This window comes from Girardinichthys multiradiatus, chromosome 10 (assembly GCF_021462225.1).
Source record: "Girardinichthys multiradiatus isolate DD_20200921_A chromosome 10, DD_fGirMul_XY1, whole genome shotgun sequence".
Taxonomy (NCBI): domain Eukaryota; kingdom Metazoa; phylum Chordata; class Actinopteri; order Cyprinodontiformes; family Goodeidae; genus Girardinichthys; species Girardinichthys multiradiatus.
In genome coordinates, this window is record NC_061803.1 from 33,473,690 (window position 1) to 33,545,778 (window position 72,089).

Here is a 72,089-nt window from a genome sequence, read left to right on the forward strand (position 1 = left end):
CTCCGGCTTCCTGTGTGCATGGTTGATTGTCCTGTGTGTGTCTGTGTTGCCCTCTGATGAACTGTCGACCTGTCCAGGGTGCCCTGCCTCCCACCCATAGACTGCTGGAGATAGGCACCACCTTCCCCACGACCCACTATGGAAGAAGAGGTAGAAAATGACTGACTGACTGATGTCGAAATTTTATTAATAAAGGCTTTTCAAAGCTGTTTTAACTGACATTGTGTGCATTTGAAAATGATTTAGAATTGTTCTGTAAAATGTCTTGACATTACTTTAATTAAATGCTAAATTATTTAATTTCTTTACTACACACTTTTTATGTTGAAATGTTAATCGTTGAAAGAGGAAGTTGTGTTTCCGACTCTGAGCTTTACTTGTCATTGATTTGTCAATTCAGAGGAATGTAACTAGCTTCATTAACTTGATTAGCAAAGTGAATGGACTGAGCAGTCCATTCACTGCTCAGTGAGGGACGATACAATTGGGACGGTTACAGATTTTCACAACACAGATGTAGATTAACACACTCCCCCAATCTCACATTCCCCAGTTACCCCAACTTTGGTATTTACAACATAGAGTTTACAACACACTGTCTTTATGCTGTTACAGAACACATAAGCTGTTGCTTTGTAACTAGAGTGTTAAGCAGTTCTAGGAACTACACCTTGTTGAGGGAGGATATTTTGTGACCATGTCTTATTCCTTTTTTTTTTTTTATTATTAGAAAACTCCTGCGTTTTACACACTCTGGTGTCTTTTTCTTTCTCCTCTCTGCAGGAAAACATTCTAGCTCTGCTATGTACAGACATTAAACAGGCTGTTAGGTATTATTTAGTCAACTCAGAGGTAAGAACGATACAGTCATAGTTACTTGTGACAAGGGTAGCCCACTTTGCAGTGAAACTACAAAGTTTTGACACCCTATCTCTTTATTTATATACACAGTTCAACAGACAGTTCAGACAGGGTGTGTGTGTGTGAGACGGAAAGGAGGCTGGTTCACACAGAGATAACAATGATCTCACACACACAGGGAGGAAGGCATAGTGCAGGTGCCTTGCAACCCAAGGTTTTTACATGAGTGATAACAAGTCCTCACACCCATCCAACAGTCCCTCCTTTTATCACAAGTAAAAACATTTAATATAAAAACGAGTAAGAAAAATACTTTGTATGAGCGAAAACCCACGGACGGTAAACAGATTATATTTTGTGGGAAATACTCATACGGCCCCGCCGCCCTCGGCGACCATTAAAAGTTAAATGTTGATTAATACTTGAAATCATAAAAATAAAAGAATGATACTTGAAATCATAAAAATAAAATAATGATACTTGAAATCATAAAAATAAAAGAATGATACTTGAAATCATAAAAATAAAAGAATAATACTTGAAATCATAAAAATAAAAGAATAATACTTGAAATCATAAAAATAAAAGAATAATACTTGAAATCATAAAAATAAAATGATACTTGAAATCATAAAAATAAAATAATAATACTTGAAATCATAAAAATAAAAGAATAATACTTAATGAAAACAGTGAAACATAATAAAGGAATTAAAAAATCTGCCCTGTTTATGTCATCATTGTACTTTTTCTCATTTCACTTAATCAACAACTTCTTTCGATTTTCTGCTGTAAGGTCATTTTATGAAATACAATGTATGAGTACATTCAGGCTTTTGATGTGATTTATTTACAACATGTCATCATAATCGTCCCCTTCATTTTCGTGCATTTCTACCTAGTTCAGTGTTGCATATGCCACCATGAACAATACCAGAAATTCTGTAGGAATGGATGTGCGTCATGTTCTTCCGTCAGTGTTCTGAGATGGGTCCCGTCTGATGTCCATCTCTTCTGGTTCGGTATCACCTCCTGTGGATCCTGCTTTAGATAGAGAAAGAGTCCTGCTACCAGAATTAAGCTCAGGCTTATCAGTTCTGTCCACATGTTACAGAGAGCCATTTTATAATTGGGCGCAGATCAGCTGTTTTCTTCACCGGTTTGAGACGCTGGGCCATCTTTGAACCCGGACTTCCTCTGCTACCCCGTCGGTTGGTTTGGCTCCTGTAACGGCAAAACTGGCTTACAGTGGCTTTTATGGATCCAGGAAGGCCTCTCTGCTATTTTCAGAGCTGTGGGCGTTGTCAGGAGTATTTGAAACGGCCCTTTCCACCAAGGAGTGCTCCAATCCTTCCGGTGGAGTGTCTTAATCAGGACCAGGTCTCCAGGCCTCATTCTGTGGGATAGGAGCAGAGATTATCGGCAGACCACTGGACATTTGTTCTTCTTTTGTCTGCAACATTTTATTCATCCACTCAGCTAATGAAGGTTCCTGTTGTGCTTTCTCTATTTCATTCATGTCAGAGGGCAGAGAAAACGGTCTGCCATGTACTATTTCTTTGAGAATACAAATTCACATCAGCAACTTGGTGTCACGTGATCTCAGGCTCAGAACACAGTGGGTGGAGCCATACAATGATGTACAGTAGGTGGCAAATGGAGTAAGACCGGTTTGATTTGGAGTTATTCTCATCCATAATTAACCAGGGATAGGCATTCGGGCCATGGCCTCCCTGTTTCTTCCATTGTTTTCCTTAATCTTTAACTGAAACCCTAATGCATTAGAACTTAGTTCTATTAATTTATTTACAAAATGAGTTCCATTATCTGACCTTATAATCTGTGGGATACCATATGTGGGGAAGAAATGTGTCACTAGGTTCATCTATTACAACTAGGCAATATTTCTTCCCCCGTGTTTGCAACAAATTATGCATGATCTGCAAAAATGATTTGCATAGTCAGAAATATTTATAGTGTAGCATTAATGCTTTACCAGATGTGACATATTCCCCCCTTGACACGTGGGTCTTCCCAATGTGTCATTGTAGCCGCTGTGTTGTATAAATGTTTTTGGGAGGATTGGTTTATCTTCTATCTGATAGATGTCATCTTTTTTCTGTGCTCCTCTCTTTAGCCAGGCCTTTATTTCTGTCTTGGGTGCTGACTGTTGGGCGTCTTTCAGCACGTCTGTGTCTATAAATAGCAGATCTGATATTTTCTCTTTAATAGGTTGAAATGAGTTAGTTCTGTCCCTGATGATGTTTTAAAACCTCTATTTTGCCAAATCTTAGCATGGTGATGTACTGATCAGAAAACGTATTGGCTGTCTGTGTATATAGTAAGTATTTGTCCCTCATGTAATTCACATGCTCTTACTACAGCATATAATTCTGCTGTTTGGGCTGAGCATGTATTGGGTAGAGATTTAGCTTATATTATTCTGTCGATGGTTGTTACTGCATAACCAACTCTATTCTTTCCATATTCATCTTTAGATGCTGAGCCATCTACAAACACAACACATGAATCTGGTATAAGGATTTGAGAAATGTCTTGTCTGGGTTTGGTGTCTTCTTCAACTTTTGCTTTATCAGAATGTGGTTTTCCATCTTCTGCAGTAGGTATTAGAGTACTTGGATTTAAAGGGCACATCTTTTTAGAGTTATGTTTGGCTGTGATAATAATAGTGATGTCAGTGTGATATGCCTTGCATGTAGCGTCAGGTGCTTCTCTTAATATTCCTGACTTCAACATATCTTGTATTATTGGCTTAGTATCTTCTTCAGCTTCTGGCTTGAAGGGGTATTGACGGACTAATGGCCTTTTTTCAGATATTAGTTTAACCTTGTATGGTGGGAACCCCTTTATAAGCCCTACATCAGTTGATGATTGGGACCACAGTTCAGGTGGGACAGCAGATAGGGCAGGATGCATGTTGCTCTCAGCTAAGCCCTGTATTTGTCCCTCTGCCTCATCTAAATGTGTCCTTGGATGGACTTTGACTATCCACGCCAGAATGAGCTTCCAGATTCCTGTATTAGGATCCACTTTTGACAGTGTCAGTGCTGTTCCTGCAGAGGTTTAAAGCCTCTGTTTTTCCAAATTCTTATTATTCTTTTTTATCATATTTTATAAAGTAAGTCCTTATTACATTTAAAAATGAGATCAATATTTTTGGTAGTTGCTATTATTATAAATAATGCTTGGTTTAGTTCTTATTAAAAATAAAAATAAAAACTCACTCACTGATGAACACAAAAAATGAAGGGCATATTATATCTTATAATCTTAGTTTATCTTACCCAGTTTTATAGATACAACATACAGTTTCAGTCAGCTTTGTATTTAGTTCAAGTAACTAAAGTTTGTTTCAATTAACTCAAGTTTTATCTATTTCAGTCCAGTCCAGTAATTCTGTTAAGGTTCATTTCATCTTATGTTAAGTTTGAGTCTAATTCAATCATTTTGAACCTGACTGGAAAAAGTCTAAACATCTGTTAAAATCTTTTTGTTTTACCATAGAGAACTGACCTAATATTATTATGGTAATGTTGAGGACTCTAATTTTTACATAACATGAAACAGACATTTATTTCACAAAAACAGAAAGTCAAACACAGACATTTGGCCACATGAAAGTTTAAATAACCTGTTTGTAAAAGAATTAGGAAAAATTGAAGACAGATCTATGAACTTTCCTATGGTTATCAGTATTTTTAATACAGGTAGAACCTTTGCTATCTTTATATGATTTTTCGGAAAAGATTCTGGAAACCTTATTAAGATATAAATTTGGCAAAGATCATCAGAACATCAGACCTTTATTAGCGCTTTTAAGGTCCCTCAAAGATGCATTACAATGAAATCAGTCATTCCCATTCACACACATTCACACACTACTTACTTATTTTTCTGTCAGAGTAATTTTTATTTGCAAAAATTTGAACATAATTTGACTTCTATTATTCTTAAAATGCACATTGTTTCCTCATAACCCCTTTTGTTTCCACAAGGTCTGTTTTGAACGCTTCAATTCTTTTTTTTTTTTATTCACCAAGAATCAATAAGGTGGTCTTAGTGGGTCCACCTTAAAGGTGTTATCTGTTGGGTGTCATGTTATCATTGTCAGGTCAGTGAGGTTCATAAGTCAGTCAGAACCTTGGTCATTTGTTCTGTGCACATAATGTTTCATAGATCCAGCCTATGATTAGTCAGCAAAACTTCCACCTATAGGAGAAAAATTGATTGTTAATGAATGAGCTGCATTTCCTAGGAACACTGTCTTCCTCCTGGATGAGCATCACCTGTTGAAAAACTTTCATCATTGTTTGTTTCACATATTCTCTCAGATCTTTATATTATATCAGTAGGTGAAGTTGTTAGTATCTCATGTAGACTGACATATACTGTTGCATTTGGAGAAGATCTCAGATTAAATAAACTTAGTTAGAGCGTCAATCCAGGTTCATTTTGTGTCTGCAGACTTTAGCCAATTTTTCTTTTCTTTCTTTTTTTTTTATACATAAAGAGCAAGATTCAAAACATTTTCAAAAGGCAGATTGTGGCAGAATGTAGACAAAACTGCTTATTGATTGACAAAATAACATTCAAGCACACAATCACCATATTAAAAGGCTCTACTTCTAGAGAATCACTAAACTTCTGAGGTCCGGTTTTGGCCCGCGGACCTTGAGTTTGACACATGCAGGGTAGAGTTACAATTTTTTTCAGACCTTTCAGCAGAGACAGGCTTCTGCTGTTTGCAGAAGTTTTATCTTTGTTTTCAGGCAGCTGCATCTCTTTGTCAAGGTCGTTTCACAGAGCTGAAATTTAACTTCTCTCAAAGAGGAAAAATCAAGAATGCACAAAATCTGAGCCAAATATGGAATTATTTCCCTGTAAAATGAATCTTTTGCATTTTATCATGATATTGTTGGTAGTATAACACCATAGAATTATTTTTAAAGCACCTGTTTCTCACTAATACTTGCCTACAAAATCTTTTACTCTCAGATTACTTCTTTAACAACATTCTGTTCTCCCTTCTCTAGTCATTGTTCACTGGGTTGTCCAGTTGGACAGTTTCCATGTTGTCCACATTGTCACCTCCTCTTTTAACTTCTTTTACCACGTCCTCTAAAACCATCTCTTAGTCTTTATAATCTAACCTGGGATGGGTGGCGGTCCGCCCCCCCCCCCTTTATTTGTTTTCAGTTAAGCTGAAAGTTTTTTCCTGTGCTTTTCTTAAGGCCTCAGTATTATGGCTATGTCAGTTAAAAGCTGCTCTTATTGTTGTTTTTTTAATTCATCTTTTTGTTTTAATCTGTTTATCAACTGTGAGCACTCAGGGACTGAAAAGTCCCCTTTGAAATTATAACCTGGCAAGGTTTTTTATTGTCTCTTGAATCTTTTGAATGCATAATCTCCAGTTTAAGATCCCCATGTAGTTTTAGGATTTCAGTGATAATTAAGTTACCTGAAAATCCGTATTTTTATGCCATCGTGCACATATTTCTGTTAAATCAGAGCTTTTTCTCTGTTCTTCCCCCATTGTTCTTTGTTATTTTTCTCTTTTTAGTTTTCATTATTGCTAATTTTAGATCCCCTTGTAATTTTAAGACATCCTTTGTATCTAATTTGCCCAAAAACCCATGTTTTTTATTTTTTATTCCATCTATGACAGATCATACCTGCTCCTTTTACATAGTTCTCCATAAACTTTACCTCCCCTTCTAAGTCAATTAGTTTACTTTGTTTCTTCCCCATTATGTTTTATGTTAGTTTAATTATAGTATAAATGTCCCAGATAAAAGGTCACTGGCATGAGACTTTAAGGAGAGGACATTAACACGGCCTTCTACTGCGACTAATTCGCAGCGGTGTTAATTTTCTGGAATGAAATCCGACCTGAATCTCCAAAGTCACCAGTACGTAGTTTTAATCTGGGCAAAAGAAAACACAGGACTAGCAGAATCCTGCTATGATTCTATTAAAATGCTTAGTCCTCCATACACACACAACACAGTCACACAGTTAGTTTCAGGTACCTTGTAATTTTTCTAAGTTAACTTGGTGTTATTTTATGAGCTCAATTTACTCCGTTTTTTTTACTTTTATAGCGCTTATTCTATTCCCTCGCAGGGGAATAACCCTTAGTCGTTTTATTTGGCCCCCTTCTTGGCGGGGCCCTACCTTAATTTGTCACTATTCCTTTCACGGTGGAATAAAACCATCCCAATGCAGCGTCCTTACCGGCGACGCACTACCAACGACTTTTAAGTACTTTTCTTCTTTTATTTATATAGCGCTTACTCTATTCCCTCGCAGGAGAATAATCCTCAGTCGTTTTCTTTAATCCCCTTCACGGCGGAATTGTACCAAATTTGTCACTATCCCTTTCACGGTGGAATAAAACCATTCGAATGCAGCGTCCTTACCGGCGACGCACTACCAACGACTGTTAAGTACTTTTCCTATGAACTGTATTTTAAAACTGTCTCACCTCGGAGTTGACTTCTTGGTGACTCTTTGGACCCTGTGAGAGTCACCCCGCGCAGAGGAAGGCAATAACCCACTGGCCAGGTGTGAATTCACACACACCGGGACTTTCAGCCACTCCGGCTAATGGAGGCTGTGCAGCGGTGCTTCACTCGACCTCAGGCTTCCCCCACGGATCCCAGAGTCACTGTTAAAGCAAAGAGAAATAAGGTTATTGAATTAATCCGGCTTCGAAGGACCAATAAATGTTAGGTATTATTTAGTCAACTCAGAGGTAAGAACGATACAGTCATAGTTACTTGTGACAAGGGTAGCCCACTTTGCAGTGAAACTACAAAGTTTTGACACCCTATCTCTTTATTTATATACACAGTTCAACAGACAGTTCAGACAGGGTGTGTGTGTGTGAGACGGAAAGGAGGCTGGTTCACACAGAGATAACAATGATCTCACACACACAGGGAGGAAGGCATAGTGCAGGTGCCTTGCAACCCAAGGTTTTTACATGAGTGATAACAAGTCCTCACACCCATCCAACACAGGCAGCCGATCAGGGATTGGTAATCTGGTCAGGCACTAGCGATTTTTTTTATTAATATCTCACTATCACTATCTGAAATGTTATCTTGAACAAAAAAGGGAGGTGATTGCAGATTCCAGGAAAAACAGGAATATGTCAAACACTGTTTCCATCATGGGAGAAGTGGAGGAGTATAAATACCTTGGTGTCCACCTGGACAACTGACTGGAGATGCAGCAGTGAAAGCTGTATACAATAAGAAATTGGGCCAACTGTACTTAAAGGAAGTTGTTTGTGGTTTAATGCTTCTTGTCTGGTTAACACCAAATGGGTCGGCCTCTTTAGGTTTTCGTTTATGTTTTTCACTTATTCGTTTTTCAGTTAAAGCTACTATGGTGTTGCAAGTTAAATCATTAAAGTCATATGATTAATGTTTTTATGTTAAAACTTATTTTGGTGATTTCCCCTCATTTTCAGATGATGATGATGAAGAAAACCTAAGTGATTTAACGTTATAGCAACCCCCTGACTCCAGAAGGTGGCAGCAGTGAGACACTAAAGTGCCTATGCTGATGCCTGATCAGAATGCATCAGAGCTCCGTAAATAACTGATTTCCAGTCAGAGGCTGGGGCTCCTGTGGTCCGAACAACCTCTTTTCAAGTTATTTGAAGTAAAATTAGATCGTATATGTTGTACCATTTTTTCTTTAAGCTTGCTTTAAATAAAGTTTTTCTCTGGATCAGTTCTGTGCAGGGACAGAAAGCGACAGGAAATGTATTATTGGGCTGGTTTGTAATGCCCTGTTATGATTGTATTTATTTCTGTTTAGATTGAGCCATATATCGGAGCACGTTTGCTTTAGATAACTATTTTTATTTATGTGAATTTTCGCTCTAATTGCTCATCTTTGACTAGTTGTCTTTCAGTTAATCTGATTAACGTAATTTCCCAATTTAAAACTGAATATCTACTTCTAACTTAAATGCAGAATAGGATTTTTGAACAATTGTGTATTCAGACATAATTTCATGGTGGTCCATCTTTACATCCCAACCCAGCAGGAATAAGCCTTTCTAGTTGTTCCAGTGTTTCCATTGTCTAATTTAAATCTTTCTTTCTCTAATTTATATTTAATCTCCACAACAGTCTGAACAACCTGCAGACTTTAAGTTATATTCCAGGAAATGTTGAGGCTTTTAAACACAGGATTCAGTCATTCAATGTTGCTTCAATCAGTGAAAGAGGCATGCACTTAAAAAATATGAATGAATGCTGCAGTAAAATCATTTGTGATGATAAATTCCCAGTTGAGCATGATGTCCACATGTCTCTTGCAGATGAGCAACAGATGGTCTACCGGTCATTAAATGGTTTTGTATCTCATGTAACATTTAGCATGTCTGGTCAAGACCTTCATGTCCTCAACAATGTTCACACACTGAACTACATATGGTAGCTTTCCCAAATTAACCCCTTAGATAAGATGTTTGGATGCTTTGGATACTTTCAAACTCCTTAATCAACCCTTCACTTATTGCATGTGGCAATGGCTCATTCTTTGTTGTAATAATTTTAATATTATTAGAAATATCATAAAATAGTTTTTTAAAAGCTTTCATCCACACCTCAAATTAGCAAAATAGCCAAAAGTAAGTGTGTTTGAAGTACATTGTATTTTTATTTTGATTGAAAAATGCTATTCAATATGTCTCAATGATCAACCTTATTCGTGCAAAAATTATCACAAATTATTGTGTATGACATCTATTTGTCAACATTTACTTGACATTGAGTTTAGTGCTCCTTTTATTTGGAAAACCAATTTTTCAAACTGAGCTGTATTGGTAACCAAGCAGAGAAACATGCCACTCACAATATGGAGGGCGAGCTATCGTGTCGTTTTTACGCTAACCCAGGTCGTCTACTGTTCATGGAAAAACAAGCTCTTTAGTTACTATGGTGACAGAGAATGAAGGTGGCTGTGCAGATGCCTGTTCAAACAAAGGGGACAGAAAACGCCAACACAAAGAAAGAGTCTGAGGCCCCGTCGGAGAATGTTTCCAGCTCCTGTAACAGCTCCGTGGATCCAGGCTGGCAGAAATGTTAGTGTTCGGCCTGGTTCGTGTGAAACGAGCCTCCGGTTTGTTTTGCAAAGAGCGGACACCATGAAGGAAGTGAATTATGTCCACCAGAACACTGCAAGTCTGCCTTTGGAGGACGAAGTGCAGATGAAACAGTTCGGTGTCCGTCAGCCGCAGGATGTTGGCAGACCCCAAACAGCTGGTAAGAAGAAGCTCTGATTTAATCAGGAGGTTCTGCTGTTAGCTTGCTGTAGCTCTGAGGCTGTGGAGCCCCGAAAAGATTCATTAAAACCTCTCGGTTCTGCCTGTGTTGACTGAAATGAACAAATGGAGCAATAAACATTCACAGCGGCTTACTAAGGGATTTTAACCTAAACTCCTATTTTTCCTGGGCCGGATTACTAAGGTTTTTACATTTTTAATCAGGACGTTCTAAATGTTTGACAAGGTGTAAATTATAATACATTTAAAATTGACAGCACATAACATCTAACATAGCATCATTTAATTTGAAACTCAAACTAAGATGCAGAAATGAAAATCTACCCTGACTGAATGCTAATCAGGTGCTGCTAATCAAACATTGATTATCTGATCATCACTAAGTGTTAGGAGGGTTGTTAGGAACATTTTCAGAAGGTCAAAGCAAATGATTTTACTTGAATCATCTGAAATCAAATGTGGGGGTTATAAATTAAATCCGCTACAGGGTTTTACAAGCTGAAATTCTGGGGTGATTTACGTCTCTGCTTACATTAAAACCTGTTGGAAACCAGAATCATAAAACACTTAATTGGCACAATTCAGAGTGAAATAAATAGGCTTTATTGTTCAAGAAGCAATATTGCACCGTAATTTCCATTTCTGTTCTAGGTATAGTTTGTCCTGAAGTCAAGACATCAATTATTTCAAATTTTTGATGGAAACCAAACCTTGCATTTAAAAATTACACACACTCACAAATCAAAGCTTTGTTTTGTTGGTGTATAAATACTTGAAAGCTTTAAGTAAAAGACTATTTGGTTCTTTTAAAAAAAAATCTACAGAATTTTAGGTAACGAAAATACAGATTGTGGGACTGAAAATTCAACGTTACGCCCCGGCTATGTTTTCAACAGGAGTAAGGAAAATGGTTATGGTCATCGTTGGAAATTCTCAAAACTGAAACCTACAAAATGGAAATAAAAATTTTTCGTGCAGAAAGCAGCTGCATGACTCCCTTATTAATAATATGCAAGTATTGGCAAAACCATAAAAGCATTATTGGGTTTGTTTTATCTTGGTAGAAAAGCTGTTGTTACTGCCCTGCAATCTGGGAAGGTTTATAGGTTTCTATCATTAGTTCCTAATTGTTTGCTGAAGCTTGGCCCTAAATTGTGTTGTCCAAGAGGACAGTGATACCGAACACAGCTGAAAATCTGCAGCACAGTGGTTGAGAAGTCAAGATGTGAATCCATCTGTTCCACAGCTGAAGCTCACCTGAAACTGGGTCAAGGAAAAACTCCAACAGAATGGCTGAAAATGAAAAGTTTGAGTGTGGCGCAATAGCCCACTCAAAGTCCAGACCTCAGACTGATTGAAATGCTGTGGTGGGACCAAAGTGAGCTGTGCAGAAACCAATGTCTGCAAACCTTAATATACAAGCAGTGGTAAAAAGGAGAGTTAGCCCAAATTCCTCCTCAACAATGTGAGAGACTGAGAAAGTCAGAAAACCAGAGCTATTACTGGTATGAAAGCCTGTGGGGTTCGATCTAAACTGTCTTTTACATCCCAGTAAGTTAAACAGCAGAATTTAAAGGAGGCCTATTTGCACTGGCACACATGCATTTAATGTTTTGTGTTTTATGTTTTATTGCAGTTTTTGTCTGTTTTTTTTTCCACTTTATGATCTTCAAAATATACTTTAGGAATTCACAAGAGGTTTTATGGTTGGAAGTTAAATATGTGATATGGAATAAATAATCCTGGCCATTAGAAATTATTCACATATTACAGGGATAAAAAGGACTCTTAATATTACAAAAGATCAAAGATGAGGCAAATAAAAACCTGGTTTATGTAAAACAGAATGTGCTGCAAGTATTTAGCAAGTATAAGCCCAAATCTCTACTAAAAAAATCAAGGTTCGGCTTAATAGCATATCTGACCATAAACAGAAAAATCATTAAAACCGTAAAACCCTCAGCAGCAGGTTCTCAATGTTTTGGCTCATTCTTCTTCCCAACAAAGCCTCCAGTCAAGGTTTGTAGACATTCGTTTGGGCACAGCCCCTTTTAGCCCCCTGTGTAATATTAACTTACAATAAGTAAATACAGGGGTTGGACAATGAAACTGAAACACCTGGTTTTAGACCACAATAATTTATTAGTATGGTGTAGGGCCTCCTTTTGTGGCCAATACAGCATCAATTCGTCTTGGGAATGACATATACAAGTCCTGCACAGTGGTCAGAGGGATTTTAAGCCATTCTTCTTGCAGGATAGTGACCAGGTCACTACGTGATACTGGTGGAGGAAAACGTTTCCTGACTCGCTCCTTCAAAACACCCCAAAGTGGCTCAATAATATTTAGATCTGGTGACTGTGCAGGCCATGGGAGATGTTCAACTTCACTTTCATGTTCATCAAACCAATCTTTCACCAGTGTTGCTGTGTGTATTGGTGCATTGTCATCCTGATACACGGCACTGCCTTCAGGATACAATGTTTGAACCATTGGATGCACATGGTCCTGAAGAATGGTTCGGTAGTCCTTGGCAGTGACGCGCCCATCTAGCACAAGTATTGGGCCAAGGGAATGCCATGATATGGCAGCCCAGACCATCACTGATCCACCCCCATGCTTCACTCTGGGCATGTAACAGTCTGGGTGGTACGCTTCTTTGGGGCTTCTCCACACCGTAACTCTCCTGGATGTGGGGAAAACAGTAAAGGTGGACTCATCAGAGAACAATACATGTTTCACATTGTCCACAGCCCAAGATTTGCGCTCCTTGCACCATTGAAACCAACGTTTGGCATTGGCATGAGTGACCAAAGGTTTGGCTATAGCAGCCCGGCCGTGTATATTGACCCTGTGGAGCTCCCGACGGACAGTTCTGGTGGAAACGGGAGAGTTGAGTTGCACATTTAATTCTGCCGTGATTTGGCCAGCCGTGGTTTTATGTTTCTTGGATACAATCCGGGTTAGCACCCATCAATGAAGACTGGCTACCAGGCTGGTCCAATTTAGCCATGAAACCTCCCACACTAAAATGACAGGTGTTTCAGTTTCATTGTCCAACCCCTGTACATTTGTGTTTGGTTGATTTATATGAATATCTCATACCTTTGGGAAACCTGTTTATTCCTGATTAAATGGTGCCACCTTTGGAAGGAAAACGCATTTGTGGGTGGAGCACCAGAGGTGAACATGTGGGTTGCACCTGTGAAAAACTTGCCATATCAGTTCTGCCAATGCTAAACAGCATTTGGTGGATGCAGTGTGATGGTGTGGGTGCAATCCCCCTTACTGGAAAAACAAGCCTCACCATCTAGCAGATTCAATGCAGGAACACATCAAGATGTGATTCTGCAACTAGTTGCAGTCCCATGCTTCCACAGTCTGGGACCAAACTCTGTCCACACACAATAGGCTGTTTGGCATTGGCACAGAGGATTTGGCAAGATTTTCATGCGACCAAACCCTAAATTCTGATTCACAACCCACAGATTCCTTTTCCTGACAAATGTGTCACTATTTAAAGGGATCAACAATGTGTGATTTACTGCCAAGAAGTATTTTATTGACAAAGGGAAAAATAACCAAGCACAAATTTCCTTTCCTCACGTTTAACTAGAATTAAATAGTTTAAGCTTTTTAAACTTAACAGTGAGGCAGCTTGTATCATTATTTTCCTCACTATGCAAAGACAGCTTATAGGAAAAATAAAAAGCAGGAACTGTACTAGTGTTTGTATGAACTCTAAAGTGTAGGAGGCATGCTGTTCAGTTAGTGGAAGTTAATCTGTTGTTGAGCTGTGCAAAGAAACAGAGCCAGGCAAACCTAATAACAAGCCAACAGCTTTGCTCTAATCATCGTCATCTGCCGTACTTGGAAGAAGCAGCTGTTAATCTCGTGAAGTATGTGTTGGCTTCTAGATGGAAGATGTTGGAAAAAATCACCTCAATCTACTAGCTATGTTGAAAAGTGATTACTGTGAAAGTCAGCACCCAAACAAACCAGTTTACCGTCTCTGAACCGACCACCGGACTAACCAACTACAGTCTTGCTGTTTCTGGACACAAAGGTCAGATTATAGCGTTAGGCCTAAAAGTAGGGTTAACATGATGATTTCTATAAGCATTATTGTTGCCTTCCCAGCCATGAGCCCACACACTTATCGTATCTCAATATGATTTTTGACAATAAGCTTTTGTGTCTTTTAAAAATGTCTCTACTTCTGCTTTGTCTATATTACAAATACTCTGAGAAATGGAATCCTAAAAGAAAAAAAACTAAGAATAATCCAACAGTTGAATAAATCACTTGTGGTTTAGTATGATTTGGTCAAGAGAATTATGAACCATGAAGTAGTTTGTTAAACAAATTCCATATTAAACACTAACCCAGTATCAAGAAATACAGATGCTTGTATGGCACAGAATTCCCTGAAATAGAAGTGCTATCTGAACCGAGACATCCGAGAATAGTCATTTGTGTGAAGACTTCATCTAGTAAAAAATTCAATTATTCAGGTCACCTTTTATGAAAATGAGCCATCAATGCACATAAATGTCAATGAAAAATGCTTGGGTAGTACCAGTGTACGTTTAGATAAAGCACATCGGGAATTGTTTTTTATTACTTACAGCAGCAAAATACCAACTATTTATGATAGATAGACAGTGAGCAAATAACTCATATATATACATTTTATGTCCCTTTTAATAAAAAGTTTGGGAGGAGGCACGTTGCTGTGTTGTGCTGCACATTGGCTGTGTTGAAACATGGATGGTGCCTTGGCAAAGCAGGGAAGCTTAGAGGGTCCAGAGAGTTGGAAGAGTAGTGAGTGAGAAATCTGAGCAGAGCACAGGGTTAGTATTGATGCTATCTTATTGTCTTCATGCAGGAGACAACAGCGTTACTATCAGAATATCATTGTTTGTTCAAAGTAAGCTCACCAACAATGGGATGAGTTATATAAAAGATGCTTAAAGTCACAAAACACTCACCATGATCCATCATAGAATCCAGTTCTGCAGTGGCCGAGTTGAATCAATGCCCCCTTCCATTGCTCGCCTGTTGGTGCCCGTAGATGGCGCCTATTTAGTCGACCACTTCCAATTTTTTTGCTTCAAACCACTCTGGCCGTTGTGGTCCTTGATGGTCCGATAATTGCTTTCCAGCATTCTAAGCTTCTCACGACATTGCTTTAGTTTTCGCTGGTACCCATAAGCAGCCGTCAAGAGAGTCACTTTAGGGACACAACCAGTGACACCACCCCTAGCCAATCAGGGACCAACAGTCTTCTGACATAGCATTTTAAGCTTTAAATATTTGGCTCACAGTGTAGCTATATTTGGCCTGAAAGATGATTCAAAATGTCTTCTACAGCATGGATGGCAGACCTACATACCAAAGAATGCTCTGCATGAGTCAATGTTTAAGCAGAACTTTGTTTCCATGTGAAGAGGTTTATCGTTTATACCTTGAGGGAAGATAAAACGTCCTCAGTTATTGACATTTTTCCAGTTAATATGAAGGCTGGCCTGACTTTGACCAAGTTTTTCATTTTGGCCCGCTGTGTATTTGAGTTATAAAAGCTTTAAATATCTCCTTTTAAAATTTGCAGTTATGGTCTTGTGACCACTAGCTTCCCTGGGGTAAAACCTTCTATCATCTAGTATTTTCTGAACAATGTAGCCACACTGTTGCAGTTTTGATTCAAGTTACTGCAAGTTTATTTGAAGTTAAAGTTGTCCATTTGTGTTTCTGTGTTTACAGCAGATGTTCAGCCATTGGGGGCGATGAAAGAAAAGGTTCCCTGGAGCCCCAGTCTGGATCAGCAGAACCCAGATCCCCTCCAAATAAAAGAGGAAGAGGAGGAACTCTGGATCAGTCAGGGGGGAGAGTATCTTTACGGGCTGGATGAAAATGAATACAGCCAGCTTCCATTAACTGTTATAGTGAAGACTGAAGATGAGGAAGAGGAACCTCAGACTTCAGAGCTTCGTCAGAGCCAAACTGACCCCAAAGAGGTCGAGCGTCCAACGAGCAGCTCATTTAAATGGATCAAAACAGAAACTGACGGAGAGGACTGGGGACGACTGGAACTGGTCAAGAAACCAGGTGCTTCAAGGCCAAAGACTGGTGCAGAGGTTTTAGACTCCTCTGAGACTGAATTCAGTGAAGATGACGATTGGCAGGAACCTTTGTCAGAGGCAGACTCTGGCTGTAAGGGACGAAGAGCAGCAGAGTCAGGAATGGGCAGTGATAATGGATGCAGCACTGTCAAAAAGCCCTTCAGCTGCTCCGAGTGTGGTAAACAGTTTCTATACAGGCAGTCTCTGAAGAGACACATGAGACGCAACACAGAAAAAAGCTCCTCCAGCTGTTCAGTTAATCAGAAATGTTCTGAAGTGAAACAAAATGCAGATTCAAAGACCAAAGTCCACACAGGCAAGAAAAACTTCAGCTGCGATATGTGTGGCAAAACATTCAGAGATCATTTCAGCCTAAAATCTCACATGAGAGTCCACTCTGAGGAAAAGCCCTTTGGCTGTGCAATTTGTGCCAAGTGCTTTAAGCACGAGCACAATCTGAAGATACACATGAGAATCCACACCGGAGAGATGCCGTTTAGCTGTGATGTTTGCGGTAAAAGATTTAAGCATCAGCACAATCTGAAGACGCACATGAGAATCCACACAGGGGAGAAGCCTTTTGTGTGCGATATCTGTGGCAAAAGAGCAAGACACCAGAATAACCTGAAGACCCACATGATTGTCCACAGAGGGGAACGGCCCTTCGGTTGTGATCTATGTGGCAAAAAGTTCAACCGTAAGACGAGTCTTAGGGCGCACATGACGGTTCACACAGGCGAAAAACCTTTTGCCTGCGAGATCTGTGGTAAAAGTTACAAACGCAAAACACACCTTAGGACTCACATGACCGTCCACAATGAAGAAAAGCCTTTTGGCTGTGATGTCTGCGGTAAAAGGTTTAACCGTAAAACGCATCTCGGGACGCACATGGCGGTCCACACCGGTGAGAAGCCTTACAGCTGTGACTTCTGCGGTAAAAGATTCACCCGGAAAACGCATCTAGATTCCCACATTACAGTTCACACAGGAGAAAAACCGTTCGGCTGCGCCGTCTGTGGGCAGGAATTCTCCCAGCAGGGAAGTTTAAACAGACACATGACATTGCACTTAGGATAAAAGCACATTTAGTCAGAGGATTTAATGTGAAGGAAATACTTGGAGGTAAAATTTAAGGCTACCTGCACCTCCATAACTGAGGTGGCTCGTCTTATTGTATGTCTTTGTTTGGATTTTGACTTTATTTACTACAAGTATGAGTGTTATAACTCGTAACAGTGCAGGAGGGTGCAGCAACTATGAGCAATGAGTTTTTTTCTCTACTTTTTTCCCTTGGTTGGTACTGTTCAGAAACACTAAGTAACATATTCCTATTGTTAATATTGCTCCTGTAGCAGGTGAATATGTGGGTTTTCACAAAAGGCCGGATATTCCTGCAGTGTTTTCTTATGCCATAGCTCATCTTCAGAAGCATGACATGCATAATGAGTCAGTGTAAAAATCATCAGTTATCGATATGAAGGGAACACTTTGAGGTATTTGGGTCTGATAGCTCCTAAATCTTGCCAATGAAGCAATACTTTGTAAAATGACCACCAGCAACCTACTTGACAAATCAAATCTGAAATTAAAACCAAAATAATAATAACCAATAATCATGGTTAAAGAAGCATGAATTTAGCATTTAAAGACCAAGACTGAGAGTGAGCTGGAGTGTGAAGACATTGTTTTTTGTTTCTTGGTGGACTTCAGTTCCTGACTAATAAGTTTAAACACTAGTTTAGTTCACCAGATAAGGACCAAGGATTATACTGTTGTAAAAATGACTGAGCCTAACAGTCGCTTGTATGTATTTGTGTCCGCAAGTTAATATTTTCACTTACCTTTAATTACAAAGCAGAGAAGCAGACTATGACCAAGGGTGTTTATGAAAAAATGTCCGAATATGGATGTCAACACATATAAATAAGTTGTATTTGATTTAAATAAACTTTGCTTTTCTTTAAAAGTTTATTGTTGGTGTAATTTTGCTTCTAACCATTGTACATTCAAAAGTTTTAGCAGTGAAAAAATGTAGATTTCAGAGGTTGCAGCCTCAGATTTTGAGCTAACCGGTCACATTGTTTTCACATTATTGTGCAGAGTAGGGCTGCACTATATTAGAAAATCTTTACGATGGCAATAACATTGATAAATATTGCGATGACTAGATCAGTTGCGATATGTGATAGTTTTCTTCTTTCCTCTCATATCTCTGCATTTTGGAAATGTAATTTGTGTGCTGTGAGCATCTTCTGCCATGAGTTTCTGTCCATCTGGCTAAGCATAACCTTGGCCTGTAGCATGCAAGTTCATAACACTTGGAATATATTAGTCAACAATTATTGTACGCCAAACAGTCCTTTGCGATATTAATATTGAGCACACTGATATTGCGATATCGACATGCAGTGCACAGCCCTAGATGCAGATTAATTATACTTTATTTGTAAAAAAACATGTTTTTTACACAGTGATCAGTCAACATCATTTCAGTAAAGTTTTATCAGAATTGGTGAAGATGTGAGGTAGCCTAAATGACACAATCAACCTAGAAATCAGATTGATGGCACTCTGAGATCATAGTCTTGTGTTAGCGAGGGTTACCTCCAAATTATAAATATGTTTTGCATCAAAACGGCCTCTGTTGTAGCTGATAGAACAATCTACTGGATCATCAAGATGTTCAAGCTGAGAGGTGCAATTCAAAAATACTTTATTAATCCCAAAGGGAAATTAAATGTTGTAGGACAGTCTCATGAAGAGGATGATCAGGGTTCTCCATAATGTTCTTCATTTTATGAAAAATCCCTCTTTCCACAATGATCTCCAGAGGTTCCAGAGGAGTCCCCAGAACAGAGCCAGCCTTCTTTATCAGCTTGTTGAGTTTTTTTAAGTCCCTGGTTCTGATGCTGCTTCCCCAGCAGATGATGGTAGAAGAGATCACACTTTCCACAACAGACTTATAGAAGATATGCAGCATCTTGCTGCAAACACCAAAGGACCTAAGCTTCCTCAAGAAGTACAGTCTGCTCTGTCCCTTCTTGTAGATGGCTTCACAGTTGCATCTCCACTCTAGTCTGTTGTCCAGGTGAACACCGAGGTATTTATACTCCTCCACCACCTCCACTTCTCCCAGGATATAAATAGTTTTTGAATTATTCCTGTTTCTCTTAAAATCTACAATCATCTCCTTTGTTTTAGTCTCGTTCAAAATGAGATGATTGTTTCCACACCATGCCACAAAGTGGTCCACTACCTTCCTGTACTCAGCTTCAGGTTCTGCTGGAGAGAAGGATTCAGTACATCTAAGAAGGTCCAGTAAGTCCCAGGAGTGTCTTCCCCTCCGGAGGGGGCCATACAGTCTTGATGCCACCAGTGCAGAGCTTGCTGAACATTGGCGATAGGTGGGTGTTATTTATTTTCCCTTTGGGATTAATCAAGTAGTTAGGAAGACTTTGAAAAGAGAGGCAACAAAGATTCACTTCTGTCCAAGAGAACCATAAAGCAAAGACCGAAATTCTGCAGGGACTACAAGGATGGCTGGAAAATGGCTGCTGCTAAGTTATTTCTTCAAACAAATCCATCTGATTGAGACATCTGGGAGAGATATTATGATTTCTGTATGGTGCCAAAAGCAAAGAGTCCAGATCCAAACTGTGTGGAGCTGCTTCTCCAGTGGAGCGGACGTCGCTCCAATTGTGCATAAGAACACCTGCCATGGATAAAGAGTGGTCTTCCAAGACCAACTATTTCCAACAATCCTGGAACAGGTTGGTGATGATCTGTGAATTTTCCAGCAAGATGGAACACCACATCTCAACTCTAAAGTGATAAAGTTGTAAAATATAAAAGAGATGACAATACAGGTCCTTCTCAAAATATTAGCATATTGTGATAAAGTTCATTATTTTCCATAATGTCATGATGAAAATGTAACATTCATATATTTTAGATTCATTGCACACTAACTGAAATATTTCAGGTCTTTTATTGTCTTAATACGGATGATTGTGGCATACAGCTCATGAAAACCCAAAATTCATATCTCACAAAATTAGCATATTTCATCCGACCAATAAAAGAAAAGTGTTTTTAATACAAAAAACGTCAACCTTCAAATAATCATGTACAGTTATGCACTCAATACTTGGTCGGGAATCCTTTTGCAGAAATGACTGCTTCAATGCGGCGTGGCATGGAGGCAATCAGCCTGTGGCACTGCTGAGGTCTTATGGAGGCCCAGGATGCTTCGATAGCGGCCTTTAGCTCATCCAGAGTGTTGGGTCTTGAGTCTCTCAACGTTCTCTTCACAATATCCCACAGATTCTCTATGGGGTTCAGGTCAGGAGAGTTGGCAGGCCAATTAAGCACAGTGATACCATGGTCAGTAAACCATTTACCAGTGGTTTTGGCACTGTGAGCAGGTGCCAGGTCGTGCTGAAAAATGAAATCTTCATCTCCATAAAGCTTTTCAGCAGATGGAAGCATGAAGTGCTCCAAAATCTCCTGATAGCTAGCTGCATTGACCCTGCCCTTGATAAAACACAGTGGACCAACACCAGCAGCTGACACGGCACCCCAGACCATCACTGACTGTGGGTACTTGACACTGGACTTCTGGCATTTTGGCATTTCCTTCTCCCCAGTCTTCCTCCAGACTCTGGTACCTTGATTTCCGAATGACATGCAGAATTTGCTTTCATCTGAAAAAAGTACTGTGGACCACTGAGCAACAGTCCAGTGCTGCTTCTCTGTAGCCCAGGTCAGGCGCTTCTGCCGCTGTTTCTGGTTCAAAAGTGGCTTGACCTGGGGAATGCGGCACCTGTAGCCCATTTCCTGCACACGCCTGTGCACGGTGGCTCTGGATGTTTCTACTCCAGACTCAGTCCACTGCTTCCGCAGGTCCCCCAAGGTCTGGAATCGGCCCTTCTCCACAATCTTCCTCAGGGTCCGGTCACCTCTTCTCGTTGTGCAGCGTTTTCTGCCACACCTTTTCCTTCCCACAGACTTCCCACTGAGGTGCCTTGATACAGCACTCTGGGAACAGCCTATTCGTTCAGAAATTTCTTTCTGTGTCTTACCCTCTTGCATGAGGGTGTCAATAGTGGCCTTCTGGACAGCAGTCAGGTCGGCAGTCTTACCCATGATTGGGGTTTTGAGTGATGAACCAGGCTGGGAGTTTTAAAGGCCTCAGGAATCTTTTGCAGGTGTTTAGAGTTAACTCGTTGATTCAGATGATTAGGTTCATAGCTCGTTTAGAGACCCTTTTAATGATATGCTAATTTTGTGAGATAGGAATTTTGGGTTTTCATGAGCTGTATGCCAAAATCATCCGTATTAAGACAATAAAAGACCTGAAATATTTCAGTTAGTGTGCAATGAATCTAAAATATATGAATGTTAAATTTTCATCATGATATTATGGAAAATAATGAACTTTATCACAATATGCTAATATTTTGAGAAGGACCTGTAAGTCATTGTAGACAGGCAACTACACAATGTTCTCAGAAAAAAAAGTTTATCAGGGAGATAAGTCAATTAGACCAGTTTAAAAAATTTTTTACTTTGTGTGCAAATTCTGAAAATATCAAATATATATATACACAGAGAACATATAACCCATTTTCTACATAGTCTGATATTAAATCAGACTAAACTTTGCCTGCTTTAGGTCAGTTAGTACTAAAAAAATCTATTTGAATTAAAGACTAGGGTCAAAATAACTGTGATTATTATTTCATTAGCTTCTCACAACAGTGTTCCTGAATGTTGCTCCACTTTTCCTGGCAGAACTGATGTAACTAGGTCAGGTTGGTAGGCTCCTATGTTCACAGACCTTTTTAAATCTTGGATTTTTTATGGGGCTAAGATCAGGACTTTGTGGTGGCCACTCCAAAGCACTGACTTCGTTGTCCTTGAGCCACTTTGTGACTAATATTGTGTTATTAGGGTCACTGTCTATTTGGAAGAGCCATTTGTGCCCGAGCTGTAATTTTCTGGCTCTTGAGATGTTGCTTTAATATTACCACATAATGTACTTGCTTCCTGAAAGCTTCAGTGTTTCCACATAATGTTCTTTCCTCATGATGCAGTTGTTTTTGTGAAGTGCACCAGTATCTCCTGCAACAAAATACCCACACAACATGATGTTGCCTCCCCCGTACTTCGTAGTTGGAATGGTGCTCTCTAAAAAGCTTCTCTTTTTTTTCTTAATGTAATGATGGTCATTATGACCAAATACTTCCATTATGGTTCCATCAGACCACATGGCATGCGTCTAAAAAGGAAGTATTTTTTCCCTGAATTTGCTGAGTGGACTGTAATCTGGTTTTTGATGTTGCTTTTAGAGTAATGGCTTCTTGCTTTCTGGATGCCCTTTCAGCCCATGTCAGTAAAGGACTAATTTAATTGTGAAAAATGACAGCATCTTACCAGTTTCAGTCAGCATCTTCACAATGTCTTTTGCTTTTGTCCTGGGCTTGATTCTCATATTTCACACAGAAATATTTTAAAATCCAGGACAGTATGATGGCTGGACATTCCCATGGTGTTTACACTTGCCTAAATTATCAGAACAGATTAACATGGCACCTTCAGAAATCTGGAAACTGTGCACAAGTACCAGACTTGTGAAGGTCTACAATTCTCTTCCTGATGTTTTGGCGGATTTGACATTTCCATAATATCTGTCAAGTCTTTTTAAACCAATGCTGATCCGATTTGAGGGAATCGAGAATACATATACAAATGCACTGCTCTCTCACAATTTAGTTAGTCAAAGATAATCCATGTGTTGTTTTTTTTATTATTATTTTCCTTTGCACTTCACAGTTATGTACTACTTTGTGTCGGTCTTTAACATAAAATCCCAATCAAGTACATTAAAGGGTTTGGCTGTAATGTTACCAAATGTGAGTTCCAGGGGAACCTCATAGGACTATACCAATAATCAACTAATTTCATGTGTCAGCATGTTTTTGGGCCCTGTGATGTTAGTTTCTGTAATTTCTTGTGTAAAAAAATGGGAATTTTTAAAATAAATACACGAGCTTAGCAGTGTTATAAAGTTTATTTTAAACTCTTTAGATGATACTTTTGGTTTTGACATAAAACACTTAAAAATACTAAAATGTATAATGCCAACACTAAAGACCTGAATATGTCTGTATTTTTTGTTTAATATTCAGTTACAAAAAATTTTTCTCACTTCGAAAGCAGTTTATTCAAAAAAAAATATGAATGCGAACATCTTTTATTCCTGTTAAAACTCCGCTCTGTGATGCATTTGACTTGTGTACAGGGTGCTGTTTCCCCTCCCAATATGGCGGACACGTTGACGTGTCACTGCAGTGGGATGACAAAGTTGAGCCTCGGGCTTTTTGTGTCAAAACCCATTGACTCTCAGCATATAATTTACACGTAAATATATAAATGTAAAATATAAAAAATGAAAATCGCACTCTGAGGAAACCGTGAAGAATATGGTTATTATAGTGACGGACAATAAAGGCGTCTGTGCAGGTGCCTGTTTAAAACAAATGAACAGTTAAAAAATATGTCTTTAAAAATTATTTAAAGGGTCTAGGGGCACGTTGGCCTGCGTATTAGGCCCATACATTTAAACTAAGTACCTCAACTGCCTGAAATGTAAGCAGCTTTTGTAGGTATCGATTCGGTTCTATGTTCAGTGGAGGCCCAGTTCGACGAGCTCAGCGTCAGTTAGAACAAAAAACACAATGAAGGAAATGGAATATGTTCATCAGAACAGATCAGAAAATGTGCCTTTAGAAGACAAAGTGCAGAAGAAACAGCTCGGTGTCCATCAGCCGCAGGATGTGGATAAACCCCAAACAGCTGGTAAGAAGAAGCTCTGATTTAACGCTGTTAGCTAGCTGTAGCTCTCTTCTCCTAGGTTTGAGCAGGTAAAGCACAATCAATGTTTATGCGTCTACAACCGAGTTCTTTTTTTTTATATCCCAAATCTTATCACACCCCAATCTGTTTACAAGTATTCATCCTATCTGTGAGGATCTCAGATATTTTGTCACGATTCAGAGTTGTGAATTATAGCTGAAACTAATAGGAGAAATGGATTAACGTTATTAAATTAAATTCCTTTATTTAAGGCGTCAATTACACGTAGAAGGTTGAAAAGGTCCCAGGCATGATCTGTGTTGTTAGTGTTCTAGAGTCACCAGCTTGCTTATATTGACAAAAGCACATGTAAGGTGAGAATGCAAAACTACACGAGCGTTCACAAAAATATGCACCAAATATTCAAGTACTCCCGAAGAAGACATAACATAAAATAAAAACACTTTATAACCTTCACCCTTGTCTATCTGATTAGATCTGAAATGTGTTTTTAAAGACCAAACTTTCCATATGTCAGGTTTTTAGAGTGCCTTTCTCACACACACACACACCTTTTCAGCTCTGTTCACAAATTTTCAGATCACATGTGGTTTAACAGTCCTTTATTATTTTTATTTATTTATTTCTTGGTTTTAGTTACCTTCTGTACATGTAAATATTTTTATGTTGTTAGTGTTTCTTTCTATTCATCTTTGTTCGTTCATCTTGTTCCAGAAGTATTTTAGAACAACTTAAACAGGTGATAATAGATAATGGTTCCTTCTCTTTATCAAAACATATTGTAAATAAATCACTGCAGCTCAGTAAGACAAGACACTTCCTCCACTGTTATTGGCGCACTTTTCTGACTTTATAAAAACATTTGAAATATTTAAACATGCTGGGACCAAAATCCTATTCTGAGCGGATGTGCATTTGTGCTGTCCGGATAACCAGGTGTGCAAATTTGTGCCTCTTTGGCACAGACAGTTGCTGCTTGTACAACCCCTGGTGGATTGAGATCTGGACTATTTGCAGGCCATGACATTGACCTTATATGTCTTTCTTCAACAAATGTTTTCACAGTCCGTTTTTGCTCTATGGAAGATGCATTATCATCTTTCATCATCCCCAAACATCCTTTCAATTAAAGGGATAAGAAAAGTGTTCAAAATGTCAACGTAAATTTGTGCTTTCATTGAAGATGTAATGACAGCCATCTCCCCAGTGCCTTTACCTAACATGCAGCCCCAAATCATCAATGACTGTGGAAATTTGCATGTATTCTTCAGACAGTCGTCTGCATAAATCTTATTGGAACAGCACCAAACAAAAGTTCCAGCATCATTACATTGCCCAATGCAGATTCGCGATTCATCACTGAATATGACTTTCATCCATTTATCCACAGTAACCTTGTTTTCTTCTGTTTAGGTGTTAATGATGGCTTACATTTAGCATTTCTGTATGTAAATCCCTTCATTCCCTTTAATCTGTCTTTAGGGGGTTTCTAACAGTTCAGTCACAAACGTTGACTCCAGTTTCCTCCCATTTGTTCTTTGTTTGTTTTGTTGTGCATTTTCTGTTTTCAAGACATATTTCTTTAAGTTTTCTGTCTTGATGTTTTGATGTCTACCAGTATGCTTACCTTTAACAACCTTCCCATGTTGTTTGTACTTGGTCCAGATTTTTGACATAGCCCACTGGGAACAACCAACATCTTTTGCAACATCTTGTGATGATTTACCTTGTTTTAGAAGTTTGATAATCCTCTCCTTTGTTGGAGATTGACATCTCTCATGTTGGTCCCATGATTCATGTCAGTCCACTTGCTGCAACAGCTCTCCAAGGTGTGATCACATCTTTTTAACTGCAGACATCTAATCTGATGCTGGTGGGAATGAAAATATCCAGAGTGATTCCATAATTATTTCCGTCAGTTTGAGCTAAACAGTGACTGTTACTGACTTCCGCATGTTTTTTCTTGATTTCTTTTAGTGTTTCTTAAAGACAGAAAGCTGCCACTGAGAATGACTACTTTTGTGTCATGTCTGTGATCTGGTTTCTTTCAACAAAATTTATCAACTGAATGAACATCCTCCGAGACCGGTGATTTCATCATTTTTGCTAGGGGTTGTATGAAATGCATAGAAACCAGCATTCAGCCAGCTTGTCTTTTTCAATATTAAAAATATCAACTAATTAATAGTGATAGTTTTTCAGAAACTCAACGCTTGGTTTTGGTAGTAATAACTTAAATGAGTTTTAAGAGATCCCAGTTTCACTCCTGTCCAAAACCTTTAGAACTGCTGTTCTGGATGCCCAGGTTTAATGATGCAGAATCTATGAACATTGCCACTAATAAAACACTTTAAGAGTCAGAAACATATGACTTCAAAAAGATGATTGCCAAAACCAAAATACGGCATACAGTATATGATCAACACGTGTTTGTGCGATCTAGAAATTTTTTCTGGTTTCCTTTAAGGCACCGAAGAACAGTCGAGCTGTATCCAGGCAGAATCCCTTCAAGATGTCATTTCTAAAAACTGTGGATGGTTTTATGCTCTCACCCACAGATTGTGGCTGATTGTTAAAATCAGCAGAATGATTAATACCTTTTAAGTTGACCTGGTTTCAGATAAAAAATTTTTTTATCAAAGTTGAATTGAAGCAGATTGTAAAATTATTACAGTTTGATTCTCTAAATGTATGAAAAAACAGCAACAGGATTTTAAACAAGGTTTTGACAACAGGTATATTGAAGCTGTATCATAAGCAAAATAAAAACCAGATGAATTATTTTTTTAACCAGTAAAGCAATTCCAACGAATCTATAAAACTCGTCGTTGTCGTCTTCCGCTTATCCGGGACCGGGTCACGGGGGCAGCAGACTCAGCAGAGACACCCAGACGTCCCTCTCCCCAGACACCTCCTCCGGGGGGAGCCCAAAGCATTCCCAGGCCAGCCGAGAGACATAGTCCCTCCAGCGTGTCCTGGGCCATCCACTGGGCCTCCTCCTGGTGGGACGTGCCTGGAACAACTCCCAAGGAAGGCGTCCAGGAGGCATCCGGTATAGATGCCCGAGCCACCTCAACTGGTTCTTCTCGATGTGGAGGGGCAGCGGCTCTACTCCGAGCCCCACCCGGATGGTCAAACTCCTCACCCTATCTCTAAGGGAGTGCCCGGCCACCCTACGGAGGAAGCTCATTTCAGCCGCTTGTATCCGGGATCTCGATCTTTAAAACTCGTCTTCTTTATTTAAAAAAAACCCAAAACAAATAAGGTAAAAATAACAGTGTCCATCAGATCGTCCAAATCACTGAAATCAGACTTCAGTGTTGTACTGTGGGACTGTCAACATGAACCCATATGCTGGACCCTGTACAGCAGATTCAACATACAGTGCCTTGCAAAAATATTCACCTGCCTTGGCTTTTTACCTATTTTGTTAAATTCCAACATATAATTTAAACTTTTGTAATCTTATTTTTGTGATAGACCTGCACAAAATAGTCTAAGCTGGTGAAGTATGTATGAAAAAGAAAAAAACAGAAAATTGGCATTTGCAAATGTATCCAACCCCTAGAAAGATCTGCTGCAACCAATTACTTTCAAAATTCTAATAATTAGTGAAATTAAGTCCATCTATGTGCAATCTGTCAGTACAAACACAAATTTTCTGAAAAGCCCCAGAGGCTGCAACACCTCTAAGCAGGAGTCATCACACCATGAAGACCATCGAGCTTTTCAAACAAGTCAGGAAAAATGTTTTTATGTTCCCCTGGAGCACCATCAAATCCATAATCTTCAAATGGACAGCACATGGTACCACAACAAACATGCCAAGAGAGGGTGGCCCACCAAAACTCACAGACCGGGCAAAGAGGGCATTAATCAGAGATGCAGCACATAGACCAGAGGTAACCATGTAAGAGATGTAGATTTCCACACCAGAGACTGGAGCATATGTCCATTGGACCACAATGAGCCATAGACTCCATAGAGCTGGCCTTTATGGAAGAGTTACCAGAAAAAACCCATTACTTAGTCTTAAAAATAAGAAAACCAAAAAGCGTGTGGTGCTGTGGTCATATCAGACTGAAATTGAACTTGGTCACCAAGGGCAACTCTATGTCTGGCGCAAACCCAACATAGGTGAGGGAAAAAAATGGATGGTGCTAAATACAGGGATATTGTTGAACAAAACTTGTCAGTCTGCCTGTGATTTGAGACTGGGACGGAGGTTCACCTTCCAGCAGGACAATGACCTGAAGCGTACTGCTTAAGCAACACTCGAGTGGCTCAAGGGGAAACATTTCAATATTTTGGAATGGCCCAGTCAAAGTCCAGACCTCAGTCCAATTAAGAATCTGTTTGTTGTTTGCCTCACAATAAAAAATTATACATCTTCAAAGTTGAAGGCATGTTCTGTAAAAGAAATGGTCCAAGCACTCAATCCATTCACATAACAAAATGCCAAGTGGGGTGAATACTTTTGTAAGTCACTATAGGCAGCTTTCTATAAACACTGAACTCTGATGCTATGATAGCTGGTTATGACCTTGGTTAATAGAGCCAGGTTTATTTGACTGGATATATATCTGTTCATGTAGAACAGGTGGCGCTGGAGGACCTATCACAATGATAAGGAAAAAATGGCAACATCTAAAGAGATAGAAGAATTGGTGGAAGCTAACACTAACTGCTAACGACTGTCACTGTCACGTTCCACAACTTGAAGAATAACTGAACACACCGTAACTGCAATTCAATATTGCTTTCAGCTAGCTGCTGCTGTGTCGCACAATGACGCCATGTGAACATGTTGTAAGCCAATGTCGTGGCTGATGGACTCTTTAAAATATGTCTACAACAGAAAGGAACAAACTTGTGAATTTTCTAAGCCGACTTAATGTTGGCAAAACCTAGCATAGCGGAAGATAAACAGTCTCCTAACGGTTCCCAAAGTTAGCAAAAATGCTAATTCACTAAACGAAAAATGAGTTCCCACCATTGTTTCAGACTATATTGTGGAACAAAATGTGCTCTGGTAAGTGTGTGGTTATTTAAACAGCCTTAAAAAATGAAGTGAGGTGGGATACACACTGTTCACACTCTGACCTTCCATTCATTTTCTCACGGCATTGGTTGGTTTAGAGGCAGTGCTTTCGTGCTCTTTATCGCTAATCTGGAAACCTAGACCAAGTTTTTATAGTGAGAAGAGTGTGGCAATGTTACAACATTCATGCTGATTCAGCATAAATGTTCTCATGATAAAAATGTCACATCACGATATTGACTTAATGATGTATTATAGGACACCGAGTGCACTAGGTTGCAAAATTATTTAAAACTAACCCACACCAGTTTCTCTTGTAATATATTTGGATGGAGTAAGACTAAAAAGAAATCTAAAAAAAATAAGTGCAGACCAAAACCATTAAATTTAAAGGGTAGGTTCCGTATTAAGGATTCTTGATATGCAGTTCAAGTACCTGGGCTTTGGTCACATCTCGAGTTTTGGACTATTGCCCCTTTTCCACTGACTCTAGTTAGGCAGCACGGCCCTTCTTTTTCTACTCAGTACAGTACTTGTTGTGTTTCCATGGGCCCACTAACGGCTGGAGCTAGGATGGCTGAAGCCCCGACTCCAGCCGTCAGTGTAGTCTGCTGTGGCGCTATGAACACTGTTTGACATTGTAACATTAAAGTAATCTGCATGAAACGATAAAACATAAAATGATAAATAAATAAAAATTAACACTCACCGGCCAGTTTATTAGGTACACCTGTCCAATTGCTTGGTGATGCAAATTTCTAATCAGCCAATGACATGGCAGCCACTCAATGCATTTAGGCATGTAGACATGGTCAAGATGATCTGCTGCAGTTCAAACTGAGCATCAGAACGGGGAAGAAAGGTGATTTAAGTGACTTTGAACGTGGTATGGTTGTTGTTGCCAGACGGGCTGGTCTGAGTATTTCAGAAAATTCTGATCTACTGGGATTTTCACACACTACCATCTCTAGGGTTTACAGAGAATGGTCCGAAAAAGAGAAAATATCCAGTGAGCGGCAGTTCTGTGGGCGCAAATGCCTTGTTGATGCCAGAGGTCAGAAGAGGATGGCCAGACTGGTTCAAGCTGATAGAAAGGCAACAGTAACTCAAATAGCCACTCGTTACAACCAAGGCATGCAGAAGAGCATCTCTGAATGCACAACATGTCGAACCTTGAGGCTGATGGGCTACAGCGGCAGAAGACCACACCGGGTGCCACTTCTGTGAACTAACAACAGGAAACTGAGGCTACAATTCACACAGGCTCACCAAAATTGGATATTAAAAGATTGGAAAAACGTTGCCTGGTCTGATGAGTCTCGATTTCTGCTGTGACATTCGGATGGTAGGGTCAGAATTTGGTGTCAACAACATGAGAGCATGGATCCATCCTGCCTTGTATCAACGGTTCAGGCTGGTGGTGGTGGTGTAATGGTGTGGGGGATATTTTCTTGACACACTTCGGGCCCTTTAGTACCAACTGAGCATCGTGCCAATGCCACAGCCTACCTGAGTATTGTTGCTGACCATGTCCATCCCTTTATGACCACAGTGTACCCATCTTCTGATGGATACTTCCAGCAGGATAACGCGCCATGTCATAAAGCACAAATCATCTCAGACTGGTTTCTTGAACATGACAATGAGTTCACTGGACTCAAATAGCCTCCAGAGTCACCAGATCTCAATCCAATAGAGCACCTTTAGGATGTGGTGGAACGGGACATTCGCATCATGGATGTGCAGCTGACAAATCTGCAGCATCTGTGTGATGCTATCATGTCAATATGGACCAAACTCTCTGAGGAATGTTTCCAGTACCTTGTTGAATCTATGCCACAAAGGATTAAGGCAGTTCTGAAGGCAAAAGGGAGTCCAACCTGGTACTAGCAAGGTGAACCTAATAAAGTGGCCGGTGAGTGTAAATAAACAAAACAGAAATAATGTTGGTATTATTGTATTTGCAAGAATGTCTTATATATGTTTTTTCATGTATAAAACATGAATCCACTGGGATAATTATGTGGACCACAGCCCAGCCAAAACGTATAAAATAAGGCTCAGGGGTTCTGATGTGAGGAAGGGAGTGGCAGGAGAAGCAGAGAAGAGAGACGCTGCTATCTGGACTGGTGAAGTTTCAAAGTTTGCCTGAAGAAGTTGCAATTGTGGGCTTTATAAGGAAGTTTTTTTCTCAGCCATGGCAATAACAAGGACATGGACCGTGGACCTATTTCCCCCAAACAGTGTATTTGGGAGAAATATTTGCGAGTCTGAACAGCTGATTTTATGTGTGATCGGGTGATTTAGGATGTTATTAAATACAGCGCCCCCTACCTGCATGTATTTCAGACAGCTGATGTGTTCTTTTTCTTTTCTTTCAGCCTTCAGGCATGATTTAAAATTTTAAATAGTAAAATTATATTTTGGTTTAACCCGCTCCGGCCACTATGGTCCTTAAAATTATTGTACTTTTATTAACTATACCCTGCACTACTTCCGTGAAAACCTACTTATTTCTCCTGGTCCAATGGCCGATCAGTGAACAGCAGTTCACATCACATCTAGTCCCTATTCCGCCCTGGTCGTACCTGCTCAGGAACAGGGACTAAAAAAGTAGGTACCAGTATGGAAATAACAATAATGGAAACGCTCGCAAAGCGGGCTGAGTGGAGCGGAGCTGCCAAACATGGGTGTTATAAATGGCAGACATTTCTGGGGAATTCATCAATCCTTTTAATGAGTGGAGGTAGAGAGAAGAGGGTCACATATGAAGCCCTCTTCCCCAGGAACTGTAGCATACTGAAATAGTTTTAGAGCTTGCTGGAGATCCCCCTGTTCAGCTTTGAGGTCAAGGAATGCTTTGAACTGCGTAACCTCTAGGTCAGACACACACCATGACAGGCCACATCTGCTCTAGCAGTCATCTGATTGGTTAATATGAATGTTTCCACCTTGCGCCAACATCTTAAGCTAGTTTGTGTTAAAGTTGCTCCATTTGTTTGGCTTTTTTGTCTTCTTTTTTTAGCTGGTAATCTCCCCCTTCTTGAGATGTTCCACTGAGCTTCCACCAGTTCCCATTGCTTTGGTTGTTTGGGGATTCACCCCCTGACAGATACCTTTTTGTTTTTGCTTTTTAGTTACACTTGAATGTTTCAGATCTTCAAGCAGTTTTTAATACCAGACAGAGATAAGTAAATACAGAAGGCTCTTTTTAAATGATTTAAATGACCATCTGCTCTTCCTGAGACATCACCCTAAAGGATGGGTTTTAACCATTAAATGTCTGATAATGGCTTTACAGCTTCCAACACAGATGTTCTGAGGTGAGAGGTAATCTAAAGGTCATACACTTTGGAACACTTAACAATAAGAATTTCCATCATAAGCCCAAAATTATTCATCCCCTGGCAGATTTAGATTTAAAACTATTAATTTGACCAAGAAGTTTCTTTCTGATAGATGAGATGGACATTTCTCAAAACATAATCAAAGAATGTAAAAGCAGCAGCAAAAGCAGTTTTGAAAAAAGATGATTCACTCTTCTCACAAGTCCACAGAATATTTTCGCCCAAAGGTGTTTTTTTAGCAGTGGTTTGGCCTTGGAACTTTATCATAGATGCCATTTTGTCCAGTCTCTTTGTAATAGTTGAATCATAAACTCTGACCTTAACTATGAACGTGGATTGCAGTGCTTTGGATGTCGTTATGGGTTAGTTGTCGACGCTCTCTTGGAGTTATTTTGGTAGATTGGCCTCTCCTAGGAAAATTTAACCACTATTCTGTATTTATTCCATTTGTGGATAATTTCTCTCATTGTGGCTCTCTGGAATCCCAAAGCCATAGAAATGGCTTTATAACCTTTCCAGGCTGATGGACGTCAATGACTTGGTTCTCATTTATTCTTGAATACCTTTGATCAGGGCTTGATGCTGCTTTTTTGAACATTTCTTAGCATAGTTCCTGTTGTCATATCTTTTCATGACACTGTACCATTAGCTGTAGTGTGGTCAGCCCAGCACTATGAGGATATCCCATGCTTCTTTTCTAACAGCTTGACATTTGCGTCCCTTTCACATGCTATTGCATGAATTTAACCTGAAGAAATTCCAAACTTATCCACAGCACTATCAGTCCATGATGAAATGATCTCATGTAGTATAGCAGTTAAACTACAGGTTAGGAACTCTGTCATTGTTGATGAAATGGCAACTTATGCCCAATTTAGCCTCCATTATGACAGTAATCCAGAAACTGCATGAAGACATGACATGGCTCCTCTCCATTGCTGAAGTATGTTGTTTTATGGAGAGTGTAACCAGGCTGGAATGTTGAAATTTTAGCACAAATACCCTCAGTTTCTACTATTCTACTATTTAATATATGAAAAGTCATAATGATGATTTGTGTTTGTGTTTGTGTTTTTTGTGTCAATTTTAGAAGATCTGCATCTTTGGGGGATGAAAGACGAGGTTTCTTGGAGTCTAAATCTGGGCCAGCAGGACCCAAAGCCTTTCTACATAAAGGAGGAAGAGGAGGAACTTCGGATAAGTCAGGAAGGAGACAAGCTGCTCGGAGGAGATGAAACTGAATACGCTAAATTCCCAATCAATGTTGTTGTAAAGAGTGAAGATGATGAAGAGGTACCTGAGTCCTCACATCTTCATCAGAGTCAAACTGACACCAGAGAAGCAGAACCTCCAACTAGCAGCTCGTTTAAATGGATAAAAACAGAAATGGATGGAGAGGACTGGGGAAGACTTGAACTTATCTGGAAGTCAGACCCAAACAATATCAAACTAAGTAAACACAGAAGGGCTGGAGACTCCTCTGAAACTGAAGCCAGTGAAGAAGATGGTCATCATCGGTATAGTAACTGGCAGCAACCAATGGCAGTGACTGAAAATCGATGGATTGGAAGCCAGTTGGCAGAGTCAGGCATGAACAGTGATGCAGGCTGTAATGCTGCCAAAAAGGCCTTCAGCTGCTCCGAGTGTGGAAAACAGTTTCTGGATGAGCAGTCTCTCAAGAGACACATGAGACGTAACACGGAAAAAAGTTCTTCTGACTGTTCAGTTGTTCAGAAATGTTCTGAAGTGAAGCAAAATGCAGATACACAGACCAAAGTCCACACAGGCAAGAAAAACTTCAGCTGTGAGATATGTGGCAAAACTTTCAGAGATCATTTCAGCCTTACATCTCACATCAGAGTGCACACTGGAGAGCAGCCGTTTGGGTGCGAAGTATGTGGTAAAAGGTTTAAGCACCAGCATGACGTGAAGAAACACATGAGAGTCCACACAGGGGAGATGCCATTTTGCTGCGATGTTTGTGGTAAAAGATTCAAGCATCAACACAACCTGAAGACGCACATGAGAATACACACAGGGGAGAAGCCTTATGTTTGTGATATTTGTGGGAAAAGGTCCAGGTTTCAGCATAACCTGAAAACACACATGATAATCCACACAGGAGAGCGGCTGTTTGACTGTGATCTTTGTGGTAAAAAGTTCACTTGTAAGAAAAGTCTAAAAGCACATGAGTCTGTCCACACTGGAGAGAAACCGCACAGCTGTGAGATCTGTGGTAAAAGTTACAAACGAAAAACACACCTTAGGACTCACATGACGTCCCACACTGAGGAAAGGCCTTTTGGCTGCGAAGTTTGTGGAAAACGGTTTAACCGTAAAACATACCTTGAGACGCACATGGCGGTCCACACAGGCGAGAAGCCTTACAGCTGTGACTTCTGTGGTAAAAGATTCACCAGGAAAACTCATCTGGATTCACACATTATAGTCCATACAGGAGAAAAACCGTTTGGCTGTGCGGTCTGTGGGCAGGAATTCACCCAACAGGGAAGTTTAGACCGACACATGACATTGCACTTAGGGTAACGGGTGTTTGAGAGAATGCAATGACAAGTCTAGTAAGCTAGGTAGCTGTATGTTTACAAATTGATCTTTTTCTTTAATTGGGCTCTCCTGACAGTCTTTACTTGTTTCTAGTCTCATGTAGTCTGACCTCTAGGCAGAAATTAGGCAGAATACATCATATGAAAACCAATAGATCCAAAAGAATTATGGAAAGTTAACTGAAAAGCAATTGAGTAGATTCTTAAGTAGTGAAGAATGAGGTTGATAGGTTTGAAGATTACGTTTAGTAAGTATAGTAGTATGGGGGTGGGGGGGGGAGTGATGTTGCGTATCTTTCTGCATAACTACAGTAACTACAAACAATATATGGGTTGGTATGAATTTGTTGTTCCTCTAATTCTAACTAGTTGGGGGGAATATGTGATATATATATATATATTCTGTATATATTTTGGGAGAATTTCATTTTCAAGTGTCAGCTTTAGTTTGGAGAGACTCCAGCTCTAAGCCTTGAAATCTGCTGACTAATTACTGCTTTGGCTCATGTAACAGTTTGTGTTGCATCACAATAAAGGATTTCTTAAAACACTAAATACCACTTTTTGTAATATGTATTTTTTATCAACTTATTGCCTTCAACTAGACATTAGGCTGCGCTCCTTATTGGCAAATCTGGTAGAGATGTTTAAAAAGTATGTAAATCCATGTGCTTAGTTACTTTATCAGTCACAGTGGAAGCCAGTCTGTGCAAAGGACATGAAGATATATTGTTTTTACACTTGCCTTCATGAAAAAATACTATACACTTATTAATAATCACAATATAAAATAAAACATATATACACAAAACATTTAAAGAGTATTATTTGTCATTTCAGTCCAGGGGTTCTCAAACCTTCCGTTTGACAGTCCAAATCTTATTCCTGGTTATGGTCAAATGTCAGGAATTACTGGTGATTATTCAATTTACGCCCAAATTTCACTTTTTGACCAAAAAACCACCCTCTTGTTTTGCAAGAAACTAGCTTAAATTTGAATTACTTTTCTGGCATTAACAAATTATGGACCTTACTATACACTGTGATTAATATATATATATATATATATATATATATATATATACAGGTCCTTCTCAAAATATTAGCATATTGTGATAAAGTTCATTATTTTCCATAATGTCATGATGAAAATTTAACATTCATATATTTTAGATTCATTGCACACTAACTGAAATATTTCAGGTCTTTTATTGTCTTAATACGGATGATTGTGGCATACAGCTCATGAAAACCCAAAATTCCTATCTCACAAAATTAGCATATTTCATCCGACCAATAAAATAAAAGTGTTTTTAATACAAAAAACGTCAACCTTCAAATAATCATGTACAGTTATGCACTCAATACTTGGTCGGGAATCCTTTGGCAGAAATTACTGCTTCAATGCGGCGTGGCATGGAGGCAATCAGCCTGTGGCACTGCTGAGGTCTTATGGAGGCCCAGGATGCTTCGATAGCGGCCTTTAGCTCATCCAGAGTGTTGGGTCTTGAGTCTCTCAACGTTCTCTTCACAATATCCCACAGATTCTCTATGGGGTTCAGGTCAGGAGAGTTGGCAGGCCAATTGAGCACAGTGATACCATGGTCAGTAAACCATTTACCAGTGGTTTTGGCACTGTGAGCAGGTGCCAGGTCGTGCTGAAAAATGAAATCTTCATCTCCATAAAGCTTTTCAGCAGATGGAAGCATGAAGTGCTCCAAAATCTCCTGATAGCTAGCTGAATTGACCCTGCCCTTGATAAAACACAGTGGACCAACACCAGCAGCTGACACGGCACCCCAGACCATCACTGACTGTGGGTACTTGACACTGGACTTCTGGCATTTTAGCATTTCCTTCTCCCCAGTCTTACTCCAGACTCTGGCACCTTGATTTCCGAATGACATGCAGAATTTGCTTTCATCCGAAAAAAGTACTTTGGACCACTGAGCAACAGTCCAGTGCTGCTTCTCTGTAGCCCAGGTCTGGGGAATGCGGCACCTGTAGCCCATTTCCTGCACACACCTGTGCACGGTGGCTCTGGATGTTTCTACTCCAGACTCAGTCCACTGCTTCCGCAGGTCCCCCAAGGTCTGGAATCGGCCCTTCTCTACAATCTTCCTCAGGGTCCGGTCACCTCTTCTCGTTGTGCAGCGTTTTCTGCCACACTTTTTCCTTCCCACAGACTTCCCACTGAGGTGCCTTGATACAGCACTCTGGGAACAGCCTATTTGTTCAGAAATTTCTTTCTGTGTCTTACCCTCTTGCTTGAGGGTGTCAATAGTGGCCTTCTGGACAGCAGTCAGGTCGGCAGTCTTACCCATGATTGGGGTTTTGAGTGATGAACCAGGCTGGGAGTTTTAAAGGCCTCAGGAATCTTTTGCAGGTGTTTAGAGTTAACTCGTTGATTCAGATGATTAGGTTCATAGCTCGTTTAGAGACCCTTTTAATGATATGCTAATTTTGTGAGATAGGAATTTTGGGTTTTCATGAGCTGTATGCCAAAATCATCCGTATTAAGACAATAAAAGACCTGAAATATTTCAATTAGTGTGCAATGAATCTAAAATATATGAATGTTAAATTTTCATCATTACATTATGGAAAATAATGAACTTTATCACAATATGCTAATATTTTGAGAAGGACCTGTATATATATAAAACTTTCAGTATCATCAAAACAACTGAGATAAAACCAGATACCCAGAGACAGTTTGAATACCCAACGAACCAGTGTTGATAATGGTTCTGTCTGCCTTCAGTGATTTGACTGTCATCACCCTAATGACTGTTATGCTGTGCTGCAATCAGGTCTGACCCACTGAGCTATTGGTCTGTGGGAGATCTGAGCCTCCGCTGAGGGGGTCATGTCATACAGACGGGCTGACTTGCTGTGTCCTCCCACATTCTTGTTTGCTGCTGTGTCAAAAAGTGATGCCCAAAAGGTTAAAATAGACAATGTAAATGTAGCACTAGCCAACTTTAGCCTGTGCAGTCTCCCATGGAGGGTAATACATTTCCTAATGCCCACTTAATCATAACATGTGGTCCTGTGTTAGATATTTCCAGAGTGGTTAGAGTAGCCAGAAGTTATACTCAAGAGCAGCACTACTTCAGTAAATTTTTACTCAAGTAGTCATCCAAAACCTTAAGAGTATCCAGGGTGAGGGGGGCTCGTGAGTACTGTATGGTTTTCTTGGCTCCTCACCACTTAAGAGTAATTCTTATTATAAACGGATATATCACTTTGTTCCGGTTTCATTACACATTGATTAACTTCTCTGAAGCTAAGGATGACAAAACCTAAGGCTGAAAAGGGAAAGAAGCAGGAGAAAGCTCCAGATGAGGTTGATGGGCAACATGTGCCTGAGCTAGCTAAACAAGCAACAACATCAGGAACTGAACTAGGTTGTGAGCCCGATGTAGGGTCCTCAGTCATTCTTTCTGCAATAAGTAGCATGAATAAAACAAGGACGGACAGATTTAATGACTTAGAAGCATCACTGGCATCTACTCAGGCATCGCTATTGAATCTTGGCGCCCGAATTAAGGTGGTAGAAGATGCCAGCTCCGACCATAAACGCTGCCTCTCACATGTTGAGGAGAAGCTCAGTAAGATGCAGGCAGAGGCGCTCCAGATGAAAGTGATTGATCTTGAAGCTCATTCCAAATGGCAGAATATTAAAATAATCGAATTGCCGGAAAAGTTATAGGGTGGTCGCCTGACGGAGATTTTAATGAAGTTTATTCTGGAGCTGTTGGGCGTTAACTCTCCACGCCACTGGAGGTGGAGCAGGTTGCCAAACGAGGATGCGCATCCATGCGTAATGATAGCATGGATCCATTATTTCCTGACAAAAGAGATGATCCTACGATTGGCACGCCATCAGTTTCCCCTCTGCTACTAGGACAAGCTGGTCTACATCTTACCTGACAACCTGGCCGAGGCAACAGCAGGCCTTTGATACCATAAGGAAGCAGCTCTAAGATGCAGGCGCAAGGTGCGGTTTCATATATCCAGCACATCTCCGCGTCACACATGGGTCTACTGATAAGACATTCTCCTCTGTGGGATGTAGAGGTTTTTGCAGAAACTTTACAAAAGCTCTGATTAACTACTGTGTGTGAAACCGGAATTCTTTTTTTTTTTTTGGTAGTTTGATGTTTACTTCACATTTACTTTTAATGGTTGAGAATGGGTGGACGAGCCTTTGTGGAAAGTAATATTCGTTTGGCCTGTATGGCCCGGCTACCTCTATTTGGGTATGTGAGGTTTTCACTCTAACTTTGTTTTGGAATGTGGGATGGGTGAAGTTCTTACAGATCTATATGTTTATGGTAAAATATTTTCTTCTGTTTTTTTATGTTTCACTTTTTAAATGGTTTATTACAGTTATACGTGTGCTCACTGTATCCATATTGTTTAAAATCCTCTATGCATGCTAATAGATTAGTAAAGGTGGTGGCATTACTTTTACCAGTTGGAATGTTAGGGGTTTGGGGCATGTCCTTAAGATGGCTAAAGTATTTTTCACATTTAAAGCCTTTCTCTACTGACATTGTATACCTCCAAGAAACACATATAAGACCAGGTAGAGAGCGGTTGCTGAGATGCAGCTGGGCCAACCAGGTTTTTCAGTCTACTTTTTCAAGTAAGGCCAGAGGTGTGGCAATCCTGATTCATAAACTTGTCCCATTCAGGCATATTTCTACAGTGACGGACCCAAATGGCAGATATATCCTGGTGACTGGTTATGTACATTCATTCTATGTGACACTTTATTTATGGGGGAAAATCACTGCCAAAAATCAAGAGCACATATTTTCAATTTGAGAGCAGGATTTAATTCTGCTTGTACTTAAACTTATTCATGCTTGCACTCAAAACTTCTGCTATCTCTTAAATATACTCTGTTCTCTCTCAAATCTTTGTTTCTACGCTCTGATCTAATGCTTCTTGCATAGATAATTTCTCCTCCTGTTTGCTTCATCCTCCATGCGTGCAAACTTGCTCTCTGTTCGGATCGAAACTGCGCTCTCAAGTTTCTTCCCTGCTCACAAATAGTTTTTGCTCTTTCTCAGATTAAAGCCGTATCATCTCCTAGCAACTATTTCAGCCAATAGAATAACAGTGTGCAACTGCTAGGTCACGGGCTTAGTTGGGGTGCGCTTGTTTCCTTCTACTGACTGCTTGTGTTGCTAGCATTGATGACTGAGAACATATTGCATTTGGCTCAGCAATTGCTCTAGAATTTGATGCCTCAGCAGAGTCTGTAACAATGGTAGAAAGTATAACATTATAGTTATTTTATTGTGAAGCACTTAAATTATGGAAAATAAAGAATAAGCATTTATTTATAAAATGTATGATTCAGATATCATAAATAGCTATCCCAATAAGTAAAAAGAAAGTGTTTAATTTAACCCAACAAGGACCAAACCCTTAAAATGTAAAGTTAGCTTTGTAACCATTTTACTGAAAATATTTTTATAGCAGTGATATTGTAAATCGTTAACTTTAACTTTGATATACTAGATGAATTAGCAAATTTACAATGAAATTCCTAAATATGTCTTTCACTGAAAATATGTGTTTGATTGCCATATTTTATTGTAATGTTGTTTATGTTGATAGAAACAGACGTACATATTAAACTACTGAATGTTTAAAATCACTTACTTCAGGATTGTTTGAATTAACCAACTCTGCAACCTTTGCAGAGTTGAGCTATCCATTGAAGTAGATTGACCTATTTCACGAAAGTGTCAGGATCTGCCCTTACGTTAAGTAGTTTTCCTGTGTTTAGTTATTCCTTCTGTTATCCTGGTGTTTGGTTATAGTTCTGTCTGTACTTCTGCACCTTTAGTTCTAGTGATACGTCCTCCCTTGTTCTTAGATCCCCTTTTGTTATTGTTTACTTAGTTGTTTGTTTCCCTTAATATTAGTTGTTCTCCCCAGCCTTACTTCTAGTATAGCTTTCTCTCGCTTAGTTCTTCATGTTTATTTCTCCCTTCCCGGTTTATTATTCTAGTATAGTTCTCTGTGTTAGTCCCTTCTGTTTCAGTTCTTCTCTGGCAGTTAATAGTATTTGATTATTTGTTCCTACTAGGTTTAGTTTCCACTTATGTTTATGTTTAGATTATTTGTTATCTTAGGTCTTCGTTTTCTCTGCTCCCCCCGTTTACTTCATTATTTGTTGTCTCTTTCTTACCCAGTCTCCAGCTTTCTGGTTTCTAGTTTATTCACGTTTCCAGTCTAGTTTAGTACCTCGTGTCCCTGCGTTCCTCAGCATTAGTCACCATAGTAACCACCATTCCCTCAGTCTCCATAGCCGGATCCCGCACCTGTTGTCACTTCTCTTCTGATCACCTTAGCTTCCTTCTCATAGTCTACTCCTTTCCTCTCCCTGCATATACAGGTCCTTCTCAAAATATTAGCATATTGTGATAAAGTTAATTATTTTCCATAATGTAATGATGAAAATGTAACATTCATATATTTTAGATTCATTGCACACTAACTGAAATATTTCAGGTCTTTTATTGTCTTAATACGGATGATTTTGGCATACAGCTCATGAAAACCCAAAATTCCTATCTCACAAAATTAGCATATCATTAAAAGGGTCTCTAAACGAGCTATGAACCTAATCATCTGAATCAACGAGTTAACTCTAAACACCTGCAAAAGATTCCTGAGGCCTTTAAAACTCCCAGCCTGGTTCATCACTCAAAACCCCAATCATGGGTAAGACTGCCGACCTGACTGCTGTCCAGAAGGCCACTATTGACACCCTCAAGCAAGAGGGTAAGACACAGAAAGAAATTTCTGAACGAATAGGCTGTTCCCAGAGTGCTGTATCAAGGCACCTCAGTGGGAAGTCTGTGGGAAGGAAAAAGTGTGGCAGAAAACGCTGCACAACGAGAAGAGGTGACCGGACCCTGAGGAAGATTGTGGAGAAGGGCCGATTCCAGACCTTGAGGGACCTGCGGAAGCAGTGGACTGAGTCTGGAGTAGAAACTTCCAGAGCCACCGTGCACAGGCGTGTGCAGGAAATGGGCTACAGGTGCCGCATTCCCCAGGTCAGGCCACTTTTGAACCAGAATCAGCGGCAGAAGCGCCTGACCTGGGCTACAGAGAAGCAGCACTGGACTGTTGCTCAGTGGTCCAAAGTAATTTTTTCAGATGAAAGCAAATTCTGCATGTCATTCAGAAATCAAGGTGCCAGAGTCTGGAGGAAGACTGGGGAGAAGGAAATGCCAAAATGCCAGAAGTCCAGTGTCAAGTACCCACAGTCAGTGATGGTCTGGGGTACCGTGTCAGCTGCTGGTGTTGGTCCACTGTGTTTTATCAAGGGCAGGGTCAATGCAGCTAGCTATCAGGAGATTTTGGAGCACTTCATGCTTCCATCTGCTGAAAAGCTTTATGGAGATGAAGATTTCATTTTTCAGCACAACCTGGCACCTGCTCACAGTGCCAAAACCCCTGGTAAATGGTTTACTGACCATGGTATCACTGTGCTCAATTGGCCTGCCAACTCTCCTGACCTGAACCCCATAGAGAATCTGTGGGATATTGTGAAGAGAACGTTGAGAGACTCAAGACCCAACACTCTGGATGAGCTAAAGGCCGCTATCGAAGCATCCTGGGCCTCCATAAGACCTCAGCAGTGCCACAGGCTGATTGCCTCCATGCCACGCCGCATTGAAGCAGTCATTTCTGCAAAAGGATTCCCGACCAAGTATTGAGTGCATAACTGTACATGATTATTTGAAGGTTGACGTTTTTTGTATTAAAAACACTTCTTTTATTGGTCGGATGAAATATGCTAATTTTGTGAGATAGGAATTTTGGGTTTTCATGAACTGTATGCCACAATCATCTGTATTAAGACAATAAAAGACCTGAAATATTTCAGTTAGTGTGCAATGAATCTAAAATATATGAATGTTAAATTTTCATCATTACATTATGGAAAATAATAAACTTTATCATAATATGCTAATATTTTGAGAAGGACCTGTACACAGTGCCTGGTTGTATTCATTCATGTTCTCTACTGGTTCCTCATGTAATGTCACGTCTCTTCTCAAGCTCCTTGTGTTTCTCTGCATTGTGCTAACCAGGGCATTCATCTGTAATTCTCCAGCGACCTTGTAAGTGCTGAACTACGAGTCTCCATTAAAGAAGATCTTACTTTATAATATGCCAAGCCCTAGTCCCTGTTTGCATTTTGGTCCAAAACAACCTCAAACTGTAACACTAAGTTTGAGTACAAGTAGAATGAAATCCTGTTGCTCGACCTGTCTGACACACATTTCATTTTAGGAGGGGATTTTAACTGTGTACTTGACACCCACTTGGATAGATCTTCTTGAACATCTCAATCATTGAGCTCCTCCTCTACAGTTCTCTCATGACTTCTACAAACCTCGTTGATATTTGGAGATTGCAGCATCCGGCATACAAAGATTAGTCTTTTTTTCTCGCAAATGCATAAGTCCTACTCGAGAATAGATTTTTTTTAAATACCACACTCTTTTAACATCTGATCATTCGCCAATTTCCTTGACTCTTAATTTTAATGATAAGAAGCGGCAATACAATTGGCTTTCATCAATCCTTGCTCTATGATGAGACAGTTTGTCTATTCATAGATAATAAAAACTCAGAATTCTTGGACACTAAGGATACATCGGATGTTATGGATTCCACCTTGTGGGAAACGTTAAAGTTACAATCAGAGGCCATATAATGTCTTTTGAATCTTCTTTGAAAAACAAAAGTCGGAAACGCCTCACAGATATTGAAGACGAACTTGCTCACTTTAGAGCTTAATTACAGGTTCTCTTCCAATTCTTTAATTCTACAAAATATTCTTGCATTGAAATATGAATATAACACCATACTGTCTAATCGGGTGCTTGACCAGCTGTTTAAGATTAGACAAAAACATTTTGAGTTGGGTGACAAGCCCCACAAATTATTGGCCTGTCACTTACGAAATTTTATAATTGAACCAAAGGGCATAAATTATTTATTTAAAGAATACTATAAGCAACTACACACATCTAAAGCAAAAGGGGACTTCCTGAACTGGCAAGGACCTAAACCTGAACAATGCTGCACAAGAAGCCTTTAATGCAGATATTAGTATAGAAGAGATCTTAGATACATTAGTATAGAAGAGATCTTAGACACAATAAAATCATCCCCCTGTGCAAAAGCTCCAGGCCCTGGAGCTTTGCAATTGAGGTTTATAAAAAATATTCTAAAAGAGTAGCTCCTCTCCTCTTGAGGATTTTTTCTCATTTCTTTGATTTTGGCAAATTTCCCTATACCATGTATGAATCCAATATTTCATTATTGCTTAAAGAGGGGAGGGAAGAAACTGAGCTTTCATCATATTGCCTTATCACCTCATTGAAATCAGACATGAAAATATTCACCAGTGTTGGCGAAAAGATTAAACAAACATATTTCTTCCATTATTCACCCAGATCAAACAGGCTTTGTCCCACTTAGATTTCCTTTTTAAATATTAGTTGTTTAATGAATATCATGTACCACAAATATGGCATTGAAACAATCTTTGCCTGGATGCAGAAAAGGCATTCGACTAGCTGGAATGGCCTTACATGCTTACTGTACTAGAGGAATTTTGGTTTGGCAGAAAATTTCTTCCTTGGATTAAAACATTGTATGATCAGCCAACTGCTCACGTCCTAACAAACTTGGAAAGGTCAGAGCCTTTCCTGTTGTGTCGTGGGACGCGTCAGGATAGCCCCTTTAGTCCACTGTTCTTGCCATCGAGCCCTTAGCTATTAGCATTAGGAATAATCCCTTAGTTAAACCGATTAATCTAGGAAATGTTAATCATCAAATTTCGTTGTATGCTGATGATGTGGTTACTTTTTTTTTATCACAGCCTGAGCAATAAGTCCCTGTCTTATTGGATCTTATACAATCATTTGGAAAGACTGCGGGATATACCATTAATTGACAGAAGAGTGAATTTATGTCATTTGGTGCGTCCCTTGCCTCAAAAGTCTTTGATGATTTGCCATTTAAAATAACTGAGAAATTTAAATACCTTGGCGTCGTCTTGCCAAAAGATCCAAAACATAATTTCAAATAGAATTTTGATAGAGAAAGTAGACAAGCTTAAAGCCAACATTGAAAAATGGAGGGTTCATCCCCTCTCAATGATGGGCTGTATAAATGCTATAAAAATGGTCCCCCTGCCTTAATTCTTATGCCTATTTCAGGGTTTGCCCATTTTCCTAACAAGAGCCTTTTTTAAATCTCTGGATACAATAATTTTGCCTTTTTTCTGGGGTTTCAAAGCTCACAGAATAAAATTAATTTACAGAAACCAGGAGAGATGGGTGGGCTGGGTTTACCATGCGTCCAACATTATTATTGGGCAGCAAATGCAAGGGCCCTGGCTTACTGGCAGGAGGGCTACACTCAAGAGATCTCTGCTGAGACCCCTCCCTGGGTGGCCATTGAAAAGAGTAGTGTAAAACAAGCTTTCTGCCAGCAATTCCTTTTTCAGCACCTATATCTCCACTGAATAGTGGAATAAATAACTTGATTGTTTTAAACTGTTTAAACATAAGGAAGCAAATTAAGGGATACTGTAAGCTACCAGAGATCTCAATCCACTTCTCAATTTATTGCAATCACGCATTCCCCCAATCACTGTCAGATGCATCTTTTAATAGTTGGAGGCTCGTACTCGTACTCGTCGTCTTCCGCTTATCCGGGACTGGGTCACGGGGGCAGCAGACTCAGCAGAGACGCCCAGACGTCCCTCTCCCCAGACACCTCCTCCAGCTCCTCCGGGGGGAACCCAAGGCGTTCCCAGGCCAGCCGAGAGACATAGTCCCTCCAGCGTGTCCTGGGCGTCCCCTGGGCCTCCTCCCGGTGGGACATGCCTGGAACACCTCCCAAGGAAGGCGTCCAGGAGGCATCCGGTATAGATGCCCGAGGAACCTCAACTGGCTTCTCTCGATGTGGAGGAGCAGCGGCTCTACTCCGAGCCCCTCCCGGATGGCTGAGCTCCTCACCCTATCTCTAAGGGAGTGCCCGGCCACCCTACGGAGGAAGCTCATTTCAGCCGCTTGTATCTGGGATCTCGTTCTTTCGGTCATGACCCAAAGTTCATGGCCATAGGTGAGGGTAGGAACGTAGACCGACTGTTAAATTGAGAGCTTTGCTTTTCGGCTCAGCTCTCTCTTCACCACAACGGACCGGCACAGTGCCCCCATTACTGCAGCAGCCGCACCGATCCGTCTGTCGATCTCCCACTCCATTTTTCCCCCACTCGTGAACAAGACCCCGAGATACTTAAACTCCTCCACTTGAGGCAGGAACACCCCTCCAACCTGAAGAGGACAGGCCACCCTTTTCCGTTCGAGAACCATGGCCTCGGACTTGGAGGAGCTGATCTTCATCCCAGCCGCTTCACACTTGGCTGCGAACCGCCACAGCGCATGCTGTAGATCTTGGCTAGAGGGGGCCAGCAGGACCACGTCATCTGCAAAAAGAAGAGACGAAATCCTCTGATCCCCAAACCAGACCCCCTCCGGCCCTTGGCTGCGTCTAGAAATCCTGTCCATAAAAGTTATGAACAGGACCAGTGACAAAGGGCAGCCCTGCCGGAGTCCAACATGCACCGGGAACAGGTCCAACTTAGTGCCGGCGATGCGGACCAAACTCCTGCTCCACTCATACAGGGACCGGATGGCCCCTAATAAAGGGCCCCCGATTCCATGCTCCTGGAGCACCCCCCACAGGGCATCACGAGGGACACAGTCGAATGCCTTCTTCAGGTCCACAAAACACATGTGAACCGGTTGGGCAAACTCCCATGAACCCTCGAGTACCCTGTAGAGGGTATAGAGCTGGTCCAGTGTTCCACGGCCGGGACGAAAACCATACCGCTCCTTCTGAAGCCGAGGTTCGGCTATCGGCCGGACTCTCCTCTCCAATACGCTCGAGTAGGTCTTACCAGGGAGGCTGAGGAGTGTGATCCCCCTGTAGTTGGAACACACCCTCCAGACACCCTTCTGAAGGGGGACCACCACCCCAGTCTGCCAGTCCTGAGGACCTGTCCCCGACCGCCACGCAATGTTGAAGAGGCGTGTCAACCATGACAGCCCAACAACATCCAGAGATTTGAGGTACTCAGGGCGGATCTCATCCACCCCCGAAGCCTTGCCACCGTGGAGCTTTTTAACCACCTCGGTGACTTCAGCCTGGGTGATGAAGGAGTCCAACCCCGAGTCCTAAGCCTCTGTTTCCACCACAGAATGCGTGATGGCAGGATTGAGGAGATCCTCGAAGTACTCCTTCCACCGCCCGATAATGTTCCCAGTCGAGGTCAGCAGCCTCCCACCCCCACTATAAACAGTGTTGACCTGAGGCGCCGGACGGGTTGCCAGAATCGCTTCGAGGCCAGCCGGAAGTCCTTCTCCATGGCCTCACCGAACTCCTCCCAGGCCCGGGTTTTTGCCTCTGCCACAGCCCGGGCCGCAGCACGCTTGGCCTCACGGTACCCGTCAGCCGCCTCAGGAGTCCCACAAGCCAACCACAGCCGATAGGACTCCTTCTTCAGCTTGACAGCATCCCTTACTGCCGGTGTCCACCACCGGGTTCTGGGATTGCCGCCGCGACAGGCACCGCAGACCTTACGGCCGCAGCTACGGGCAGCAGCATCGACAATAGATGCGGAGAACATGGTCCACTCAGACTCTATGTCTCCAACATCCCCCGGGATCTGGTCAAAGCTCTCACGGAAGTGGGAGTTGAATACATCCCTGGCCGAGGGCTCCGCCAGGCGTTCCCAGCAGACCCTCACTATGCGCTTGGGCCTGCCAAGTCTGTCTGGCTTTCTCCTCCTCCAGCGGATCCAACTCACCACCATGTGGTGATCAGTGGACAGCTCAGCCCCTCTCTTCACTCGAGTGTCCATAACATGCGGCCGAAGGTCTGATGATACGACAACAAAGTCGATCATCGACCTCCTGCCTAGGGTGTCCTGGTGCCAAGTGCACTGATGGACACCCTTATGTTTGAACATGGTGTTCATTATGGACAGTCCGTGACTAGCACAGAAGTCCAATAACAAAACACCGCTCGGATTTAGATCGGGGAGGCCATTCCTCCCGATCACGCCTCTCCAGGTGTCACTGTTGTTTCCCACGTGGGCGTTGAAGTCCCCCAGCAGAATAATGGAGTCCCCGGGAGGGGCACTATCCAGCACCCCCGACAGGGACACCAAGAAGGCCGGGTACTCCGCACTACCGCTCGGCCCATAGGCCGAGACGACAGTCAGAGACCTATCCCCAACCCGAAGGCGCAGGGATACGACCCTTTCATCCACTGGGGTAAACCCAAACACGAGACGGCTGAGCTGGGGGGCAACAAGCAAACCCACACCAGCCCGCCACCTCTCCCCGTGGGCCGCTCCAGAGTAGAAGAGAGTCCAAACCCTCTCAAGGAGATGGGTTCCAGAGCCCACGCTGTGCGTGGAGGCGAGCCCAACTATTTCTAGTCGATATCTCTCGACCTCCCGCACAAGCTCAGGCTCTTTCTCCCCCAGCGAGGTGACATTCCACGTCCCTAGAGCCAGCCTAAGCATCCGGGGATCGGGCCGCTGAGGTCTCCACCTTCGACCGCCACCCAATCCTCTTTGCACCGATCCCTCACGGTTCCCCCTGCAGGTGGTGGGCCCACTGGGGGATGGCCTCGCGTCTCTCGTTCGGGCTTGGCCCGGCCGGGTCCCGCGAGGAGCAACCCACCCACCAGGCGCTCTCCGGGTTGCTCCTAAAGGACATAATCACATTGGAGAATCTGCATATTAACAAACATTTTGCTTCATTTGCAACATTAAAGAATTGCTTCTCTCTTCCGGATGCTCTTTTTTTTTTTAGATATTTACAAATTAGAAATCATGTCCGACTTAATATTTAAACTTTTGAGTCACTTCCTTTGGAAAATAAGATTTATAAGCTGCTGCTTGGCCCTCTAGAATCTAAAAAATTGATTTCAAGCTTTGTTGATATTTTTTAATTTTTAATTCACAAGTACAAGAAATTTGTGTATGTCCTGTGTGTCGATATAGCGCCCCTGCTGCTGACTTTAGGCATGGCGCCTGCTCACTAATAATTCACGCGTGTGTATTATCAGGCCGGTTGACTGGGCAGCAGATGGAGGTCCTCGTAATAAAGGTTTTAGTCTATAAAATGTGTGTTTGACAATATGTGTGACATCTCAACAAGATTTAATCTATTTCTCTTTAAGTTCTCCACTTGTTCACAGTTCAATTCATTTAAGTTCAAACGTACTAAATTTAATGTTGTTGTAGCTCATATTATGCAGGTTTCTTCAAAAAGATGTTGCAGATGCTGATGGCTGTGGGCAGGAATGATGGTGAGAGCACAGTCTCCTGTGGTGCTCCTGTGCTGCTGACTACCTGGTTAGACAAACAACCCTTCAGTCTCATTAACTGTGGTCAGATTATCATGTAGTCTTTGATCCAGGAGATTGTTGAGGCCTCTATCTGAGTCTTCTGGAGTATCTGGCAAAGCAAATCAGGTTGAAGTGTGTTAAATGCACTGGAGAAATCAAATAATATGATCCTCACAGTGCTGAGAGGTGGAGAAATCAGGGAGACATTCTGAATTATTTCCTTTAGTCCTATTCCATTCTCCATCATATAGATTTGATACATATACAACCCCAATTCCAATGAAGTTGGGATGTTGTGTAAAACCTCAATAAAAACAATGTACAATGATTTGCAAACCTGTTCAAGCTATTTGCAATTGAATTGAATACACTTGAAATCCAAAATATTCAATGTTCAAAGTAATACACTTTATCTTTTTTTTTGTGCAAACATTCACTCATTTTAAATTTGATGCTTGCAACACGTTCCCAGAGACTTGGAACAGGGGTAATAAAAGAATATTTTAAAAGAAAGTTGAGGAATGCTCAAAAAACACCTGTTTGGAACACTCCACAGGTTAACAGGTTAAATGGAAACAAATGAGTGTCTTGATGGGGTAAAAATGGAGCTCAGTTGTTTACAAGAAAGAATGGAGCTAGGTTCTGTGTGAGTAAACAAGCCAACAGTATAAAGGGGACATATCATGCAAAATCCACTTTTTTGGCCTTTATATACTTGTTGTGTACATTGAGTCTGTAGCAGTGCAGAACTGAAGCTGAATTTAGTCTACAGGTGTTGCGGAGGTATCTTTATATCATGTTCAGGTCATATTTTTCAGTCTTTCAGTTTTCTTTATCATTTGTTAATTTTTCCAACTGTTGCATCACAGTATTTGCTGAGGAATGGCATAATATGGTCATGGACTTCCGGCACCAAAATGAGTTGCTCCCAGACGCACCTTACAACAGGTCTCCACAGCCTGTGGAGCTACAGTAACATTGAATTCAGACCAAAACATTGCAGTTCCACTTCATATAGACCACAACTGAATGATTTAAGTGATAAAAGGAAGGATTTAAAAGCATATGTCCCCTTTAAGGTTAACGTATCTCAACATACAATTGGAAGGCACCTAGGGATTTCATTATCTAGTTCATAATATCATAATCTAATTAAGTCATCTGGAGAAATCTCTGCATGTGAGCGGCAAGGTCGAAAACCAACATTAAATCCCTGTGAACTTTAATTCCTTAGGAGGCACTGCATTAAAAACCGACATCATTCTATAAAGGATGTTGGAGTCATCTATTTTGGCTGGGCAGTTTGACATGTGGAGCTCAACAGATATAGCAGCTCTGACGTCACCCGGATTATAAAACCCGCGGAAAAAAAACTTTCTTTGCCATTTCCAGCGTGTCTCACGGGACGACGCAACAGAGACGCATATCTGGAGAGAGAAAAGCTTGCAGGCGAACTTCTTCTCCACACGGCCATTCCCAGAAGAGCTTGTAAGCTGGAAATCTGTCTGATACAAGAAGGTCAGAAGATTCATATACCGATCGAAGACCACGCCGACACCCGGCAGAGGTGAAAAACCCACAGAGGTTTTATTTAAGGAGATGAGTTTCCTCCTTGTTGATTCAGTCGACTAACGGTTCTTCATATTTTCCCCTCCTGGACGGTCTAGTGGAGAGAACAAATCAACGTCAAAGTAACTTTGTTCTTTTTATATTAAATTGGATAGGTGCATTTAGAGGTCTGGGAAGGATGAGGCAGTTAAGGTGATTTAGAATCACCAGTAGTTAATCCAAGGTATCAACTTGTTGCATGCAATAATGATTGAAGTGTTTTATGCTGATCTGTGTTTTGATTTGCTGTGCAAGCGCTGCTGAATCGTGCGTGTTCGTGTTTTGTCTGGCTGATCCCAAATCAGCCAGGAGTTAAATGTTGGACTTTTAATGTTTTCATTCAAAGCAACTGCGATCTGGGCCTTGCCTGACCACTCCTTTGTTCCAGTTTTATTACTGGAGTTTTTCCACTGGAGTCCCACCTCAGAGTTTTATAACTCTTTGTTCGAGATTTGGGGCAATCAGCTGCTAGTGGCTAAAGGGGCGTGGCCCCACCGTTTACCAGCTGATCGCTGCAATCGAGACATCAGCACACTAGGAGGGTTTCTCTTTCCATTTAACCCAAATTGCACATTTTGTCCATAAAACCACTGGTTTGATCTTGATAGACACTCAATGTACATATACAGTATTTTTCTTTTATTATCATTAGTTCTCCAAAACTCTGACAACCCAGGGTTCAGACCAGGAAGCAGGGTCATAGTTTAACACTCCTCTCTGCAGCTTCTGTACTGCTACCCACCCATTACCCTATTAAGACAGTGTCTCGCCCACTGCCAAAATTGAATAGATAAAAAAATAATTTAAAAGAAGGAAATCAGGAAAATCTCATAAAAATAAACACAACTCAGACCGAAAAGAAAAATAAAACAATTAAATGTGGCTTACTGAACATAAGATCTCTCTCTTCACAGACATTGCTAGTTAGTGACCTGATTTGTGACAATCAGATTTATTTATTTTGCCTCACAGAAACCTGGCTGCAGCAAGAGGATTATGTTACTATAAATGAGTCAACTCCTACTAATTATTTAAATTTTCACATTCCTCGAAATACTGGGCGAGGAGGAGGAGTAGCAACCATCTTTCAGTCGGATTTATTGATTAGTCCCAGACCAATCAATAGCTACAAATCTTTTGAATATTTAATCCTTACTTTTCCTCATCCAAATTGCAAAGCACTAAAACCTCTTCTGTTTGTTGTTTTGTACCGTCCACCAGGCCCTTACTCTCAATTTTTAGATCAGTTTTCAGACCTTTTATCTGATTTAGTGTTAAATACAGATAAAGTTATTATAGTGGGGGATTTTAACATTCATGTAGATGCTGAAAGTGATAGCCTAAATATAGCGTTTAATGCTATCTTAGACTCAATTGGCTTTGATCAAAACATTAACAAACCTACCCACCTTTGCCTTCATTCTCTGGACCTTGTGCTGACATATGGCATTGAGTGTAAAGACATAACAATATTCTCTCATAACCCTGTCCTGTCTGACCATTTTTTAATAACCTTTGAGTTTGAGTTTTAGTCAGGTTTCAGTGCTCATCATGGCACTAAAACACCTCTGGTGAATGTCACTAATGATATTCTCCTGGCTTCAGATAATTGACTTGTGTCTGTACCACAGAAACAAGTCCATGAGATCCTGTTAGATTTCAGTGCTGCATTTGATATAGTTGATCACAATATTCTCTTCCACATGGAAAGCCTGGAACATGCTGTAGGGATCAGGGGAACAGCAATAGGCTGGTTTACATCTTATTTGTCTGACAGATTCCAGTTTGTTCATGTAAATGATAAATCACCTTCAAACTCCAGGGTTCATTGTGGAGTACCACAAGGATCAGTGCTTGGGCCAATTGTCTTTACTATATACAGGGGTTAGACAATGAAACTGAAACACCTGGTTTTAGACCACAATAATTTATTAGTATGGTGTAGGGCCTCCTTTTGCGGCCAATACAGCGTCAATTCGTCTTGGGAATGACATATACAAGTCCTGCACAGTGGTCAGAGGGATTTTAAGCCATTCGTCTTGCAGGACAGTGGCCAGGTCACTACGTGATACTGGTGGAGGAAAACGTTTCCTGACTCGCTCCTCCAAAACACCCCAAAGTGGCTCAATAATATTTAGATCTGGTGACTGTGCAGGCCATGGGAGATGTTCAACTTCACATTCATGTTCATCAAACCAATCTTTCACCAGTCTTGCTGTGTGTATTGGTGCATTGTCATCCTGATACACGGCACTGCCTTCAGGATACAATGTTTGAACCATTGGATGCACATGGTCCTCAAAAATGGTTCGGTAGTCCTTGGCAGTGACGCGCCCATCTAGCACAAGTATTGGGCTAGATGGCAGTCCAAACCATCACTGATCCACCCCCATGCTTCACTCTGGGCATGCAACAGTCTGGGTGGTACACTTCTTTGGGGCTTCTCCACACTGTAACTCTCCCGGATGTGGGGAAAACAGTAAAGGTGGACTCATCAGAGAACAATACATGTTTCACATTGTCCACAGCCCAAGATTTGCGCTCCTTGCACCATTGAAACCGACGTTTGGCATTGGCATGAGTGACCAAAGGTTTGGCTATAGCAGCCCGGCCGTGTATATTGACTCTGTGGAGCTCCCGACGGACAGTTCTGGTGGAAACAGTGCACATTTAATTCTGCCGTGATTTGGGCAGCCGTGGTTTTATGTTTTTTGGATACAATCCGGGTTAGCACCCGAACATCCCTTTCAGACAGCTTCCTCTTGCGTCCACAGTTAATCCTGTTGGATGTGGTTCGTCCTTCTTGGTGGTATGCTGACATTACCCTGGATACCGTGGCTCTTGATACATCACAAAGACTTGCTGTCTTGGTCTCAGATGCGCCAGCAAGACGTGCACCAACAATTTGTCCTCTTTTGAACTCTGGTATGTCACCCATAATGTTGTGTGCATTTCAATATTTTGAGCAAAACTGTGCTCTTACCCTGCTAATTGAACCTTCACACTCTGCTCTTACTGGTGCAATGTGCAATCAATGAAGACTGGCTACCAGGCTCCTCCAATTTAGCCATGAAACCTCCCACACTAAAATGACAGGTGTTTCAGTTTCATTGTCCAACCCCTGTATATGCTTCCAATAGGTAAAATTATTAGGCAGTATGGAATACATTGTCAAAATTAGAAATATCCTATCCCGGAGTGACACTGAAAAACTAGTCCATGCATTTGCTATTTCAAGGTTGGACTATTGTAATTTTTTACTATCAGGATATCCACAAAACGCAGTTATAAGCCTTCAGCTGATTCAAAATGCTGCAGCAAGAGTTCTGATGAAAGAGATCATATTTCTTCTATTTTAGTTTCCCTTCATTGGCTCCCTGTTAAATCTGGAATATGATTTAGAATGATTGTTCCATATGTTCCTAAAAGATCACTTTGTTCTCAGACTGGTGTTATTTCAGCTTTTAACTTTATGTTCCCTCTCTTTTCTCTTTCTAGATGCTACACCTGGCCAGACTCTGTGTCTATCTGTGACACCTTCCTGGAGGGGGGCATTGTCCATGCTTCTGCTGCTGCCAACAACTTAATGCTCACATTCTACTGATAATACACTTGGCCCTGTCTTTCAGTACTTAACCCTATGTTTCTCCTAGACATAGCTACTGACTGAGCTTTTATTGTTAATAACTGTATGTGCATTATTTCATACTCTAGACTTGAAAACTGGCTCATCTGTCTTTCTTTCCTAGATGAAGCCACTAAAGGAGCTACATCCATTGACATTTTACTTCTCCTTCCCATAGAAAGTACTCCTGGATGTGTGGTTCTGTATTCTTTTTGTGTCTCTGGTCTGTTCTCTTAAACCCCCAGTCGATCGTGGCAGATGGCTGCTCACACTGAGCCTGGTACTGCTGGAGGTTTCTTTCTGTTAAAAGGGAGTTTTCCTCTCCACTGTTGCTACATGCATGCTCTGTATGAGGGATTGCTCCAATTTCTATGCAAGCAACTGCCCATGGTCGCTACATGCTTATCCAGGAGTGAATGCTGGAAGTCACTGACTCGATACAATCTGCAGGGTTTCCTTAGATAGAATAAAGTTTTCAACCAATTTGAATAAACTGAATCTGCCTGTATTGTTTGATAGGATTAATTGGAATTAATGTACCTGACTTGAAATCTGTATGATACGATTGAACGGACTTTCTAAAGTGCCTTGAGATGACGTGTTGTAAACTGGTCCTATAAAAATAAAACTGAATTGAATTGAAAGTAAGCAGCACTACTTGGCTCCATGAGGTCATATCATAGATCTGCAAGGAGCTAGTGGCGAGAGGATGGAGCAGATGACCTTTACAGAGCGAACAGAACTTAAATTGTACTTTTTACAAGCATAAGTTAATGTTAAAGTGTGCAATATATATGTGTGTTAATAATTAATTAGTTAGTAATGTCAGTAATCAGTTATTAGGATCGGTTCGAATATGTTTTTGAGAAACTAGCCATGATTTGAGTATGAGAGGGAAGCTTACTAACCTTGCTAGCTATGACTGCAGTTCAAGTATTGTTAATAGTTAGTGATCTGTCCCATGAGTATGTACGTATATCTCTAAGTATGTTTTTCCATTTAGTTTTGAACCAGAATTGAACCAGAATTGGTACCAGAATTAAGAGACCTTTGTGTAATGTTTATACTGTTCCATGCATGCATACTCGAAAGTCTCATTACCGAGGAGGGGGTGGAGAACGTTTGTGGAAATGGGACTTGGGGAATAATAGGATCTAAAGGGCAATTCATTTTCAGTAGTGATTTTGTCCAGGTCAACATTTATCTGGATTGTATACACATTTTAACAATCAATCCCAACATCTGTAATTTTTCTGTAGTAAACATAAAAGGTTGATGCCACATAATTGAGCTTCATGAAAATTAATGGTGCCAAGGTGATAAACTAATTTATCTGGCAGTGCTTGAGCCACTGTTACCAACTCCTCAGCAAGGAAAGTAGCTATTGGCTGTCCTGAAAGTCAGTAGAAGTTACTAGATGATGTCATCATCTAATTTACGTGAATGAAAGAAATTAATGAAACTTTATTGTCATTGTACAAGTTTCACATCACACAATGAGCTGGACCTGCAGGGTATGTACTGGTGGAAGGGGCATTGTCCTGGGAGAGGAGAGGAGAGGAGACAGGAGAGGAGAAAATGTTAAAATTGAAAATAAATAAAATGAACACAACTCAAAGCAACTCATAGTAAAACACATAAACACACAAAATAAAATCGAAAAAGACCATGGTCTCCTCCTCTCCTACCCACTGCTCGGCCCCCTTCTCCGTGGCCTTGAGCACCAGGCGCTCCACTCCAGGCAAGTAAAACTCCCGGAAGGGAGAGCGCACGTCTCGGTCCGCCCTTGGCTAATTGCGTTGCGTTGCTTTGTCGTTCTCCTATGTCCTCAGTGTCATGATCATTGCAGTCGCAGTCGTCAACATCAACATCGCAGTCCCAACTGCCTCCGCCGCCGTAGTCTTTCCTGTCCCTTGCCCTTTTGCTTCGTCCTTCTCCTCCGTTTTTGTCAAGTTCCATCTCTTCTTCCGCCATGTTCGAGAAAGCCTCGCAGTCTGGGTACACGTGTGCCGTGGGAGGTGGATGGGGAAGGTGAACAGGAGGATACGGATAAACAGAACTAGGTGGAGGAAACGGAGGAGAAGACAGAGGAGGAGGAGGATGACTGGGACGACAAGGGTTACGAGGAGGTGTAGGTGAAGGAGAAGGATGACGACAATAACCACAACGACGATGACCGGGATGGCGAGGTGTACAAGAAGGGGTAGTGGAAGAGTGGGCGATTTTCCATGCCGGACATGAACACAGCATTGCACACACAAGAGCATAATGACGTCAGTCACCGCTGGTACCATCAACAAAGCAAGCATGGCTGATAAAAAGTGCTTGAAAGTATGGGTCCACTTTTCAAGATGCGATGCACATTACGCTCGCTGCAATATTTGTGATGCAATGTGCAATGCCGGCGGCGGAAAAACTTCTAATTTGAGGAAGCACCTGCAGCGTTTCCTCTACCACTATTCAAGGGAGGCGCCCTGCCCCGCCAACCAGACTGCCCACCTCCCAAGAGGATCACGGCATGTAGTAATAGTATGTTTTAACAGTTAGTGTCATTTGTTTTAATAGATCACGTTGTGAAAGATTTCTGTTCCTGCATCATTGCCACTCTACTTTCTATGACCAAACTTGACAAAAGCTGGACAAAAACACACCTCATACGCTGTGTCAGCGACTCTGACGCTGACACTGACACACTGAGTTAGGTGCGCTCGCACGCAGGTGAACACAAGCTCCTGACAGCGGACAGAAAAACATGCCGCTAAAACCTAGAAAGCAGGCAAGGATATCTGCGGGTTTAAAAAGCACCAAATTAAGTTTTGATGGCAGCACTTCCTCTCCTGCGAGCAGCAGCAGGGCTAACTCTCCTACTCCTGGTACATATGGCGAAGGTAGAAGTAAACAAAATACCCCAAGTGGTTCATGCCCTGCCCCTGACACACAGCAAAAGTCCAGTCTCCACCGAATAACTGTTTTTGACCTGGCTTGGCTGTCGGAGTTGAAATTATCCCCTTGGATCTTTAAGACTGAGATTGGTAATTAAATACATACATGATAGAAGAAAGAAAGAAAGAAAGAAAGAAAGAAAGAAAGAAAGAAAGAGACAGAAAGATAGAGAAAAAAGAAAGATGAAGAGACAGTTGAAGATAATAAAAGATAGATATAGACATAATGTATAAATACAGTAGGTAGAATATAAATAAACATTTCAGAGGTTTTTTTCCCCGTAAGAATGTTCTGTCGAATATGTAGACAGCTTAAACAGGCTGCAGTCACAGGACCCAGCCATTTATATATTCCTCTGAGTCTGTGTATATACACTGACCTGGTTAAGCACGAGGTTTTCTCAAGGCTGAAGAGCCAATTTTCTTGGTGTGACCACCCTTTGCCTTCAAAACGGCATCAGTTCTTCTGGGTACACTTGCACACAGGTTTTGAAGGAACTTGGCTGGTAGGTTGTTTCAAACATCTTGGAGAACTAACCACAGATCTTCTGTGGATGTAGGCTTTCTCACATCTTTCTGTCTGTTCATGTAATCCCAGACAAACTCAATGATGTTGAAATCAGGGCTCTGTGGGGGCCACATCATCATCTTTACGCTGATAGTTCTTAATGACTTTGGCTGTATGTTTAGATTCGCTTACTTAGCATTTTGTAAACTGATGAAAATAAACCATCATTTATATTCTGTGAGCATTCTTTGTTTAAAGCATTTTTTTCACTCGTGCCTAAAAGTTTTGCACAGACTGTATATCACTGGGTACTCTGGCTTCCTCCCACAGTCCAAAAAACATGACTGTTAGGTAAATTGGTCTTTCTAAACTGCCCTTAGGTGTGAATGAGTGTGTGCATGGTTGTTTGTCCTGTGTGTTTCTGTGGTGCCCTGCGATGGATTGGCGACCTGTCCAGGGTCTACCCTGCCTCTCGACCGTACACTGCTGGAGATAGGCACCAGCTCCCCCCGTGACCCACTATGGAATAAGTGGTATAGAAGATGAATAAATTAATGTATATATGTAAAAATATATACAGCGGAAACGACACGTCAGCGCTTCCGCCATATTATGAGTGGCAGGGTAGGGAACTAATACAGCCTTGGTCGGAAATCTGGTCTTCCAAATAAAAGAAAACAAAGCACTAGAGTTTAGAGTGGATTTTAAATTATATCTATATATCTATATATATATAGATAAATAGATATATAGATATATCTATCTCTCTCTCTCTCTCTATATATATATATATATATATATATTATAATATGGCGGAAGCGCTGACGTGTCGTTTCCCCTGGACAACGAAGCCACACGGTGGAGACAGTGAAGAATGTGATTAAAATAATGATGTGAGAAAAAGGTTGTCTGGACGGATGCCTGTTCAAAAACCCGAACATTTTAACAGTTATTCGGCTTAGAAAACATTTGATGAGTCCTTATCTCCTAATGTTTTAGTCGGCCTGCTACTAAACATCCACAGATTCAGTCTGACCGAAATGTGAGCGGCTGTTGTATCTGGATTAAGCCGGTGCTACGTTCGGCGAAGGCCCGGATCTTCCAGTTTTTTTGTAAGAAAAAAATAGGCATCATGAAGGAAGTGGAATATCTTAATAGCAGCACCGAAAGTCTGCCTTTAGAGGACACAGTTAGGAAGAAACGGCTCGGAGATGATCAGCCGGAGGATGTTGGAAGAAACCAGTCCGCAGGTAAGAAGCAGCTCTTTTTTTCGGGAGCTCTCTAACGTTAGCTGGCTTTAACCCCGATGCTGTCAAGCTGGAGCAGAGATAAAAACAGAATATTTTGTTGCATATCTAACCGACTCATTTATTTTTTATTAAATATTATCCCAGCTGTTATTTTAGTCTAACTGAGTTCTATTCGTGATGTCTTGGATGAATCTTAGTGGTTTTGCTTTTCTGTTAGCTTGGTGTAGCTTAAAATTAACGTCATTCCTTTAATATTAAATATTATACTCTCTATGCATATATGTATCATTTCTGGATGATTCTCAGATCATGCGTGTAGGTAAAATAAAATACATCCATCATTTTAAAAGCTAAATGTAAATTCAGGTAATTTATCTACCTGAATTTACATTAAAATCTATGAAAAGGTGTGACCCAAAATAACAAAACTTAAAGACTGCAATGAAACTCCTTTGCAAGATAATCAGCCCAAAGGTCACATATGAAGAATAACCTTTGTCCAACAGTTATTATTCTGCCCCAAGTCAAAAATACATTCTGTGTTAATTTATTTTAATGGAATCTCATCCTTTATGCAGGCTAATTAAGCAAATGCTCACCTGTTAAATCAGTTCGTTATTGGAATATAGTTACATACCAAAAGACTATTCGGCTGATTTAACCCAACATGGTTTTGTCAGACAAAAACTTCAACAATAAGCTCCAGGCCTTTAATGGGAATGGAGTAAAATGAATGATGTTATGGGAATTATTGCTTTATTTCTTCATAGCCTGAATTGATTTAATCAATTCTCAAAACTGCATGCTGGAACAGTCAGTAGCTGCAGTCAGTAGCATCCTACCAGCCATTATGCTACAGCAAACTTGCTCATAGAAGCATACTTTTTTTTAGCCTATTATAAATGTTATAAAAACTGCATGTAAAAAAAAAAAAAAGTAGAAAGACATTTGCCACACTTTAAGTAATCTAATAGTGTCTTATAACATAAAGCACTTCATTTGATCATCTTGGACACTTTGCCTTAATTTGTTACATGTTTTTACAACCTGTAAAATCTTTTGTGATTCTTAAATTCCTTCTTTTTTTATACAGCTTAAACAAAATTCTAGCTACTTGGTATTCACTTGTAATGGTATGGTATGTTATTAGTATTTCTTTAGAAACTTGTAAGTAAGGAATACATAAATAAATGTCATGTCAAAAAAATGGCATGTCAAAAATTATTTATACCATTCTCGATAATAAATGGACACATCTTTATTAGCATCACAGCAGTCAAGTCCTTATAATTACTGACGAGCTTTTTGCATGTTTCCACTGGTCTTCCACTGATGATCTATTTATGGTGATGAGTTTCAGGTCTTTGAGGTTGGAAGGCCTCCATCGCACCACCCTAATCTTAAGCTCCCTCAATAAATTCTCTATCAGATTTAAGTATTCAGCACACTCAAAATGATGCACTGCAAGTCAAATGGGGGGAAGAATGTTAGCTATGAGTTTCACATTGCAGAATTGGTCAAATATGAATATTAAGTTGTGTAATCACTTACAATATAAAATTAGTAGTATACTGGTTTGTTACAAAATGTAAAGTTTACCAACTCATTGTTGCCTCTGTCATCTGCCCTCTTCACAAAATTTGTGCTCAGTAAATAAATAATTCATAAGACAATACATTATAATTAGGGTGCTCCTATTTATTCCAATGGGTGACTGCATTTATAAATCAGCTGTTCACTCTTTTCTCACTTTCTGACATTAAAATAGACAACGTTTTGTTTATACTTCCAGAAGCTTCTCACATTAGTTTGCTGGATTTTTGCTCCATTCCTCCCAACAAAACTGGTGGAACCGAGTCAGGTTCGGAGTGTGTTCTTACTCACCTTTCCAGCTCCACTCAGTAATTGTCTCTAGGACTGAGATCAGGCATTTGTCGGGGTCACTTCAAGAGAATGTTCTTTTCTTAGGTTCCCAATTTATTTGATAAAGTCAATGAGTCCCCCCTACAACAAAACACCCCTACCACATGATGCTGCCACCTTCGTACTTCTCAGTTGGGATATTTCTCCAAATGTAATGATGATAATTATGTCCAAATACTTGAATTTCGGTTTTTTCAGACCAGATTTTCTTTTTAGAGAATATTTGATTATTTTCTTTAATCTAAGAAGTTCCTATACTCTAAGGTTACTGTGCCTTCAAACTATATGGGACAGTCCAGATGGTGATATCTTGGCTTTTTAAGTTTCTGATTGATTAATTGACATATTTAGATTAATTGGAGGTACAATGTGGATCTCATTAAGGGAACAGCTTAAACACACCGCTTCCTTGTGCAACAATATGGAAATATTAAATCATGGTTGGACATGCATACGGTGCACAAAACCAAGGCAGAACCGAAAATCAGGGGCAACAAGTGAACTTCTCACTGCCCAGAAGGGCCACCCCCAAAGAGCAGACAGGAAGAGCCTCTAAATGGCAGGAGCACACTGGGACCAAGCCTCGAACTGCATGATCTAGTCTGAAAAAGAAAACGAAACAGACCCCCTAGTGATGGAGTGTCAAAGCATTAACCCCAGAACAAAAGTAGAACACCTTGTGACGATAAAGGCATTATTGCCAGTGAAACAGTAATGACATCATGTATTATTTCATCTTATTAACTGGATGTATCATTCCACCTGTAGTTGGGGACACTTTGGATGCCCAGAGAGCAGAAATGTTGAATATCTGATTGTTGTTTTGAAGTTGTTTTGTGAATAACAGTAGTTGGCCGAGGGACAACAAATGGAAAATGGCAGATTAAGCCAGTTTTACATCTAGATTCTGGTTAATGTTCCTTTTCTAATATAATAAATAAAAGTGTTGTTAAGAACATGTTCACTTTCTCATCCTAGTGACCATTTGCTCTTGGACTTGCCTGGTTGCCTGAAAGCTTCAAGCCCTCAGTCAGTATTAAAGGTGTACTCTGCCAGTGATTTCCAGTTTTTCTGTTTCTTCTTTGACCAAACCTCAAGGTCACCATGGTTTCTATGGTGCTTGTCATGCCTCTCAGTGCCTTGCAAAGCTATTCATATCCCTCAAGCTTTTCACATTTTGTCACGTTACACCCTCAAGCTTCTATGTGCTTTATTTGGATCTTATGTGACAAAAAAACAAAGTAGTGCATTATAATGAAGTGGACTGAAAATGATTAATGGTTTTCAGCGGTTTGGCATTGCCGTGAAGATCGCGTCCTCCCTTTTTACAGCACGATTGCTAGTCAGTGAAATAAGTGAGAGTATTGGTATTTGTTGGTTTTTACTTTGGTTAAACTAATTCTTAACCATGCTCCTATGTGTCTCTGTTTGCAGAAGTTACTGTATATCAGTTCTTCTCCTGTTCTTCAGTTAGAATGGTGTTCTCAGGCATATAAGCTTCTCCCTTTATGGCCAGGATTACTGCCCTTGTCCATGAGTGCAATTGCATGCTGTAATTTGGCTTTATATGCTGATTTGGGGAAATGGCTTCTTCCACTGAGTGGCCTTTTTTGAGTCCATTTTGGTACAGGACCCATTTTACAGTTAGTAATGACTCTTCCCAGCCTCTGCAAACATCTTTACAAGTTTTTTTGGCTTTAGTTCTGGGGTTGATTCTAGGGCTGCAACTAACGATTATTTTGCTAATCGATTAATCTGTCGACAATTTTTTTTTGATTAATCGATTGATAACCGCATAGTAAAAGGTGCCTAATAGGAGATTTTGTTTACAGGATTTGGACCAGGTGAAGCTAAAGCTAGGCTACTTGATGAGCTCTGGATAGAGCATGTTTACACACATAGAAAGTTTTATCTTAAATACAAAATGTATACATTTTTGTACAATTTATGCCTAATTATTGCTCTGACTGTGTTGTTCTTTCAGCAAATGGCATGTTTTAGTCTGTATACTTCAGTTAACGATTATTCAATTACTAAAGTAGTTGACGATTATTTCAATAATCGGTTAATCCAATTAATTATTTCAGCCCTAGTGTATTCCCACATTTGTATGAAAACATGTTCATCCCCGAAACCCAGAACTTGTCTCATTCCTGAACGGTGTTGCAGAGTAAAATTTATTTATGTAGCAGATTTCAAAATAAAGTTGGTCAAAGTGCTTTACAATTTCACTAAACACATAGAACGGTAAGTAAATACAATAAAATTGATAAAAGCCGTAAAAGGCTTCTCTAGTGTCTTATGCTTTATTCAGTCGAGGGCCCAGGGAAAGAGAGGAGTTTTTTTAACAGGCATTTTAATGACTCAACGGTAAGTGATTATTGTTGATGTATGGAGGCTACAGTGAGTGATCCCCTCTACATTTTAATGTTGAACTCAAGACGTCCAGAAGAAATGGGCCGGTTGACTCAAGTGCTCTTAAAGATGTGTAGGTGTTATGGAGACCACATGGGGCTCAATTTAAAACTATATATGTGAGCAATGAAATGTTAAAATCAGGCAGGAAGGCAATGGAGAGATCTTGGACCCAGCTTTATTTGTTCATACTTCCTTGTACCAGCTACAATAAGAGCTGCGGAGTTCTGGACTGTTTATAAAAGCTCAGGGGGATGTCTGATCCAGACCAACATGAAGTGTGTTCCAATAGTTCAGACAAAAGGTCATGAAATCATGAATTCATTTCTCAAGATCCTCAAAAGTTAAATAATGCCTCACTTTGGTGAGTATTTCTATTTGGAAAAAGCTGGATATAATACCAGCATATCTGTTTTTTAATACTTTTTTGCAGCACTAGAGGCCTATTGTTTTTACAACAGTAGGCAGACAGGAAATAGGGGCAGAGAGAGGGGAAAGACTCTGCAAGGGTCTCTGGGTTCGGAACTCGAACCTGGAACGGCCGCTTCGAGGACTGTAGCCTCTACAGGTCCTTCTCAAAAAATTAGCATATTGTGATAAAGTTCATTATTTTCTATAATGTAATGATGAAAATTTAATATTCATATATTTTAGATTCATTGCACACTAACTGAAATATTTCAGGTCCTTTATTGTCTTAATATGGATGATTTTGGCATACAGCTCATGAAAACCCAAAATTCCTATCTCACAAAATTAGCATATTTCATCCGACCAATAAAAGAAAATTGTTTTTAATACAAAAAACGTCAACCTTCAAATAATCATGTACAGTACTCACCATGAGTACTCACCATGTACTCAATACTTGGTCGGGAATCCTTTTGCAGAAATGACTGCTTCAATGCGGCGTGGCATGGAGGCAATCAGCCTGTGGCACTGCTGAGGTCTTATGGAGGCCCAGGATGCTTCGATAGCGGCCTTTAGCTCATCCAGAGTGTTGGGTCTTGAGTCTCTCAACGTTCTCTTCACAATATCCCACAGATTCTCTATGAGGTTCAGGTCAGGAGAGTTGGCAGGCCAATTGAGCACAGTGATACCATGGTCAGTAAACCATTTACCAGTGGTTTTGGCACTGTGAGCAGGTGCCAGGTCGTGCTGAAAAATGAAATCTTCATCTCCATAAAGCTTTTCAGCAGATGGAAGCATGAAGTGCTCCAAAATCTCCTGATAGCTAGCTGTATTGACCCTGCCCTTGATAAAACACAGTGGACCAACACCAGCAGCTGACACGGCACCCCAGACCATCACTGACTGTGGGTACTTGACACTGGACTTCTGGCATTTTGGCATTTCCTTCTTCCCAGTCTTCCTCCAGACTCTGGCACCTTGATTTCCGAATGACATGCAGAATTTGCTTTCATCCGAAAAAAGTACTTTGGACCACTGAGCAACAGTCCAGTGCTGCTTCTCTGTAGCCCAGGTCTGGGGAATGCGGCACCTGTAGCCCATTTCCTGCACACGCCTGTGCACGGTGGCTCTGGATGTTTCTACTCCAGACTCAGTCCACTGCTTCCGCAGGTCCCCCAAGGTCTGGAATCGGCCCTTCTCCACAATCTTCCTCAGGGTCCGGTCACCTCTTCTCGTTGTGCAGCGTTTTCTGCCACACTTTTTCCTTCCCACAGACTTCCCACTGAGGTGCCTTGATACAGCACTCTGGGAACAGCCTATTCGTTCAGAAATGTCTTTCTGTGTCTTACCCTCTTGCTTGAGGGTGTCAATAGTGGCCTTCTGGACAGCAGTCAGGTCGGCAGTCTTACCCATGATTGGGGTTTTGAGTGATGAACCAGGCTGGGAGTTTTAAAGGCCTCAGGAATCTTTTGCAGGTGTTTAGAGTTAACTCGTTGATTCAGATGATTAGGTTCATAGCTCGTTTAGAGACCCTTTTAATGATATGCTAATTTTGTGAGATAGGAATTTTGGGTTTTCATGAGCTGTATGCCAAAATTATCCGTATTAAGACAATAAAAGACCTGAAATATTTCAGTTAGTGTGCAATGAATCTAAAATATATGAATGTAAAATTTTCATCATGACATTATGGAAAATAATGAACTTTATCACAATATGCTAATTTTTTGAGAAGGACCTGTATTTATGGGTTGCTTAACCCCTACACCACCAGCGCTGTGCCCCAAGCACCCATCTGATTTTATCTGACTTCAGAGTCCTGTCCCAGATTCTTCACAGCAGACTGCTGAGGAGAGACCAACCAAATGATTTTGGTCAAGTTTGTGTTAATGTTTAAAACGTTGAACCTCATTCAACTATAATGATGCATATAAAATGCTGAAATTCCATAATGTCTTCATTGGTGTTTCTTATCTTTAGATGTCCTCCATCTTTCATTGAATAAAGAAGAGGTTCCTTGGAGCCCCAGTTTGGATGAGCAGGATACAGAGTCCTCCTTCATTAAGGAAGAAGTGGAAGAAAGTTGGATAAGTCAGGAGGAAGAGCAGCTCGATGGAGAAGATGAGACTGAATACACTGACTTCCCGCTCAATGTTATTGTGAAGAGTGAAGATGATGATGATGATGAAGAATCGGAGTCCTCACAGCTTCATGAAAGTCATACTGATGACCCCGAAGAGTCAGAGCGTCCAACCACTAGCTCTGTTAAATGGATTAAAACTGAAACTGATGGAGATTGTGGACAGCTAGAACTTGTCTGGAAGCCTGGTCCAAATAATTTCAAAATAGGTTTAGACAGAAAAGTTGCAGAATCCTCTGAGACTGATGTCAGTGAAGATGATGGTTATGATTATTGGCAGCAACCTTTGACAGAGAAAGAAAGTGGATGGAAGGGAAGCTGTTCAGTTAATCTGAAATGTTCTGAAGCGATGCCAAATCCAGATCCACAGACCAAAGTCCACACAGGCAAGAAAAACTTTAGCTGTGATGAATGTGGCAAAGCATTTAGAGATCAGTTTAGTCTTAAATCTCACATCAGAGTCCACACAGGAGAGCAGCCGTTTGTTTGTGACGTCTGTGGAAAAAGGTTTAAACATCAGCATGACGTGAAGAAACACATGAAAGTCCACTCAGAGGAGCAGCCATTTGTCTGTGAAGTTTGTGGTAAAAGATTCAAACATCAGCACAATCTGAAGACGCACATGAGAATCCACACTGGGGAGAAGCCTTATGTTTGTAATATCTGCGGTAAAACAGCGAGGCACCAGAATAACTTGAGAACACACATGATCGTCCATGGAGGAGAACAGCCGTTTAGCTGTGATATTTGTGGTAAAAAGTTTAACCGGCAGACAAACCTTAAGGCGCACAAGGCGGTCCACACCGGAGAGAAACCACACACCTGCGAGATCTGTGGTAAAAGTTACAAACGTAGAACACACCTTAGAGGTCACATGACCACCCACAGCGAGGAAAGGCCTTTTGGCTGTGAAGTTTGCGGTAAAAGATTCAATCGTAAAACCTATCTCCATACACACATGGTGGTCCACACAGGCGAGAAGCCTTACAGCTGCGACTTCTGCGGTAAAAATTTCTCCCGGAAAACTCATCTGGATTCACACATTACTGTTCATATGGGAGGGCAACCTTTTGGTTGCCCTGTTTGTGGTGAAGAATTCCCCCAGCAGGAAAGCTTAAACCGACATATGCCTTTACACTTCATATAATAAGCATTCATGCGCAAGCAGTGTCTATATTAATATTACACACTATTCCTGGTGCTCTTCCAGCTACAGTGATATGACTCTGGTGTCAGTTCTGAGCACCAACGAAAAAAGGACCAAACACACATCATTGTAAAACCAATAAACCAGAAAGCTTTATGGGAAATTAACTAAGAAGCTATCTGTTAGCCTCTTTAAAAGTTGGTGGCTAGAGGTGCATCTCCTTTTCAACAGCTTGACAAAATCTATTTAAAAAAATGTTAGGATAGGAATATTATCAATGTGCAACGGACTTTTTAGGAATTTTCCTACAATATTTTTTAATAAGTGTGCTTGAAAAAAACCCACTAGTGTTTCTGCATAGTTAACTTCCGAGTAAACTGGTGCCATAGCTGGTCATAAGGGCAGACAGTAGATCGCTAAACAACGAAGCTAAGTTTAGTTAGCTTCAGGGTGATTTGTTTACCGTGTTAGCCAAACAACTTTGCATAGATTCTGATGTGGATCCTGAAGTATTTTCATCCAGTCAGTTGGCCTCTATATCTGAGCTCTGACAGAGAAAGCATTCCTGCTGCAATAAGTTCGGCCTTAAATGTCTGAGCCAGAACCTGATTGCATAATCCATGAGCCACTGTGTACATTAACATGGGTCCAGAGGCCAAAACAAGCGGTGACGAAGATAATCACTGGCTTCACATGAGTTTTCATTTGATAGATTTTTTTGTTTTGTTTTGTTTGTAATGTAGAGCGACAGTGATTGATTTTGCTTTCAGCAGCTATTAATAATTAAATTATTAATGAAGTTAGAATGTTTTTTTATAGTCAAAACTAACAAGTTGAGGCACTACCTGATTATTAGTAATCATTAGCCAAAGAACTCTGTCTCTGTTAGGTGTTGTTCTATGTATACCAGCCTGATGAGGTGGGATCATAGAACTAGAGGTGAAGGAGTAAATTCGTTAACTCGCATTATGAGACAGAAAGCCCTACACAAACATATACAGAATAAACACAACTTCTCTCCAAGACACAAGAATTTATGAGCACAGTAGTTCAACTTTACAGTAAAGATATTGAGCCAATAAACTTAACTGAGCTAGCAACGTTCAACTAAACAGCCAAGCAAATGGAAAGGATAATAAGCCAACTGATAAACCAATAAATGAATGAATGATGATGAAACAAAAGGGATTATGATGAATAACTGAAAAACAAATGAATTGATTATCAAAAGAAATGGAGGCAATGGAGTGGCACCACTTCGTAGATGTATTTAGAGAAAGACCCGTATCCTTTTGGAGAATCTATGCTCAGATTCTACAGGGCTCAGATCTTAACACTTTCTTCCATGCTGCTTTTTCAAAGGTTCCAAGTCTCTCTGTCTACCAGCAAGTATAAGATGTCCACACGTGACGTCTTAAGCTCCACACTACTGTGAGTGTTGGGAGACGTAGTCTGAGCAGTCCTTTCTTTTTCCTGTAGCTGGGCTCTACAAGCAATATACACTACACATTCATATAATACTTACATGTATTTGGTGGTATTTGATGCATATATTAAATACACTAAGTGCATAAACAATTTCCTGGCTCGTTTGCTATAATGCACCTAACTGTCCTTGTAATTAAAAATGTACCTTGGGTGCAGTCATGATGGAGCTAGCAGGTTCCAAAACAGGTCCCAGCAGGACCTGTAGCGGGTTTGGCCATCCCAGTCTGCCTTGGTTCTCTTTAAGTCCCGCTTCCATGTGGTTTTTGTTGTCAAATGATGTGAAAACTGTTCAGGGTTCTCAACTTATTCTTCAGGTTTTTTTCTGCAGCCACACAAAAATGAGGAAGGTCCCATGAAGAACAAATGTAAATTTGAAAACCTGAAGAAAGCCATCATTCTGCAGACCAACACACATTATAACCACTCTGAGTCTCCTGCTGCAAATGCAGTTTGATGTAAGGGGGGAGTATATGCATGATTAACAATGAAATACCAAAACAAATGTAAGTTATTAGGTTTATATAAGTTTAAGCAATATGTTATTTAGGTGTAGGAATATGAGGCGGACATGTTATGTTACCTGAGTCTCCCTCATAGAGCAGTAACCAGTAATCTGAAATACTCACCAGCACCTGCAGTAATAGGTTGGTATGAATTCTTGTAAATTATATTATCAAAGTATCGGATTTTTTGACTTTCAGTCTGAGTTTGTAGAGGTTTTCTTCAGTAGCGTTTAAGTTCAGCTTCTCTGTTAGTTTTCTTAATCACTACATTAGTTCATGTTGGCAGATTGTGCTGGGATGGCATTATTGTGTTGGTCCATAACAGGAAGGTTAATATGCTAAAAGAGACTGCTGTCATTTTGTTTTTTATGATCTGATTAATATCTTCAAATTGAAATAGTTTTTGAAAAAAGCCAATCATGTTCACACTATTTTATTTATAAAAGAAAACATTGTATTTAAATGTATGTATTTATTGCTCTAATTTCAACTTCTGTGTGCTATTTTCTTGTTGCTTCTGCTTGATAAGAAAAGATGGAGTAAAGCTTATCTGCAGTGTATTCTTTGGACTGGATCATTAGGTTTTGTACCATTATGGCTTGATTGTGCCAAAGATCTTTAATGTGTGTTTTTAGTTTAGTTTTAAACCATGAAACTGGTTTAACAAACTGTAATCTGTTCTCTGACGTTAGGAATACTGACTGATAGTGAAAGAGTTTTGGTTCAAGTCTTATTTTGTTTGTAATCATGAGTATTTATAAAAATAATATATTCCAATGTTTGTTAATGAAATATCATCACAACACATTAAACCTGTATTAAAGTGTATTTATGTGAGTTAAACTAGTAAGTTGTTTTTATACCTGTCTTGATACAGGATTCCACCTTTTCTCTGTCCTCCATTTCTTCCAGATAAGATGCAAGTTTCTGTTTTGCTGCAGAGCTCTCCTGCATTTAGCTCTTGTGAGCTGCTCCATAAATCTTTGGGTTGCAAAGCAAACTCTGCCACCTAAGTGTGAGTGTATCTGGTAAAGTCCACAAGTTGTGATGAAGTCAGTCAGCACCGAGTGCCAGTTCTGCACAGAGAACAAAGAGAGGGTAACTTCATTATAGAGCAAACTTGGTGTTCATTATCTGATCTTGTCTGGCTCAGATGAATCTAGTTGTCCACGGGCTCTGGTAACCCAGCACACACACAAACACACACACACACCTACGTCAGCATTTGAGACCAAAAACAAAAAATAACGTATATTTAAAAGAATTGTTAGTAAACAAAACATCTTTTGTTTTCGGATATGTAAAAAGAACGGGAACCTTGTACATTTAACTGTTTGTTATCCCTCTACAAAATGTGAGGAAAAAATTAATAGGCTGTTCAAAGAATATCAGTGACAGAATATTTTTTTTCTAACTCAAAGATTTGCTGTATAAACTGAAATGTTTGCACACTGAGCTTTTAAGTGAATCACTGAATTAATATTTAGGTGTACAACCACTGTTGAGAACTGTTCACATTTGTGCTGCACGGAGTTGACCAACCTTTGCCACTTGTGAGCAGGTATCCCAGCCCAGGACGACTTGACTTTATTCCACCGTTCCTCTGCCTGTCTTGGTTTTACCTCAGAAATTGCATGTTTGACATCACCCTACAGGTTCTCCATTGGAATAAGGTCCAGGGACTGAGCTGGCCTCTTTACAATGTTGATGTTGTTGGTCCAAAACCATGGTGCTGCTCGCTTACTGGTGTGTTTAGGTGGGTGTCCTTGTCAAAGCACACATTTTAAGACCATTTCCTCCAGGACATTTTTTGTATTTTGATGTATTCAAATTGATCCGAGCAATCAAAATGTCTGACTGACACTGCATTATTATAAACATGACTATACCGTGATGCCCGAGCCACCATGCTTCAAAGCAGAGATTCAGACTTGAGTTATGTGACTTGGATTCGAGTCTGACTTAAATCACAAATTTATCGACTCGTCTTAATAAAATTACAAAAGACTTTGTGAACTTGACCTTAACAACAAGCCGCTGCAGTGAAAAGAAATCATGATTTAATATCAAGTTTACAAATATAACCTTTAAATCTGTTAAAAAAAAACTGGAAATGCATACTATATTCACTTTGCACAGCTTATACTACTTTGTCCTGTGATCCAGCAGGTGGAGCTCTAACACCTAGGTTTTCTTAATGTGTGTCAGATTAATGTGATGAGAGAAGCCAAACAAAAAATGCTATTTTGGCCAATTTTAGAGAAGATATCAAAGAAATCTCAGACAAGTCAAGTGTTGAACTGAACCTTTAACGTCTCTACTTCTACTGTCAATGCGATCACATCAGCAATACCTCTGACAAACTCACAAATTGGCATCAGACAGCACACACATCTGGTCCAGTTCTGACAAAGCCGGCCCTATTCTGCTGTAGTGATGGTGAAGAACATGTATGTATCCGGGTAGGATGAAAGTTAGTCAATTTACTTTAGTTGTAGTAATGTACTAGT

At 40.5% G+C, this 72,089-nt stretch overlaps 3 protein-coding genes across 5 annotated transcripts; all 3 read left to right on the forward strand.

Moving 5' to 3' along the window:
* The first annotated feature begins 9,775 nt into the window (after window positions 1-9,775).
* On the forward strand, window positions 9,776-18,277 carry LOC124874742 (gastrula zinc finger protein XlCGF57.1-like). 2 transcript variants are annotated; one of them, XM_047376234.1, is made up of 2 exons: window positions 9,776-10,166; window positions 15,953-18,277. In XM_047376234.1, the coding sequence occupies exons 1-2, from the start codon at window positions 9,938-9,940 to the stop codon at window positions 17,383-17,385; spliced, it is 1,662 nt and encodes a 553-aa protein (XP_047232190.1). In that variant the 5' UTR covers window positions 9,776-9,937; the 3' UTR covers window positions 17,386-18,277. The 2 variants fall into 2 exon arrangements, with proteins under 2 accessions (XP_047232190.1, XP_047232189.1); XM_047376233.1 differs by having other exon boundaries at window positions 9,778-10,166; window positions 15,950-18,277.
* A 5,566-nt stretch (window positions 18,278-23,843) lies between these two features.
* Window positions 23,844-35,951, forward strand: LOC124875267 (gastrula zinc finger protein XlCGF57.1-like). 2 transcript variants are annotated; one of them, XM_047377310.1, is made up of 2 exons: window positions 23,844-24,168; window positions 33,668-35,951. In XM_047377310.1, the coding sequence occupies exons 1-2, from the start codon at window positions 24,048-24,050 to the stop codon at window positions 35,119-35,121; spliced, it is 1,575 nt and encodes a 524-aa protein (XP_047233266.1). In that variant the 5' UTR covers window positions 23,844-24,047; the 3' UTR covers window positions 35,122-35,951. The 2 variants fall into 2 exon arrangements, with proteins under 2 accessions (XP_047233266.1, XP_047233265.1); XM_047377309.1 differs by having other exon boundaries at window positions 23,846-24,168; window positions 33,665-35,951.
* A 23,183-nt stretch (window positions 35,952-59,134) lies between these two features.
* Window positions 59,135-70,416, forward strand: LOC124875268 (gastrula zinc finger protein XlCGF46.1-like). Its single transcript, XM_047377311.1, has 2 exons — window positions 59,135-59,552; window positions 66,282-70,416. Exons 1-2 carry the CDS (start codon window positions 59,435-59,437, stop codon window positions 67,586-67,588), a joined length of 1,425 nt encoding a protein of 474 aa, XP_047233267.1. The 5' UTR covers window positions 59,135-59,434; the 3' UTR covers window positions 67,589-70,416.
* Window positions 70,417-72,089: the final 1,673 nt, after the last annotated feature.

Excerpts from the sequence above, each read along its gene's own strand:
- LOC124875267 (XM_047377309.1), top strand. The coding sequence starts at position 24,048 with ATGAAGGAAATGGAATATGTTCATCAGAACAGATCAGAAAATGTGCCT. Across the intron at positions 24,169-33,664 it reads GGATAAACCCCAAACAGCTG|AAGATCTGCATCTTTGGGGG; the intron begins GTAAGAAGAAGC and ends TGTCAATTTTAG.
- LOC124874742 (XM_047376233.1), top strand. The coding sequence starts at position 9,938 with ATGTTTCCAGCTCCTGTAACAGCTCCGTGGATCCAGGCTGGCAGAAAT. Across the intron at positions 10,167-15,949 it reads TGGCAGACCCCAAACAGCTG|CAGATGTTCAGCCATTGGGG; the intron begins GTAAGAAGAAGC and ends CTGTGTTTACAG.
- LOC124875268 (XM_047377311.1), top strand. The coding sequence starts at position 59,435 with ATGAAGGAAGTGGAATATCTTAATAGCAGCACCGAAAGTCTGCCTTTA. Across the intron at positions 59,553-66,281 it reads TGGAAGAAACCAGTCCGCAG|ATGTCCTCCATCTTTCATTG; the intron begins GTAAGAAGCAGC and ends TCTTATCTTTAG.